At 31.3% G+C, this 72,089-nt stretch overlaps 1 protein-coding gene and 1 pseudogene across 2 annotated transcripts; both read left to right on the top strand.

Annotated features, from left to right (window-relative positions):
• Positions 1-33,816: 33,816 nt before the first annotated feature.
• LOC111292683 (F-box protein CPR1-like) lies at positions 33,817-35,610 on the top strand. Its single transcript, XM_089767322.1, has one exon. The coding sequence runs from the start codon at positions 33,864-33,866 to the stop codon at positions 35,124-35,126; it is 1,263 nt and encodes a 420-aa protein (XP_089623448.1). The 5' UTR covers positions 33,817-33,863; the 3' UTR covers positions 35,127-35,610.
• A 6,327-nt stretch (positions 35,611-41,937) lies between these two features.
• Positions 41,938-43,805, top strand: LOC149516578 (extracellular ribonuclease LE-like; annotated as a pseudogene). Its single transcript, XR_016345983.1, has 2 exons — positions 41,938-42,512; positions 42,869-43,805. The product of XR_016345983.1 is annotated as an extracellular ribonuclease LE-like (transcript).
• The last annotated feature ends 28,284 nt before the right edge of the window (positions 43,806-72,089 follow it).

Raw genomic sequence — 72,089 nt, 5'->3', positions numbered from 1 at the left:
CAGTAGAAGTGTGGATTGAAGTTCTGTAAGCTTGTAAAGCAAATGGCAACTTGCCAATCCTTGTAGGTGTCGATCATTTTTTCTATTATCTTTTTAATGTTTTTATTTATAGCTTCCACTGTCCTATTCATTTTTAAATGATATGGCACTGAGTTGTGGTGTTTGATTTTGAACTAAGCACAAACCACTTTCAACATTTTCTTGTTCAAGTTGTGAGCATTATTGAAAATGATCATTTTTGAAAGCTTATAATGACACTGTCATTTTTTTTATGAACTTGCAGACCATCGTTCATGTCATATTAGCATAAGAGGCTGTCTTTACCCATTTTGTGAGTTAATCAATCATTATAAAAATATACTGATGCTTATTCAAAGCTTTTGGAGTGATAGGCTCAATCACATCCATCCCGTACAAAAAAAATGGCCATGGTGGTGCCAAAACATGTAAAGAAATTTAAGGACGTGTATCTTATCTGCATATATTTGACATTTATGGCACTTTTTGGCATAGTTGATACAATTATTCTCCATTGTCAACTAGTAATAGCCTACTCTTATGATTTGTCTAGCCATCATGTGACCATTTACATGAGCTTTACAAATCATGTCATATACTTCTTCTAATATTCTTTTCACCTCTATAGCATCTACACATCTTAGCAACATTTGAAACTCTTCTTATATAAAATCTTTTCGAAAAGAAAAAAATACCATTGGATAATTTTTTGTCATTCTCTGATGTATGCTTCAGGTATTATCTATATTTGACATATTGCATGATGTTGTAATACCAAAGCAATGACCACCTCTTTTTTAACTTTTGAGTAGTGTGCCAATGATTCATATATGTTCAATTTGATGGGTTGAATATCTACATTTGTATTTAGCTTAAACATTACGGCCAGTGTTGCCAATGCATAAGCAATCTAATTTTCTTCTCAAAAGACATACTAGAACTGAACATCTTTAAATTGCTTGATTAATTCAACAATGTACTTTTGGTATCATACCAACTTTGACTTTCTAGTTTTCCATTCACCTCGTAATTGATTGATTACCAAGTTTGAGTCTCCATAGATTCTAATACTCTATGATGTATGCATCGTATTCTGTCACATTATTAGTGTAGTTAAAATCAAGCCTTGCTATGCTTAGATAGTAGTTTTCTTCTGAAGAAATTAAAACTATCTTGACTCCATGCCCCAAGGCATTCGAAGCTTTATAAAAAAAAACATTTTCCATGGTTCTTCCATAGGCCCCACCTTTTCCATTTGAAATACAGTCTTTAAGTCTTCATCAGGGAAATCAAACTTTATAGGTTTATAGTCATCAATAGTGTGATTTGTAAGAAATTTTGCAATTGCACTTCTTTTGATTGACTTTTCTGCCACATTTATATGTCGTATTTGATGAGGATGACTTGTTATCTTGCTATTCTTCTAGAAAAAGATGGTTTCTCAAAGATATATTTAAGAGGATCCAATTTTGCTATCAACCAAGTTGTGTGATACAACATATATTGCTTAGGTCTGTTGGCTACCCAAGCTAATGCACAATACATTCTTTCTAATTGAGAATACTTAAATTCATAATCAATGAACTTTTTGCTTACGTAGTAAATGGCTTACTCTTTTTGGTCTGTTTCATCCTATTGCCCTAATACACATCCTATAAAATTATCATGCACCATCAAATACAAAATCAAAAGTTTTCTTACAATAGGTGGTACTAAAACCGGTGGGTTTGATAAATATTCTTTGATTTTCTCGAAAGCACATTGACATTCTTTATTTCATTTACCAGGGTCACATTTTTTGAGCATCTTAAAAATAGGATTACACTTGTAAGTGAGTTGAGAGATAAAGCGAGAAATGTAGTTTAGTATTTCTAAAAACCCTTTTACTTCTTTTTATGTCTATGGAGGGGACAAGTTTTGGATGGCACATATTTTGTCGATATCCACTCAATTCTTTTTTCACTGATCATGAACTAACAACTTTCCTAATTTGGCCTTAAATGTGCATTTGTGGGTTCAAATTAAGTTGAAAATTTTACAATTTTTTAAATAACTTTCTAAGATTGGCTATATGGTATTCCTTTTCATGCGATATCATGATCATATCATTCATGTACACCTCTATCTTTTTATGTATCATATTGTAAAAAATGGTTACCATTTTTTTTGGATAGATGGTTCCAGTAATTTTTAATCCGAAAGGCGTGAATTTGTAGCAAAATATGTCCCACATCATCACAAATATAGTTTTCTCCATATCAATAAGGGCCATCTTAATTTGATTGTATATTAAAAACTATCCATGAATAAGAATGTGGAATGCTTCACTGTATTATCCACCAAAATGTCAATGTGAGGTAATAAAAAATTATCTTTCGGCCTTGACTTGTTTGAGTCTTCGTAGTCCACACACATTTGAATTTTTTCATCATTTTTAGGGACTTTGACTATATTAGCCACCCATTTTGGGTATTTAGCCACTTTTAGAAAACTTGCATCAAACTACTTTTCAACAATTTTGACTTTATATGTCTGAATTTTTGCTACACTTACTTACATTCTAGTTTTAAAGGCAAGCGCTATTTAATAATATTCCTGTTGAGTCTTGGCATATCTTGGTATGATCATGTAAACATGTCAATGTACTCATGGAACAATTTTTCCAACCTTTGCCTTTCAGTACATGAAAGTGTTACGTCCATTTTGACTTTTTTCTTGTTCTCCTTACTCCTAAAATTAACTACATCTAGAGCTTCTTCATATGGTTCGATTGGTTTTCTTTCTTACTCTACTAGTTTAACAAGTCAGGGGATAAAGGGTAATCATTTATTTATTTTTCCTTATCAACTCATCAATATGAATAAGATTTTCAAAATCAAATTCTAGATTATTGTCATGGTTATCTTTATGTTCATTATTTGGATAGTTGAAAAGTGTATGTTGAAGAAATATAGGTAGATATAAAGGTGTGACAAATTTAAATACAAGAAAAAAATGAAAATGTACTAATTTTATTGAAATGGAAAAATAAGCCCATGCATAAAAACCTCCAAATGCTCTTGGGTTGAAGCATTAGGGAATTAAACTCACTATATTACTTTGAAAGGGACTTAAGGACAACTAGCAACTTTATCATTTTCCAATTGTTTAGCTTGGTTCCATGGGGTATTGATACACAAAGACCTTATCTTCCTTGGTTACCATCTCTTCCTCATTCACTATACTGATTTCTAGCTTGAAAAAAGCCTATTTTATGTCCAATTTGGGTTTTCCCCTTGCAATCTTTAATGAATCAAGATAGATACATCCACTTGTGCAAATGGTATTATAAAAGCGATGGAAAACCATCTTCTCACCTTTTGATTCACGTCTATTGAGGTGAGCCATTCTTTTCTCTCTCTTTTTAGTAATGAGTCTCATTTTTCTACTATATTAACCTTGTATCCAAACATGAATCTTCTTTTGTTCTTGAATATCTTTGGTGGTTTCTTAATTCCTTGTAAGTTCACTTCTAAACCTTTTCCAAAATGCCACTTTTTTCCAACTGTTTACTTGACCACCATCTCTATGACCTTTAATAAATGTGGACTTAGTACCTTTGATCCCTCTCCCACATAAGTTGTATTGACAAATTTAAAAGATCTAAACGAGCATTCTATTGCCTTTTTGATAGTTTTCACATATGGAGTATTTAAGGGATTCCTTACAAACATGTTTATTTCTAATAATGAACTTGATCTTCTGATGTAAAAAAGATGGTATAACACTAGCCATATGAATCTATGGCCTTTCAAGTAAACATCTATTTGATGGTGAAATGTTCATGGCCTGACATTCTACAGTAAATGTACATGGCCCTATTTCCAAGGCTATCTCAATGTCTTTAAGTACTTTGTGTTAAGAACCATTAAATGTCCTCATGATCATATAACTCAGCTTTATATATGATATGTGAACAGGTAACTTTTTCAAAGTGGTGATGGCTATGACATTGATCAATAAGCCATTATCAATGAGAAACTTGCCTATGATCTGGTTTTGCATTGAATAGAAATGTGAAAGGCTTTGGTACTACTTTAACCTTTTAATGGGATCTCATTATCATTGAAAGTAATGTAATTCGGTGCAGTGATGTTTTTCATAATGTGACCTACATTTTCAACTAATATATTGTGCTTTACATATGTTTCATTTAACATTTTTGATAAAGCTCTTTGATGTGATTTAGAGTTCAACAATAAAGACAACAACGAGATATAAGCACGTGTTTTGTTCATCTGCTCAACAACACTATACTCACTATGTTTGATCAACTTCAAAAACTCACTAGCTTTTTCCTTGAAGATTAACTTTGTTTACTATATTTCTTAGGTTACTATTAGACGAGTTTTTTTTCTTTTTTTGACATTTTTTTTTTACTTTTTTTTTTAATCTTCCCTAAGGTTTGTGGTGTATAACACCGTCCACTTCTGGTCATACCACCTACTCTGGCAATATTAGCAGTATCTGGATTGCTTGAGCTTAAACAACCATTCTATCTTTGGCCTACAATGCCACAATCATATTTTCACGGCACTACTTTACTATTTTGGTATAAAAAAAGACTAGGAACATTAATGGTCACAATTGGCTTAGGAACAAAAGGACGTTCTTTTTTTTCTAGAGCTGGTTTTATATTGTAAAATATAGTCACCAGCTTGAACATGACTCTTGAATGTGTATTCTTTAAAAGTTTCCTTTTTGTGGCATCCATCGAACATTTATCACACTTATAAAAAAACTTAATCAAAGATGAATCCATCATTGTTTGTAGCATCTAATGGAATACATTGCAGTTCTGAATAAAGTGCCTTATTGGTTACATATGATATTTGCAAGTTTGATTTGGATCATACTTTGTACGGCCATTATCTTAGTTTAAGTCCGAGGAATAAATGGCACCAACCCTTACTAATACATCAAACACTTTTTTGATAAAAGTTTTAATTTCATTTACAAATCTCTTAATGTGTCACACCTTACCATTATCAATAACGTTACTTGTTGGGCTAGCATGATTTGGCAAATAATTACCACTTATGTTTGGCTCTCTTTTCTTTTCAAAGTTCAAATAATCATTTTTAACCAAACCCTGTACTTTACACTTGAATGTTGTGTAGTTTTTTATCCTAAAATAGTAATCACACCTAACATTGGCATCATACTACTTCAGGTAGAAAGGTTTTAACGATTCCTCATGGACGGATGCGAAGAGTTGCTTACTAAGAAGCAGGGGATATAAGCTGATATATGATACAAGAATTAGATCAATGGGTGTCTTTTCTTAACTGTTTCTTTGCCCTTTTGAAAAACTTATTAAATTATTTAGTTAAGTGAGGGGTTGGTTTATAGATAGATGAATGGGCACTTGAGGCTGAAAACTTGGTCGAAACCCCTGTTATGGCATTGTTTGATAAATGTTGGGGTTTGGCGGAACATGGTTTATGGTCAAATAGTAAGGGAGTTAAGTTGGTTAGGGATAGTATGTGACAAAATTACTGTTTTGGTGCCCCTATGACTTACAGCTTGGACATCTTTATTCTTTTTAATTACATTGCTCTTCTTTACATCTTTTCCTTTAAGTTTTTCACTTTTAATCATATTCTCAATGATTTTCCCTGATATCACTATTTCTATGAAGTTCTTTATAGCATTTCCCATAATTTTTTCATAGTATGGCACTTAGAGAGTATTAACAAACAAAACAGTTGTTTCTTTTTCTATGAGGGGTGGTTGAACTTAGGTCATAGCATCTCTCTATCTCTATGTATATTTTTTAAAACTTTCAACGGTTTTTTTTCTTTATGCTTTATAAGGATAGGTGATTCAGAGCCATATTTATTATATGCCTATAGTGGCTGATGAAAGCCCTAGCTGACTCTTTCCATGACTTTTATCTAATTAGATATATCATTTAGCAGTTAATCTTGTGAGGCTATCCCAAAATATGTGTATCAATAGTTTTTTATCATGAGTGTGAGCAACTATCTTTCTATAATATATGGTAATATGGGTAACCAAAAATTTAATCCCGTATACTTTTCAAATTCTAGAACTTTGAATTTAGTTGGAATGACTACATTTGGCACCAAGCACAATCCAGTCATATCCATCGAGCTATAAATGTCCATTCATTCAATGGCTCGTAGCCATTCTTCTATAAGGCTCATATTATGTAAAGAGTCTAGGTCTTCCTTCACTTTCGAAGCATTCAATTTGAGCTTTTTTTGTTCTCTTAGGTGTTCTAGATTAGGAAATTGATTCGATTTGATGATTTCATTTCTACCGCTAAGGTGGTGTGCTTTTAAAATTGGGTAGGTCCATGTGTTGCTAGCATAGCAATATAGGTAAATGGATATCCTCCCATTAAAGATGTATGTTATGGCTATGCTCTTTGCAAAGTTTGGGCCCAATGTGGGGTAAAAATTGAAGGATATAGGGGATTATTATCCTTTTGTTGCGGGTGCCTTTCTTGGGGACTATCTTCCTTCACCATTTCTTTCTCTTTGTCTATCTTAGCCATCATGGCCATCATTATAGATAATTGTTCCTTTATCTCTCCTTGCACATTTTCAATCTTATCCATTTAGTTGATTTGCTTTATTTCTATGGCTTTTGCTTGTGATCGAGTGTTATAATAAGTTGATTTAAAGACTTGACCTGCTAAGCTATCCTTAAACTTTTATTACCATAATTTTTTTAAAAAATTTAGAATGCCATGTATCGAAAATTTTTTGTTCAACTTGTTGTTTTTATTTTTTATTTATTTTATTGTTATTTTTTGAGAAGTTGATGGTTATTAAAACAAATACGGTGTATATGACAAATGAATGCAAATGAGGGATATTTGCTCTTTGATAAATTTCAACATTAAAAATTTTCATTAATTCCAAACAATTTTGGTTACATGAAGCTTATCATTCTAGAATTGTATCCATAAAAATATTTAACTTGCTCATAATGATCCTTAGCTTCATCTATAAATTCCATTAGGTGTTATCCATATTCTCTTGTGGGATTAACTTCTCACTTTAATGCATTTACCTTTTTGACCATTTCTCTTGCCTTTTTCACTATCTTGCAAACTTGACTAGTTAGATGCTTTATGCATTATTGCCTTCCCAAGCTTTTTATTTTCCATTTAATATAGGCATCTATTTTCAAGTCACATGTGAAGCTCTAATCTATTTCCCTTCTTTGCCACTTGTCCATAATTGTTGAAATGTGATTCTTGTGATCTTGCAACCGATACTCTAATCCTTGGATCACTTGGTAAAGTGACTCTTTTTCATTCAACATTTTGAGTTTTTTTTTTCTCTTTTCAAGCTCGACTTGCAACCTTTCCTTTTCCTTTTGAAATTTCACTAATCTTGTTGAAATGGTTAAGTATAATTTCTCCCAATTTTGGCACTCTTGAGAAATTTTGACAACCTTTTCTTGCCTTTCTTGAGCCTTGCCTTTCTAATGATTCATTTGTTTTCAGAACTCACCTATTTCACAATTAAGATTTGGTAACTTTTCCAGTTTTGAGTTGGACTCATGATTTTTTTTCTTGGTACAACTCTTTTAAATCATTATTAGCCATATTCCTTTCTTTCCCAACCTTTTTCAATCTATTCCCTCATATTTCTACTTCGTATCTCAATTGTCCCATTTTCTAATGCAGCTTCAAATTTTCTCTTTTTATTTCCTCTTTTTCAGCTTCTAATTCTTTTCTAACAAGCTCAAATTATGATAATTGTGGTTCTACCTAAAGGTTAGCTAATTGATGTGAGCCATCATAGGGAGGAAGTACCATATCTCTAAGCTATTTTGCCCTCAAAATATAGTAATCAAGGTTGTCCTTGTTGAGGAAAGGCCTTAGTCTAGATTTTTGTGTCTTTTTTTATACTTAGATTAATTTTTTTGATGTTCTTGGTGCATTGGAGTCCTTATAATTGAACTTTACTTGAGCAAGGTCGTGAGTAGTAAGAATAAACTATTTTGCGCCAAAATGCCTTAGCACCATTAATAGGGCATAACTCACCACCCCCATAGTCCCAATAGTGGTATCCATGGCTCATTTCCTCCTCAATATAGTATAAGCACGTGAGGCATCCCAAGCACCATCCATTCTATTTCATCCTGGGTAAACCTTTGTAAGAATGTAATCCATTCTTCTTTGGTCTTTAATGTTGGCCATTGGCTTTTACAAAATTCTTTAACTAGTTCCTTGCTTCGAAGATATAGCATTGAGAATACATTTTTCTCACACTTGAACTAACTTTTTAGCCATACTTACAATAATAGTGCACATCCTATGAAGCACTTATTCCTGTTTTATTGGCAGAAGTTTAATGACCTTATGGTTTTAGTTAAGATCACTAGTGAATGATTGATTACTTAGGTTTTAACTTGCTTGAAAAAGTCCACCACAGTTTTCTCAATATAGTTGTCATAGCGTCTAGATCCGGGGATCTATCGCTAGACATTGACTTAAGGGAGTCACCACCAATCTTTTTTATCTAGGTGCGATTGGCCACCTAAAGAATCTGTCCTTTCGGGAGTTCGGTTACGTGTGAGGAAGGTTATAGCACCCTCACAACGCCCATCAAAAGATGGTACCAGCTTAAATTTTATATTATCCAAAAGCCTTAAAAATTTTACCAAGTAATTAATTATTGGAAATTATTCTCAATTAACTCTAATACTTTTAGCAAAAAATTGAGAAAATTCCCTCACCTCACGAGTATGCAAGAAAAACTATTATTTCACTTACAGAGGCTCCGTCGTTGGATTATTTAAAGAAAAATAAAAACAAAAATCAAAATAAAAAGCAAGAAAAGAATGATTTTTCTTATGCAGGGAAAATTGATACTTTTAACTTTTCCTCAAAACCCTTTTTTTGAAAATTTATTTTTAAGAAAAATTGATACTTTCAACTTTTCCCCAAAAATATTTTTTTGGAAACTTTGATTTTCAAGGAAAATTGATACTTTCAACTTTTCCTCAAAAACCTTTTTTTGAAATTTTATTTTTAAGGAAAATTGATACTTTCAACTTTTTCCCAAAAAATATTTTTTGGAAACTTTGATTTTTAAGAAAAATTGATACTTTCAACTTTTCCTCAAAAAACGTTTTTTTGAAATTTTATTTTTAAGAAAAATTGATACTTTCAACTTTTTCTCAAAATTTTTTTTTTGAAAACTTTGATTTTCAAGGAAAATTGATACTTTCAACTTTTTTCTCAAAAAACGGTTTTTTGAAATTTTATTTTTAAAGAAAATTGATACTTTCAACTTTTCCTCAAAAACCCTTTTTTTGAAAATTTATTTTTAAAGAAAATAAAATAATAAAACAAAATAAAAGTGAAAAAAAAAATAAATAAAAGTAAAAATAAAAATAAAATAAAGTAAAAAGAATATTAAATAAACCTAATCTAATAAATAAATAAACAAATAAATAAATAAATTCAAAAAAAAAAACCTCGAGCGGCTCGGAGGGCGGCTCAGCTCGGCTCCAGGAAGAGAAACGGCTCGGAGAAACGGTTTGGGACCTTAGCTCGGCTCGGTTATCGGCTCAGAGGGGGAAGACACGCGCGGGTCAGGAAGCGGGTCGACGTTTGGGTCGGGTCGGATCTCGACAAAATGCGCGGATCCTCTAGGTCACTTAAGGTAAAAACGACGTCGTTTTGAGAGGGTATATAAGGCTTTTCCCTCTGTTTTTCGGTAGAAGGCTTCTCCCCTCTCTCTCTTTTCATTCTTTTTCCTTTCGCTTCTCTCTAAAAGGTCGAAGAACTCTGGTTGAATGTTGACCGAATTTTGGAAATTTTCATCGAAATCTGGGTTTTTCATCGGAAGTTCACCGAAAGTTGGTTTGTTTTTGGAATCTTTCGCCGAAAACTGGGCAGCTCGTAGGAAACTTCAAAGTTGGTCAGAATTTTCATCGAAAAATTCAACGTTCATCGGAAAAATCATCGGAATCTGGAATTTTTCAAAAATTCCCGGAAAAAAAATCTTCAAAAATCTCCAAAAATTTTTTGCTAATTCCTAAAACACTTTTAAACCTTTCCTTAGCCTTCTATACTCTTCTATATGCCTCTTTTCTCTCAAATAAGTAGCTTTGCTTACTGTTTTTTTCTCTATGTTGCTTCTGTTCCAGAAGGTCCCTTTTATAGGGATTGATCAAGAGTTTCTGATCAATCTTAATTCCTCTTTGGACGGGGATTCAATCTTTGAATCTAACATGGACTCTTCTGATTGAATCCCAATCCAATCTCCAGCCAGATAAATCAAAAAAATAAAAGTAAAAAACCAAACAAAAATAAATCAGATAAATTAGAGAAATTAACAGATAAATAAAAATCAGATAATACATAAATATTAGCAGGAAAAAAAATAATAATAAAGATATATACATATTAATAAATACATAAATACCTAAGATAAAAAAAATAATAAAAAAAAAGAAAAAAATATATACATATATAAAATAATAATAAAAATAAAAATAAAATGAAGAGAAAGAAAAAAAAAAGAAAAAGAAAAAAAAATATAGACTTACCCATTTGGACCAGGCCTAATTGATCCGGGCCTGGACCAAATTGGGTGTCTATAGCTGCCCCTCTTTGCACATTTTCTGTGAAACAGAAATTGCACAAAGACGTAGACACCCAATCAAATATTAACTCGACCTTTTTACTTTTTTTTGTTTTTTTATTCTTTTTTTTTTGTTTTTGATCAAAGCTCCTCTAAACAGAGGCTCAACGACTTTGGAAAAATAAATTGCTCCTCTAAACAGAGGTACCACAACTTTGGAAAGTAAATTGCTCCTCTAAACAGAGGCACCACGGCTTTTGAAAAATAAATTGCTCCCTGACAATCATGTCCAAAGGAGTTGAAAATTGTGTTTGAAGGAATTTCAGGAGATTATGCCCAAAGGTCTTATAAATCAACCCTGATACCAAAAGACATCCTATTTCAAGGATTAGGAACTTACCTGACAAGCTTTTTCTTTTTCAATTTTGCAAAATATCTTCATATCTGTCTTCTCTATGTGGGTTGTTGGAACACCCTTGCTTCTTGAATTTATACACTATACTTTCCTGAAAGTAGTGTATGCTATGCAATGTGCATGAATTTTAATGCATGCTATGCAAATGTTGGCCAATTAATTCCTATTCAATGTATGGTACTCAAATTTTTCAAGCTTTTTCCTTGGGCATCAAGCCTTTTGATTCTTCAACGATTCAATTACGCTGCTCTTCTAAGATCAAGCCAGTGTAGCTCTTAATTGTCCTTTCCACTCACATTCTTCCTGTGACAAAAAAATCTCTTCCCAGATTCAATGTCATAATCAGGAACTGAACATCTCGATTCTGCCTTTATCACTCTTGACTCATTCAATGTAATGTAAAAATCTTTCATGTTGTTATTCATTCATCAATCATTATTTCAAACTCAAAAAGTAAGAATGCATTTGCACATTTCTTCCATGGTGGGGTATTAAGAAGAAAAGATCCGAATGGTCGAGAGACATTCATAAAAAAAAGACACAAAGAATGAAATAGAATGTCTTTTATTAACAAAGTGTTGGCAAACTTTGGCCAATGGAGAATTACAAGGATAGGTATGGGGACAAAATCCAAAATGAACAATCAGATAATCATGATAACACATCTCAAAGTCTTTTCTAAAGACCTAACCCTCTGATGTATTTAACAACTTAGAACTCTTCCGAATTCGCTAGCCTCTATATCAACAAACTTTTAAATTTGATGCTGTATTCTCCTTATCTAAGCTGCCTTTTCAGGTTTTCAACTTAGACAAACCCCCTATGACTCAAACCGCCCTTTTAGGGTTTTCGCCTTGAGTTCTCCTTTTTCATTTTTTCTTTTTTCATTTTTTCATTTTTTCCATTTTTTTTATTTTTTATTTTTCAATTTTTTTATTTTTCATTTTTTTTAAGCATAGTATTTCTTCACAGCATCAAAATTTATAAGATAGGGTAGATCATTCCCATCCATCTCAGTCAGTATCAGTGCTTCACCCGAAAAAGCCCGTTTCACCACATACGGTCATTCCCAATTCGGAGTCCATTTTCTTCTACTATCGTGCTGGATTGGGAGAATTCTTTTTAAAACCAACTCTTCTTCTCAAAAGCAATGGGGCTGAATCTTTTTATCATGAGCCCTCATTATTCTTCTTTGATATAGCTAATCATGGCACAGTGCAGTCAATTTCTTTTTTTTTATGAAATTTAACTGCTCATAATGTTCTCGAATCCATTCAGCTTCTTCCAATTCGACTTCTTTTAAGACTCTTAAAGAGGAGATCTCTACTTTCACTGGTAGTACAGTTTTCATCCCATAAACCAAAAAAAATGGGGTTGCCTCAGTAGAGGTGCGAACTGACGTTCGATATGCATGCAATGCAAATGGTAACTTCTCATGCCAATCTTTGTAAGTCTCGATCATCTTTTCCAAAATCCTCTTTATGTTCTTATTGGCTGCCTCAACTGCCCCATTCATTTTCAGATGGTATGGTGCTGAGTTATGATGCTTGATCTTGTATTGAGCACATATTTCTTGCATCATCTTACTATTTAGATTCTTGGCATTATCTGAAATAATTGTCTTCGAAAGTCCATATCTACAGATGCTTTCTTTCTTTATGAACTTATAAATCACAGAGCATGTCACACTAGCATATGATGCTGCCTCTACTCATTTTGTGAAGTAATCTATCATCATAAAAATAAATCTGTGCCCGTTAGAAGACTTTGGGCTAATTGGACCAATGATATCTATGCCCCACATTGAAAATGGCCATGATGGTGCCATAACATGTAAAGCAGATGGCGGAGCATGAATCTTATCAGCATATATCTGGCATTTATGACATTTACGAGCATAATCAATGCAATCATTCTTCATCGTCAACAAGTAATATCCTGCTCTCATGATCTGTCTTGCCATCATATGTCTAATAATATGTGCCCCACATATTCCACCGTGTACCTCTTCAATGATTTTCTTCACTTCGGTTTCATTTACACACCTCAATAATACTTGATCTTTGCTTCTTTTGTACAGGACATCTCCATCTACGAAAAAGCTTATAGCCAATCTTCGGATGACCTTTTTATCATTTTTTGTTGCTTGCACTGGATATTGTTGATCCTTAATATACTGTAGGATGTCATAATACCAGGGCTTTCCATCTTCTTCTCCCTCTACATTAGAGCAATAAACTGGTATATCCTTAACATCTAGCTTGATGGGCTGAATGTCAGTATTGTCATTAATTCGAATCATTATAGCCAAAGTAGCCAATGCATCAGCAATCGAATTCTCTTCTCGGGGTAAGTGATCAAACTGGATATCTTCAAATTGTTTCGTCAACTCTAGAATATACTTGTGATATGGAATGAGTTTTGAATCTTTCGTCTCTCATTCTCTTTTTAACTAATATATAAGTAAAGCTGAGTCTTCAAACACTTTTAGTTCCTTCACTCCACTATCTATAGTAGTTTGTAAGCCCATGACACATGCTTCATATTCAGCGATGTTATTTGTGTAATTGAAATTTAATCTCGCTGTTACAGGACAATATTGTTCTTTTGGAGAAATCAAAATTACCCCAATTCCATGCCCCAAGGCATTAGCAACTCCATTAAAGTACATTCTCCAACATTTTTCTTCATGCTCCCTTTCTTCCAGTTAGGAAACAGTCATTAAGTCTTCATCAAGGAATTCCAGCTTCATCGACTCATACTCTTCAGTAGCACGATCTGCAAGAAATTCTGTTATAGCGCCTCTTTTTATTGCTTTTTGGCTCACGTATATAATATCATATTTCGAGAGCATTACTTGCCATCTAGCAATTCTCTCAGACAAAGAAGGCTTTTCGAAGATATACTTAATTGGATCCAATTTCGCTATGAGCCACGTAGTGTGATAGAGCATATACTATCTAAGTCTTTTGGCAGTCCACACTAATGCACAACACATTTTCTCTAATGAAGAATACTTGGATTCATATTTCGTGAACTTTTTACTCAGATAGTAAATAGCTCTCTCATTTCGGCTAGCCTCGTCTTGCTGCCCCAACATACATCCCATTGAATTTTCACATACAGTTAAGTATAAAATTAAAGGTTTCCCTGGAACAGGTGGCACCAATACTAGAGGGTTCGATAAATATTGCTTAATTTTATCAAACGCCTCTTGACATTCTTCATTCCATTTTTCAGGATTATCTTTACGGAAAAGCTTAAATATGGGATCACATTTGTAAGTAAGCTGAGAGATAAATCGAGAAATGTAGTTCAATCTCCCCAGAAAACCTCGAACTTCTTTTGGTGTGCTGAGAGATGATAAATTCTGAATAGCCCATATCTTATCTGGATCAACTTCAATTTCTCTTTCACTGACCACAAAGCCTAGCAACTTCCCTGACTTTACCCCAAATGTGCACTTGGCTGGGTTTAATTTGAGCTAAAATTTTCTCAACCTCTCAAATAACTTTTTAAGGCTAGTGACATGATCTTTATCCTCACAAGACTTTGCGATCATATCGTCTACATACACCTCGATCTCGTTATGCATCATGTCATGGAAGAGTGTTACCATGACCCTTTGATATGTTGCCCCAGCATTTTTTAACCCAAAAAGCATGACTTTGTAGTAAAAGGTTCCCCACATGGTCACAAAAGTAGTTTTTTCCGTATCATCTATAGCCATCTTTATCTGATTATACCCCGAGAAACCATCCATAAAGGAGAAAATTGAGTGCTTAGCCGTGTTGTCTACCAGTGTGTCAATATGAGGCAAAGGAAAGCTATCCTTTGGGCTAGCCTTATTCAAGTCCCGATAGTCCACACACATTCGTACTTTTCTATCTTTCTTAGGAGCTGGGACTATATTGGCTACCCATTCTGGATACTTAGCCACTTGTAGAAAACCTACATCAAATTGTTTCTTCACCTCTTCTTTAATCTTTAGCAGCATTTCGGGCTTCATCCGTCTCAGTTTCTGCTGAACTGGCTTACATTTTGGCTTTAGGGGCAATCTATGCTCCACTATCTCCGTGCTCAGTCCTGGCATATCCTGGTAAGACCAAGTAAATATATCTACAAATTCTCGAAGTAGATCTGCTAATCGTTGCCTATCTCCAAATGAAAGTGAAGTGCCCATTCTGTCCTCTTTCTTATTTTCTTCATCTTTTAGGTTCACTAAGTCCACTACCTCCTGATGAGGCTCAATTGGCTTATTTTTTTGTTCAATCATCCTCATTAGGTCCGAAGGCATAACATATTCTTCAAAATTTTCTTCATTGACAAGTTCATCAGTGTTAATTGAATTCTCAAAGCTAACCTCTTGATTGTTATCATGATTATCTTCATGTTCATTTAAAGACTTGAAAATTGAATGAAATGGGATATGTTGGCAAGATGTGCTTGAAAAGATGGAAATAATGAAGACACAAGAAAAAATGAATGAAAATGCATCCTTCCTATTTTTTATTAAAAATAATAAAAGACAAATGGCCTAAACAAAAAGATCACCCCATAGCCTTGGGCAATAGCTATTGAGATGTTACAATTACATTGTATCAAAATCAAAAGTCAAAGGCATCTCGATGGCACTCCAATTATTGAGCTCAAAATCTGGCGGACAAAGGTGAACCCACTCCTCTCTATTAAGCCCCACTTCATCTTCAACAACATTAATAGCTAACTGGGTAAAAGCATCTTCCATACTTTTTCTTGCATCTGGGTACATGAATCCTCAAAGTCTGAAGGTTTCATACAAGTGTGGGATAAACATCAGTCTTGCTTTCTTTCTTGATGGCCTTCTTTTGACTTCCCACTCTGCCATCTCATAGCCTAGGCCCACCCTGTCGTTACTGTCTATTATTGTTGGAGGTTCTTTAATTCCCTGCAAGTTTTTGCCTAGCTCCAGTCCTGGATACCAGCCCTTGTTGATGACTTGGTTCACCACTATCTTTGAAAAAGACTGATTTTAAAATCCTTCGCCCACAGAATTAACCAATTTAGAATATTTATAGGAGCATTCCAATGCTTCTTCGACAGCCTCTACGTACGGAGTGTTCAATGGTTGAGTCACTAACATGTCTTCCTCCCCAACTACCACTACTAATTGACCTTCCACATTGAACTTGATCTTCTGATGCAAAGTAGAGGGCACAGCTCCTGTCATGTAAATCCATGGTCTGCCTAACAGATAGTTATAGGATGGAGAGATATCCATCACTTGAAATTTTATATTGAAAATGCATGGCCCAATTTGTAAGGGCATCTCAATATCCCCTAGGATTTCTCTTTTGGTCCCATCAAAGGCTCTCACAATCATCTAACTGTCCTTCATATGAGAGTAATCAATGGGTAGCCTTGCCAAAGTTGACATAGGCATAACATTGATAGTAGAGCCATTATCGATAAGGACCTTGGCTATAATATGACTCTTACACTTGACTATGATATGCAGAGCCTTGGCATTTTCTTTTTCTTCCAAAAAAATCTCATCATCGCTGAATGAAATATGATTTGGCATAACTAGGTTTCCAACCAGGTGGTTCACATATTCAACAGATACATTATGTGCCACGTATGCCTGATTCAACACTTTCAACAGGGCGTTTCGATGTGGCTTTGAGTTCAGCAGCAATGATAATATGAGATTCGAGCTGGCATTTTATTCAACTGTTCCACAACAAAATACTCACTATATTTTACCAGCTTTAGGAATTCACAAACCTCTCTTTCTGATACTGGCTTTAGCTGATCTTCTTCAGGTTCTATCTCAGGATTATTTCATCTTTCTCTTTCTTTAGCTTTCTCCCTTCTAGATTTCTTTAGCATTTCTAGAGTGTAACATCTTTCACTTCGAGTAATGTCTCCTACACTAGTTATATTAGAAGCATCGACTTTGGAGACTTTTTCTTTCTGTCCCTGAACTACAGTGTCACAGTCATATCTCTAGGGTACAGCTTTATCATCTTTGTATGGAAAAAAAGTCGGGACTTTAAAAGTTACCGGCCTGGAAAGGAGTTTGTTTATGACTGACTTTGGTTTTTTTCCACACTGAATTGTCACTGGTTTGGGAAACAACTTTTCAGGCCTATCAGTCATGTGCATCTCAACATTCTTCAAGTCTTCTTTTTCTTCATAGACCTCTATCTGATATGAATCCAAGAGTTTTTGCACCTCTTGGTGAAACTGCTCACAGGTCTCAATGGAATGGCCCATTGCCCCGTTATGATACTTACAACTAGTACCAGCTATATATGCTCCATGATAGCTGTGTGGACTTACCAGTTGTATCATGTCTACTCTTCATAAAATATCAAACAATTGGCTGAAAGGTGTCTTAATATCTACCACTTCCTTCTTCACATGGCACTCCTGTTCTTCACCTATAGCGTTCACATTATGATTCGGCAAAGGATTGCCACTAACATTCGACGTAGTCATCCCTCCGGTATCAAAGCAAATCATCCCATCCTTGATCAACCATTGCACTTTGTGTTTCAGGGTAGTGTAATTTTCAGTAGAGTGACCAGCAATCCCATAATGGTAGTCACAGTGGGCTATGGGATCATACCACTTGGGGTAAGGTGGCTTGAGGGGTTCCAATTTACTTGGAGCAATCAAATGATTGTTGTAGAGCTCCTTATATAATTCTGAATAGGTCATTGGAATTGGGTTAAAAACAGGCTTCTCACGAGTAGTTTGTTGCTCCCGCGAACCACCAATGGGGTTAGTTGGACGAATTTGGGGTCTTGGGGTAGGCTAAGTGTTAGGACTGTACATGGTGTTCTGAGGCCTATGAGGGTTTTGATATGTTTGGGGGGTATGATGATTGTAGTTGATATGGGTGAAAGGAAGTGTTATTTATAGCGGGGTGATATGGCAGATATTCTAGTGGTGGGTAGGGTGAATAACCTCCAAATTGCTGTCTATTAAAGCTCACAGCCTGAGCTTCAATTTTTTTTTCTTCAGAACTCTTTTGCTAGATGTTTCATTTCCTTCTAGCTTGCCATTCTTGATGGCACTCTCAATGATTTCTCTCGAGATTACCATATCAACAAAATTTTTTGTTACATTCCCTATCATCTTTTCATAATAGGGAGGTTTTAAAGTGCTAACAAACAGCACTATAGTTTTTTTCTCGGTCAGATGAGGTTGTACCTAAAAAGCAACATCCCTCCACCTCTAGGCATACTCTTTAAAAGACTCGTTTACCTTTTTTTCCATATTCTGTAAAGACAAACGATCAGGGGCCAAATTAATGATATGTCGATATTGACCAATAAAATTATGTGCCATATCGCTCCAAGAGCAAATACGAGTTCTGTCCAGCTGAACATACCATCTGGCCGTAGAGCCAGTAAGATTATCCTGAAAAACATGCATCAAGAGTTTTTTATCATGCGCATGAGCTATCATCTTCTTGCAATACATGGTGACGTGGGTTTTGGGGCATTTTGTACCCTCATATTTTTCAAATTTTGATACTTTAAACTTATGGGGAATAACCACATCAGGAACTAGGTAGAGCCCAGTAGCATCAACTGACCCATAAAAGCTAAATCCTTCCACAGCCCGTAGTCTTTGCTCTAGCATGCTAATCTTAGAGCTTTCCTGAACTTCCACTCTTATCTTTTCTTTCTCCTTCTCTTTTAAATATCTAGATCAGGAATTGGTTCTACTGCCTTTTCAGTAAAGATAGGATTTACATAGCTATTATACTACCCTGGGTTAGAAGCTGATGGCATTCCAGGATATGTTGGATATGCGAAGTGTTGTGGCGGGACCTCTTGAGCAGACTGGGCTTGAGGTGGGCCAAAACCTGGAGGGTACAAAGGGTCGGCCACTTCTTGTAATGGGGGAACTTGCTGGCTTGTATTTTCTTTAACTCTTTTTCCTTTATTCACGTTATTAAGAGCCTCCAAAATCTTGCTTAGCTCACTTTCAATCTTCTCTTGTGCTTTTTCTATCTTTCCAAATCTATAGGAATTTTTCTGCTTCATTTGCCTTACTTTAGATCTTGTGTTGTATCGATGGGCAGGGTTTTCGCTAGATAGAGCTATCATGAAACCTTGAGTACCATATCTTAGAATTAGTAAATTTGCATGATTATCACATGGTTACTTTGTTAAGTGTAATGAATGAAAATGCAATGAATGAAAAATGCATGTATGGAAAGAACATTTGCCTTAGAAATGGTATTCAACTAAAAATTTTCATTTATTCCAAAAACTATGATCTACATTGACTTTATCATCCTAGCATTATAGCCATAAAATTGTTTGATCTGTTCATATTAGGCCTTGGCTTCTTCTATGAAGTTCAAGAGACGCTGTCCATGTTCTCCTACCGGGGTCACCGTTTGTCTCACTGCCTTTGCCTCTTCCACCATCTCTCTTGCCTTACATACCCCTTTATGGATTTGGGTTGTTAAGTGCTCAATGTATTTCTGCCTTCCTAAGTTCTCTCTTTTACCACACCAGACTTGGTATGATAACTCTCTATGTTCTCTAACCAATGCAACGATGTGGTCTCCTTGTTCATCCAACTTTTAACTTAGCCTGCCCAAATAACTGTTTAGCATGTTAATTTTTGCCTGTGCTTTGGCACTTTCTTCTTCCAATTCAGCATACTCTTGTTTCAATCTTGTATTTTCCTCAGTCAGCTCGACAATGGTTATCTCTTTGGCTCTTCCTCTCACACATAGCCTCTTATGCTCTTGGTGTAACTTTGTTAGATCTTCAGTAGCTATTTCACGTTCTCTAGCAATCTTGTGAACTTTAACTTCATAACTTTCGGTTTTACCTTTCCACTAAGCTTTTTCTTCTTGAAGTTTCTGAATCTTTTGCTTTAACTTGATCTTTTCAAACTCAAATTCTTTTGTTGCCAGCTCTAACTCTGATGGTGTCTCTTCAAGTTTTTCTTCTGTTTGTGGATGAGAGATTTCATAAGTGAATACCATTTCTTGTCTTCTCTTTGTTCTCCAAACTAAGTAACCTGGGGTGACTTTTTTAGTGAATGGTCTAGGACTCACTCTTTGGGGATTTTGCCATGCTTTAATCATCTCATTCATCCTTTGAAATGCTTTAGGCTCACTGTAAGAGAAATCTAACTGATGAAGCCCATAAGTCATAGGAATAAACTGTTCTTCCCCTAATTGCCTTCTCACTAAGAGTGGTGCATAATTCGTCACTGCCCATAAACCCAGAAGCGGAACCATTGTACTATCCCCACATTGGTATAACATAGGCTCACAATTCATCCATAGGGCCAACCATCTCACCCTGTAGCTTTCCAATTTTTGTAAGAAAGTTATCCATTCTTATTTAGACTTCCGTTTTGACCACCCACTTTCGTAAAATTCCTTGATCAGCAAATGATTACAGATATAAAGTTTCAAAAAAGCACCATTTCCTTGTTCAAAATGGCTTTTCATCCATAAGTACAATAACTGTATGCATCCTATGAATCACCCTCCATTTCGATGATAATAACTCAAAGATCTGATAGTCTCTACTAATATTACCGTTAAAGGATTACAGCCATTGATCACACTTTCGAAGAAATCAACCATCGCTATCTTAATATGTCCCAAAACCTTTGGAAAGATCACTAGTTCGTATATAGCCAAGGCAAATATGTCTAACCCCCATTCTTTATTGGCATGTTGCATCAGAAACTCATAAAAGAACTTTCAAGGTAGGCAAACCTGTTCTTGTTTCTTTTTTATATGAGAATCCACAATTTCCTTGTCTATCCCCATGAGTTGAGCCAGACTTTTACGAAATCCTGACTTATGCTTTTTGACATATATCTTGTCAAGAGTTTTGAGATGCAAACCCAACAAGACCGAATATTCTTTGATAGTGGGAGTCATATCAACTTCATTAAAGATGAAACACTTATATGCAGGATCTCATAATTGTGTTGTAGCTCTGACTAGTTGATCGTCAACAACCACTGCTAGAAGTGTTTCATCTAGAAAAATTTCTTTTATGCCCATGTTTTTGATAAAACTGCTCTTGTCTTGACGGACTCATCTTCTTCCAGATATCAACCAAATCCTCTAAATTATTCTGTTTGAGGAGGATAGATATTTCTTGAGACATAGTAGAATCATACCCAATTGGCAAGCAATCTCCCATCTTCAGTTGAGTCTTTTCTGATAGGGCCCTTACTTCATTGGGTGTCCCACAGGGTGCCAATACTGATGAAGAATAAACTAAGCGTTCATTGGCATCCATGAAAAAAATTTGTTGAAGACCGTTTTTCAAGCAAATGTTCTTTATGCAACTTTATGATATGCATATGAACCAATGCAAAAGAATAAGAAAACAGTTAGTATACCTACAAAAAGAATAAATAACTAAGTAAATTTAAACATCACACAAAGTAAAAGGGATGAATCCTATCCTTTTGGTCAATTCTAAAAGGGAAAAGTGATGGCTCTATCTATAGGTTAAGCACTCTTAAGGTTCACTATATGCGGTTTTAGGGTCAAAGTCTAAAGGTCCTCAAATTGTTCCTTACATCCTTATCCATCACAGACTAGTAAGGCACCTTAATCCTCACCCATTACTGGCTACAAGCGAAAAAGGTTCAATTTGAGTGGGAGTATTTCGCTAGCCACTGCAGAGGCATTAGACCTCACGAAAGCAATAGGTACTTTACTCCCTCCTAGAGCAACGGAGCTCGAGTGTAGAGCTCATGTTATGCACATGCATATGAATGACATAATTAACAAGGTAAATAAACATGAATGAATAATAACACATATATACAACAAGGTTCAATTTTATTAGGCTTTTGGATAACATAAATTATTTGCTAGCCTGACTCTCAAAGTCCCCAGTGGAGTCGCCAAGCTGTCATAACGTCTAGATCCGGGGATCTATCGCTAGACATTGACTTAAGGGAGTCACCACCAATCTTTTTTATCTAGGTGCGATTGGCCACCTAAAAAATCTGTCCTTTCAGGGAACACCTAAGTTTAAGGGTCCCTAAAAGAATAAGTTCAGGTTTACTAACCAGAACAGAGTTCAGGAGTTCGGTTACGTGTGAGGAAGGTTATAGCACCCTCACAACGCCCATCAAAAGATGGTACCAGCTTAAATTTTGTGTTATCCAAAAGCCTTAAAAATTTTACCAAGTAATTAATTATTGGAAATTATTATCAATTGGCTCTAATACTTTTAGCAAAAAATTGAGAAAATTCCCTCACCTCAAGAGTATGCAAGAAAAACTACTGTTTCACTTACAAAGGCTCCGTCGTCGGATTATTTAAAGAAAAATAAAAACAAAAATCAAAATAAAAAGAAGAAAAGAATGATTTTTCTTGTGCAAGGAAAATTGATACTTTCAACTTTTCCCTAAAAATATTCTTTGAAAACTTTGATTTTCAAGGAAAATTAATACTTTCAACTTTTCCTCAAAACCTTTTTTTTGAAAATTTATTTTTAAGGAAAATTGATACTTTCAACTTTTCCCCCCAAAAATATTTTTTTTGAAATTTATTTTTAAGAAAAATTAATACTTTCAACTTTTCCCCCCAAAAATATTTTTTTTGAAATTTATTTTTAAGGAAAATTGATACTTTCAACTTTTCCCCAAAAATATTTTTTTTTTAGAATTTATTTTTAAGGAAAATTGATACTTTCAACTTTTCCCCAAAAATATTTGTTTGGAAACTTTGATTTTCAAGGAAAATTGATACTTTCAACTTTTCCTCAAAAACCTTTTTTTGAAATTTTATTTTTAAGGAAAATTGATACTTTCAACTTTTCTCCAAAAAATATTTTTTGAAAACTTTGATTTTCAAGGAAAATTGATACTTTTAACTTTTCCTCAAAAAACGTTTTTTTGAAATTTTATTTTTAAGGAAAATTGATACTTTCAACTTTTCCTCAAAAATATTTTTTTGAAAACTTTGATTTTCAAGGAAAATTGATACTTTTAACTTTTCCTCAAAAACCCTTTTTTTGAAATTTTATTTTTAAGGAAAATTGATACTTTCAACTTTTCCTCAAAAACCCTTTTTTTGAAAATTTATTTTTAAAGAAAATAAAATAATAAAACAAAATAAAAGTGAAAAAAAATAAAAATAATAAAATAAATAAAGAAATAAGGAAAAGTAAAAATAAAAATAAAATAAAGATAAAAAGAATATTAAATAAACCTAATCTAATAAATAAAAAAACAAATAAAATAAAATAAATAAATAAACAAATAAATAAATAAATTCAAAAAAAAAAACCTGGAGCGGCTCGGCTCAACTCAGCTCAAGGAAGAGAAACGGCTCGGAGAAGCGGCTTGGGACCTCGGCTCGGCTCGGCTATCAGCTCGGAGGGGGAAGACACGCGCGGGTCAGGAAGCGGGTCGACGCTCGGGTTGGGTCGGATCTCGGTAAAATGCGCGGATCCTCTAAGTCACTTAAGGCAAAAACGATGTCGTTTTGGGAGGGTATATAAGGCTCTTCCCTCTATTTTTTGGCACAAGGCTTCTCCCCTCTCTCTCTCTTCTTCTTTTTTGCTCTCGCTTCTCTCTAAAAGGCCAAAGAACTTCGGTTGAATGTTGATCAGATTCTGGAAATTTTCATCGAAATCTGGGTTTTTCACCGGAAGTTGGTCGGTTTCTGGAATCCTTCGTCGAAAACTGGGCAGCTCGCTGGAAACTTCAAAGTTGGCCAAAATTTTCATCGAAAAATTCAACATTCGTCGGAAAAATCACCGGAATCTGGAATTTTCCAAAAATTCCCAGAAAAAAAAATCTCTAAAAAATTTCTGCTAATTCCTAGAACACTTTTAAACCTTTTTTTAGCCTTTTATACTCTTCTATACGCCTCTTTTCTCTCAAATCAGTAACTTTGCTCACTATTTTTTTTTTGTGTTGCTTCTGTTCCAGAGGGTCCCTTTTATAGGGATTAATCAGGAGTTTCTGATCAATCCCAATTCCTCTTTGGATGGGGATTCAATCTTTGAATCCAACATGGACTCTTGTGATTGAATCCCAATCCAATCTCCAGCCAGATAAATCAAAAAAATAAAAGAAAAAAACCAAACAAAAATAAATCAGATAAATTAGAGAAATTAACAAATAAATAAAAATCAGATAATACATAAATATTAGCAAGAAAAAAATAATAATAAAGATATATACATATTAATAAATACATAACTACCTAAGATAAAATAATAATAATAATAAAAGAAAAGAAAAAATATATATACATATATAAAATATAAATATAAATAAAATAAAATAAAAAAATATAAATAAAATGAAGAGAAAGAAAAAAGAAGAAAAAGAAAAAAATATAGACTTACCCATTTGAACCAGGCCCAATTGATCTGGGCCTGGACCAAATTGGGTGTCTACAATAGCTTAAAGTTTCAAGAAGACCACCATGCCATATATTGCCAAAGCAAAAATAGTTATCCCCTTATCATCATCTAAATGCCATTAAACAAAATTACAAAGAAAATATCGATGGATATCAAGATGTTTGCCTTTAGGTTTTATGAAAAAATCTATAGTTTCAACCTTGAACCCTATAAGTTTCACCAACTTTTTACGGTAACTCTATTTCAGCTTCTAAGTAAACACCTTGTCTGGGCATTGTAGTTTTATCCCAAGCAAAATCGAGTATTCGTCAATGATCGACATCAAATCCTCTTACTTAAAAGTGAAGCATCTGTAGGATGGATCCCAAAACTATATAGCTGCTTGAATCATTTGTTTCTTAATCATCACTGAAATTAGGGATACAATCTGTTAATACTTTTCACTAAATCTTTTCTTTCTCTTTTCATTTAGTTAACCCCAGAAGACAGACAAATCTTTTAAATTGTTTTGTGTAAAATCCAAATTCACATTTTCAGGTAACCTTGACACATAACCGATAGGCAAACAATCTCCATTCTTTTATTGATCTTTCTTTGACCAAATATACACCTCTTTATATGACTTATATGTGACACTTATGAATGATGAGCAATTTTATAGTTCTACAAGATCTATGAAAGGAGATTTTCAGAAGAAAAATGTCGTTGAGCAAATATCTCAATGGAAAATTGCATAATGTGGTTTATGCAAAAAAGAAAGAAAAAAGAAAAAAAGGAAACAAAATCAAATTAGTATAAGGATGTGATTCAAGATTAGAAAAAAATTAATTTTCCCTTAGTCATAAACATTTAGGGTGGTGCTACATAACCAAACAAAATATTAGTCTTTTTACTAATTGCTTGTTATTTTTGTGTTCTAAATTTTTTTTTTTGTAAATTTTGTTTTGTAACAAAGCCTTTTTTTTTGTTTTTTTGTATATTTTTGTATTTGTTTGAAACACACAATTTTTTTCTATTTTGCACATTTTAGAATTATTATGATCCTTAATTATTCCAAACTTTGGTGCCTTTTATAATTGGATTGGCAAGGCTCTACCTATGGTTGATCTCTTATGGCGTATTATATGCTTGGTTTGGATTGACACACATCTAAAGGTTCTCACATTATTCCTCACTATCGTTTATACTAGACTAGTAAGGCATCCCGATTCTCACCTATTACCGACTATGAATGGAAATGGTTCAGTTTGAGTGAAAGTATTTCACTTGCCATTACAGATATTATCACCTCACGAAGGCATAAATACTTTACTTCCTCTTATAAGGGATAGACACCGAATATAGAGCTCATGCATGAGATATAAAGTTTTATTGTGTGAGGGAAATTAACACAAATGCCCCATAATTTATTAAGAATCATATACATAAAAGAAAATAATTAAAAAGAGATGCTAATTATTCATTATTATTATCATATTGGTTTTTTTTTTGTTTTTTAATTTTTTAAACAAATTCAAAATCAAGGGAGTTAATGTTAGATACTGGTTAAGATGATAAATCATAATTAATTTTTGGCCTAATTCTTAGAAATACTTCCCCAACGGAGTTGTTAAACTGTCATAATAGTTTTAAAACCACTTGACAAATTTAAAAATAAATAGAGTTTCTATTAATTTTTTTTGGCTATGTATAATTAGTCACCTTTTAAAAATTAATTAAAATTCATTAAAAGATAATTTTTAGGTAAAACAGTTTAGGTTTGAAAGTTGATTATGCATAGGGAAGGATTAGTACCCCCACAATGTTTGTTAAAAAATGATCTAATTAATTATGTGTTATCCTTTAATTTTGACAAAAAGGTCTAAATTTTGGTATTAAAAAATAATTCCCTTAACTACCTTTATTAATTTATTTTCATTTTCATTTTTGTTATTTCACCTTTTTTTTCTTTTTTACAATTTTTTCTTTATTATTATTATTATTATTATTTAACATTAATAAATTTTATTTAAAAAAATTAGAACCTTATTATCGAAAAAAACTCTAAAAATGTTTCAGTATGTTGGTAACATTGAAAGAATTTTTCTTAGAGATTTCTTAGGAATCACTATTTGGATTTATTTAAAATCTTATCCTCGGAGGCTCGTGTCTATTTTTTAAAAATTAAATGATATGCAAGTGATGCAAATGATTAAAAATTAATGTGCATGTTTTATTTATTTCTCTTTTTTTAAAAAGAAATTTGTTTATTGATTTTTTATTATATATTTTTATAGATTTTTTAGAAGAAAAGGAATATTTTTATTGTATTGAAATTTTTTTTATAAATATTCCAATATACTGGTAGTATTAAAAAAATCTTTTAACCTAGAAATTTTTTATATATCACTATTTGAATTATCTTAGAATCTGATCATCGGATAAAAACTTTTCTTTTTTCTCTGTTTGTTTATGAGTAATTTTTTTAGAAAAAATATAGTTTTCTTTTAGAAAAATTTGTTTATTTGTTAATGCATTTTTATTATTTACTATTTATTTTTTTAAGTTAAAGAAAAAGGAATTTTTATTTTTATTTAAATTTTTTTATAAATATTCTAATATGCTAACAGTATTTAAAAAAACCTTATCACATAGAGATTTCTTAAGAATCAGTTCATGAATTTCCTTAAAATCATATTGCCGGATTCATTTTCCTCAATTTTTATTATTAATTTTAGTTAAACTTTTTTATTTTATAGAGAAAAAAGGAAATTTTTGTTATTATTTTATTTCTTACTTTTTCATTTTTCATTTTTATTATAAACGAAACTTATTTTTATTTTTTAACGAAATTTAAAATTATAAAAAAATTTAAACTTTATTTTTACATAAATAATATTTTGGAACATAAAAAAATACTATAAAAATATTAATAAAAGAATAAAAAAGTAAACACAAAATACAAAAAAAAACCTAAACTAGATTGGTCAACGATCTAAAGCGGTTCAGGTTCAACGGTTTATAGCCGTTGCCTGTGATTCAAGTGGTCTGGAGTTGTTTTTTATGGTTCAAGCTAGTTTAGATATGATTTTTTGAGGTTCAAGCCGGTTCAATACCAATTCAGTCAAACTGGTCAAAATCTAGTCAACTGTCACATTTTTTAGTCAAGTCGCGCAAATCTCGAGTTGATGTCATAACATATAGATCCGTGAACTTACCGTTAGATATAGATTAAAAGAGTCGCTACCAATCTTTTTTGTTTAAATGTGATTGACCACCTTATAGAATATATTATATTTAAAGAAAAGTCCAAAAATTGACTTAGGTATTTTTAAATAATAAATTATAGTCTACAAAATCATATTTTAGGTTCAGAAACACAGTTACACGTGAAGAAGGTTATAACACCCTTATAACACCCATCCAAATGATGATATTAGTTTAATTTCAAATTATCCAAACCTTAAAATATTCTTATAATTCTACCAAATTGTTTAATTATTAAAAACTAATCCTAAATTTGCTCTAATATTTAGACAGCAATTTAAGATAATTTTCTCACCTTAAGAGTATTTATAAAGACTAGTGTCACATTCTGAAGAGGTTCTATTGTTGGGTTCATTAATATATTTTTATTCAAGAAAATAATTAATAAAATCTACCAATAGTTTGATAAGATTTACTTTGATGTAGATCTTCCAATAGTTTGATGAGATTTTCTTATAAATTTATTTTTAAAAAATGTATTAAATCTTTCAATAATTTGATAAGACTTAATTTAAGATGCAAATCCTCTAATAATTTGGTAGGATGAAAACAATATATTTTATTAGTAATTTTTTTTATAAAATTGATTGATGAAATTCTCCAATGATGTGGTAGAATTCATAAAAAAATTAAATTTATGAAAAATCCTTCAATAGTTTGGTAAGATTCATGAATTTATTTTAGAAACATTTTTTGGTTATTATTTTTAAATAAATAAAATAAAATTCATAAAGGTATTTTTAAATAATAAATAATAAAATTTTTAATTTAAAGTAATGAGTAAAATAGTAATTAAAGATGAAAAAAAATAATAAGTAAAAATAAAAATTCTAAAAATAAAATAATCAAATCAAATCAAATCAAAATAGAAAATAGGATGAAAGAAAAAAAAAAGAAAAACTTGCGATTGGGTCAAACTTGAAGCATGGATCGTTACATAGGTCGCCGGGTTCAAGCCAAAACTTCAAACTTCAACCAAGAAATTCATCCTAAACCTAGAAAAGTTTTCAGATTCTTAAAACCCCAATAGAAATCCCAAAATCAAAAATCAACAAAAAACCCCAGCAGAAATCTTATAAACTCAACAGAATATGGAATCAAACTTAAAAATTAAAACCTAAATTTAGGAAATTCAAAAATCAAATCAAATTCAAAATGAAATAAATTCACAGAACCCAAAAAAAAATCTAAAAAATTGCTTGAATGATTCCTGTTAAAAACAGAAAAGTAAGATCCTTAGTATTTTTCCCCCTATTGTGTGTGGTTAATTAGTGTTTATATAGGGCCTTCTGCTAAGAATTTTAGGGATTTGCATTGAATGGAAAAGATTGCAAATTTGATTATGCTCTAAATTGATTTTTTTTCTTGATTCTCTTTAAAGCCGATTTAATTAATTTCTAGAATTGTCTTGATTTTCCTTGACTTTTAGAATCCCTTAAAATTTCTCCAAATTAAATCTAACTTTGGTTCTCTAATTTTGTTTCTTTTCAATCCTCCTTTAATATTTGAAGATATCGTGTTTAAGTTTTAATTACTGAGATCATCCTTGATTAGTGCTCAAATTACTCCACATGATTAATGATTCATGATAAAAATTTAAAACCAGATATATAAAATACTAAAATATAAAAAAAAGAGAAATAAATAAATAAGAGAAACAAGATATAAAAAAAAGTAAAAAATTGAACTATTGGGCTTGGATCAGATCTAGGCCCAATTGGTTTGAGTCTCAAACTAAATAGGATATCTACAGTTGGGTAACAAGTTCACGTGGATCTTTCCCTAACCAAAATAGCATCTTTTTAACTCTTCCCTCTCCTATGAAAACCAAAATTGTTTTCAACTAATTTTTCCCCCTTTTTACAAAAAAAAAAAAAAAAAACAAACCTCAAAACTAAAAAATTTCTTCCACTCTTTTCCCAGAAAATGATAGGTTGTCGTCATGCACTTTTGTTCATCGTCATCATTGCCAATCACTAGAAAACTTCCAAAAGTCACCAAAAAACTCCTTTCAACCTCTTGATTCTCATTTTGAGCCCCGTTTTTCAAAAAACTCTCCCCAAATACCAAGATCTATTCTCAAAGTCTCGGTTGAAAACTCTTTTTTTTTTCATTTTTTATGGTTTTTTTTTTTAGTGTTGATTACCTATTCTAAAGGATGTGGATTTTGTTTTTTACTTTTATATTAAGAAAAGGTTTTTTCTTGTTTGACAGAAGATTTCTTTTATGGGTTTTTTTTTTTCTAGAGTTTTTCCCTTATTCTTTCTTCCTCTTTGTTTTTTGCTTGATCTTTAAATTTATAGAATTGGGAGGAGAGATGAAATCTCATAATTTTTGAGATTTTGAGGGGTTTTCATAGGGTCACCAACGACCTATATGCTACCTGGACAACTATCGATGTGACCTTTTTTTTTTTCCAATTTAGCTTAAACTAGATTTTTGAAGACTTGACCTTATCTGCCATGGCTGAAAGGGGAAGGGGGTACAGGCAAAAAGGTAGGGTGGCTCGTGGGTTGCCAGTGCCGTGCACGACACCCAAAGTCATAGGCCCTTCTTTTTTTATTTTTAATTACTTTTTAATTATTTTTATTTTATTTGCTCTTTTTTTAAAAAAAAAAACTTAGCAGTTTAACTGTATTTTGGGCCACAACTTTAGGCCAAAGATAAAATTCTAGTCTTAAGCCCAATTGAAATAAAATTTGGGCCTAATATCCACTCAATTGAAATCAAGATCCGTTTTAGATAATTTGAACAAAATTGGGTGTTTACACATTTCTTGTGCAAACAAACCATCTATTAATTTATTTTATTTTTAAAAATATTTTCTAATATATTGGTAAGATTTTTTTTTATTAAAGATTCTCCTCCAATATATTGGTAGGATCTTACAGAAACTATTTTTTTCTTTTAAATCTTAATTAAAAATCATAAAGTTCTCTAATCTGTTAGTAAAACCTTATTTTTAAAATCACAAGCTTTTTAATATGTTGGTAATGCTTTTTGAAGACTATTTTTTTTATTTACCTTGAAATTTAATTTTTATGAGAAATTCATAAGGTTCTCCAATCTATTGGTAAAACCATATTTTTAAAATCACAAGCCCCCCAATATGTTGGTAAGACTTTATTCTATTGAAGAATTCATTTCATGGGAATTTAAACCCTCCAATATGTTGGTAAGGTTCAAAATTTTATTTTTTTTTTAAATTTGAACCCTCCAATATATTGGCAAGATTCATTTTTATTCAAAAATTCTTTTTTAGAAATTTAAACCATCCAACATGTTGGTAAGATTCATTTTTTATTCAAAAATTTATTTTTAGAAATTTGAACCCTTCAATATGTGATAAGATTCATTTTTATTTGAAAAGATTTTTTTATTTTTTTATAAAAATTATTTACAAATAAATAAATACATAAATAATCAAATAAAATAAATAAATAAATAAAATAAACAAATAAATAAACCACTAAATAAATAAAAATAAATAAACAAATAAACAATTAATAAAGAAAATATACAAATAAATGAAAAATAAATAAATAAATGAAAATGAAATTATACCAACAAGATTGACTCGGTTTAGTGGCTGAGAAGGTGCGGCTATAAGCATAGAGGATAACAGGATATGGCACAGCTCAAGACTAGTTGGCTCAGCTTAGAAGCTCAATTAGCTTAGGAGGATTGTGAATCGTTGGGTAGTGCGGTATGGTTTGAATTGGGTTAATGCAAAACACATGGATCTTAGGGTTTAACCTTACTCAAAATGACACCGTTCTAGGACATTATAAAACTTGCAAATTTGTTTTTTCTTTCCTTAGATTTCTTTTTTCTTTCTCTCCTTTCTTTCTGTTTCTTTGCTTGTCTCTTTAAAGCTTATGAACATCGATTGAATGCTTTGTCGGTTTTTGAAGAATATTGTTGAAAATTGAAAAAAAATTGTTAGAGAGTCATCGAAAAATTTGAAGTTTGTTGAAATTTTGGTTGGATTCTAGAATTTTTAGAAAAAATTTTAGAAATTTAGAAAAATTTGCTCCAAAACACCAAATTAGACTTTTAGCTCTTGAAATCCTTAAAAAAAATACCAAATTAAATTCCCTCAACTTAAAAACTCTATAAAATCCTTCTGCTAAAAACTTTTCTCTTTTTCAAAATTTTGGATGCTATTTATTTTCTCTCTATTTGTTGCTGCTATCTTTCTTGTTAAAATGCTATCTCTTATTGTTCACTATGCTTATTGTTGTGTGTGTGATCATTGTGTGATGATTTCAAGTCTATTTATAAAAAAAGATTTAGCAAATCCCAATTCAATTAGGATTAAATTTATTTCAAATAAACACCTAAATTATCTTTTGAAATCAATCCTATCATTTATCACCTAAGCTAATATCATCCAAACTTCATCTATTTGATTTTTTTTAAATAATTAGATAATTTAAAGAAAATATAAATGGGATTTGAAGATAAGGATAGAAAAGAAATTAAATAAAATTAAAAATAACAAAAAAATAAAAATAGATAAAGAAATAAAAAATAACATATGTGTATATAAATTTAACAAAAATAAAATAAAATAAATAAAAAATTCAATTTATAGGTTCGAACTTTGAGTAAAACAAGATGTTTGTAGTTATATAAAATAAAAAAAATTTACTATCACAATGAAGGTAATTAATGTTATTGTATCTGTTACACCGATAATTATTATTACATTCACAATCATAATAAATTTAACGTGACCGAAAACGTAACTATGACATTAACCAAAATTGTTCTCCACCACAACATTTTCAGGCAACGAATGGGTGAATATTACTGCAGCCATTAATAATCTTCCTCACTGTGTGTAAGTAAACGAGAGATTGAGTATATGTATGCCACCTAGATCCAAGTCAAAAAATTCCAGGAACACTCATGGCCGATTAGCTGCCAAAACCAACAAAAATCTCCATCTTTTACTCTTCTCATTTATTGCCTTTTTTACTTTTGATAGTGTATTTTTTGGGTTTTAGGGAAATTATTTTCTTTTTGGTTTTTTTGTGATGGTTTTCGAATGAAAATAGAGTAGGAATTTTTTACTCCAGATGGAATTTAATGAAGGTTCTGCATATTTGGCTATTTAGATGGGTGTGGTGGTTTCGGTGAGCAAAGGGTTGAAGGGGTTTTTTGTGTTTGCTTTTGGGTGGATGATGGTGGTCATGGTTTAGCTTTGATGGCTTTTAGATGAAATTGGTGACGAGTTTGGGTTCTTTGCTAAGTGGGTGTGCTAGTAGCACAAGCGTACTGGTGGTGATGGTAACAAATTTTTTTTTTTGAAGTTTTTTTTTTTTTCAAAATTTCCCTTTCTGTTGATTTCTCTGTTCACTTTTATAAGTAGTTTCAGAGTTTAGGTTCATGAGAAAAAACGAAAAGTAGGTAGAAATATGCGGGGTAAGAAAGAGGGTTGTTGGCAGCTTAATTTCGACTGCAATGATGGCTGGTAGGGTGGCTTGACGATTCAAGGGATAGGTTGGCTGAATTGCAGGGCTGGTAGACATTGTTGCTGGTGGTTTCATGCACGGTATCTGCTTGTGATTTGATTTTCTTTCAATTTGTTCTTATATTTATTTTATTAAATTTTTTATTCCTTTTTTATTTAATATTCATTAATTAATTAAATTATTTATTTAATTAAAATGCTATTGATCTCAACCTAACTCTCGTAAAACGAGAAATTTTAGCATTGTATTCCGGAGTTTGCCTCTTACCTTTCATTTAATTAAAGCACTAATTTGATTGCATGAGTCTGGAAATTTGGGCTTTAAGCCTCAAATGACTTAAGCTTTTTAACTTTTAAAGCACATAAGATCCATTTAACTAGAAGTGGATTGAAATTAAATTTTGGCCCATGTGATTTTAGATTGGAAAATTTGGACTCAAGATTATCAAGTTTGCACAAGTCCAATATCAAACAACTCTGATTGGAAAGCTCAAATAATCAAAATTGGGAACATCCGAATAAAACTCGAAATCCATTTTAATTAATCCGGATGTTTAAACAACCGCTTACTTAACAGTTAAGCCATGACGTCACTTTTCTTAAATTCAATAGTTGGTACAATAAATAACCCAATAGAATGCCAGACGACTTGCAAGGGGCGTTAGCTGTCAAATGTCAGTTACCATTTACGCTGCATAAAATCAAATCACATGAGTTTTCCCATCCCTTTGAAAGTATTGCATATACTCAAATCTCTCGTTTACACACGCACAGGGGGACACCGTCAAGGAAGATCATCGATGGCTGCAGCAGCGATCACCCATTCGTTGCCTGAAGATATTGTGGTGGATATTCTGGCAAGATTGCCTGTCAAATCTCTAAAGCGATTCAGGTGTGTTGGTAAGTCTTGGTGTTGCTTGATTCAAACCCCTCAATTTATTACTGCCCACTATTCTTTTAGTAAAAACAAGACCTGTCTCCTCATGAAACATGTTAATTTTACAGAGAGAAAGACTATGGTCTCTTTTATTTCCAATCAAACTCTTGATGTTGTTGCCAATCTTGATATACCATCCTTTACTGATGATCCAATAAGTATAAATATCGTAGGTCATTGCAATGGCATAATTTGTCTTTGTGACAGTGTTAGTGGTATTCTTTTGTGGAACATTGCGACTAAGGAATTTAAAATTCTCCCTATGTGTCCTTTTGAGCGTCCGCCAAGCTATGAAAATACCATTGATGTAGTGTATCCTTTAGAGTGTCCGCCAAGCTCTGAAAATACCATTGATGTAGCTGGTCTGGGTTATGATTCCAAGAGAGATGAGTATAAAGTAATTAGGATTGACACATTTTGGGAGGGTGATTTCGACAAAGTCCCCCGAGGTAACCGAGTTGCTTTGTACAACTTAACTACTGATTCTTGGAGAAAGTTGAATGACAACTTAACTGCTGAATTCTTCCATAGTTATAGGAACTATCAAGTCTACTCCAACGGATTTTATCACTGTTTGGCAGTTGTTGATAGTGAAGATTTGCTCCTCTCATTTGACATGAGTAATGAAGTTTTCGTTACAACACCATTCCCTGATGGGAGATTGGGTAAGAACTGTAGAACAACACGCTATCTTACCTATTTAATGGAAATCAACGGATCACTTGGTGGGTTACTTTGTCATGATTATTATGTGACAGATGGCTGCTATGATGTATGGGTGTTGGGTGAACTTGGTCTAAAGAACTCTTGGACAAAATTATTCACCATTGAATCTCTTCCTCCTGCCACTACACCATTAGGAGTCGGCAGCGATGGTGAAATCTTCTTTGATAACGAAGAAAGCAACTTTCTGGCGTGGCATCATCGAGATAACAAAGAGATAAAGACACTCCAATTTGATGGAACTGCATTAGAGCTAGCATTGTATGCAGAGAGCCTAGTTTCTTTCAGGGGAGGAACTGCATTCAACCATTAATTTTCATTTGCTGATACTTACAATTTAGTTATGCTTTTACTCAATGTTCAACCTTTTACTATCAAGATAAACTGTATTGGTACCTTTGCATTGAGAACATCTGTTAGATTTTCTTCTCTCATTTTCTTTTATCTTACATGGCATTCAATTTTCAGTCTTTGGTTTTCTAATGAATATATAGACGTAGGCCATTGGAGTTTCTTGCTATTGCCTAAAGATGGTAACGGCAGTGGTTTTTAGATCGATTTCATGGCTATTACAAGGGTGAATGCTACCTGGAGTCGATAGAAAAGTGCCAATTTGATTGACGGAACCTCACTTGTGCATCTTTGACAATATAAACAGTGCAACAGGTTTTGTTGTTTCCGAATAAACTTGGGGGATTAAGTACAAATTTTTTGGTTGTGCTTAATTTGTCCTAGCTAACGCATCCATTTTCTTTCGTTTTATGTTTAAAGTTGATGGTTTTGATTAAAAAAATTCGTGGAGGAGCTTAATTAATCTAACTTTGGCCTTTTCTGGTTTTGTTGAGTTGTCTATATATAAATTTCGTGGTAAAACTTGAACTTTATAGTTAGTTTTAAACTTGTAAGTAATTTTGATTGAGAGAATCAATATATTTGTATATGTTTAATATTTATTTAGTATACGTGAATCAATAAATTGGCTCATCACCTTGTAAGGTAATATTGCTCTAGAGAATCAAAGTAATTTTTCGAATGAGTATTCCTTACAATTGCATTGTGTATAAAATTAATTTTCATTGGAATACAATTTGAGCTCAGGTCCAGTTTAAATTATTATTATATTAAAAATTATTTTTAATATAAGTTTAATATTTTTGAAGCCTAGGATCATGAATTTTCGTAGAATCATATTGTCGGATTCTTTTTCCTTAATTTTTATTATTAATTTTAGTTAAACTTTTTTATTTTATAGAGAAAAAAGGAAATTTCATATTATTTTATTTATTACTCTTTCATTTTTCATTTTTATTATAAAAAAAACTTTTAGTTTTATTTTTTAACGAAATTTAAAATTATAAAAAAAAATTAAACTTTTATTTTAATATAAAGAATATTTTTGAACATAAACAAAATACTAAAAAAAAAATAGTAATAAAAGAATAAAAAAATAAATATAAAATACAAAAAAATACCTAAACTAGATTGGTCAACGGTCTAAAGCAGTTCAAGTTCAACGGCCTATAGTCGTTGCCTGTGATTCAAGTGGTCTAGAGTTGTTTTTTATGATTCAAGCTAGTTTAGATATGATTTTTTGAAGTTCAAGCTGGTTCAGATCCGGTTCAATATTGATTCAGTTGAATTGGTCAAAATCTGGTTAGTTGTCACATTTTTTAGTCGAGTCAGTCAAATCTCGAGCTAATGTTATAATATATAGATTCGTGAACCTACCATTAGATATGGATTAAAAAAGTCGTTACCAATATTTTTTATTTAAATGTGATTGACCACCTGATAGAATATGTCATATTTAAAGAGGAGTCCGAAAATTCCCTTAGATATTTTTAAATAATAAATTCTAGTCCAAAAAATTAGATGCTAGGTTCAAGATACGGTTACACATGAAGAAGGTTATAGCACCATTATAGCACCCATCCAAATGATGGTACTAGTTTAATTTTAAATTATTCGAACCTTAAAATATTCTTATAATTTTACCAAATCATTTAATTATTAGAAACTAATCCTAAATTTGCTCTAATAGTGTGATAGCAGTTTAAGATAATTTTCTCACATTAAGAGTATTCATAGAAACTAGTGTCACATTCTGAAGAGGTTCTATTGTTGGGTTCATTAATATATTTTTATTCAAGAAAATAATTAATAAAATCTTTCAATAGTTTGGTAAGATTTACTTTGATATAGATCTCCTAATAGTTTCATGAGATTTCCTGGTAAATTTATTTTTAAAAACATAATAAATCTTTCAATAATTTAGTAAGACTTAATTTAAGATGCAAATCCTTCAATAGTTTGGTAGGATGAAAACAAAATATTTTATTAGTAATATTTTTTTATAAAATTGATTTATGAGATTCTCCAATAGTTTGGTAGAATTCATAAAAATTTAAATTCAAGAAAAAATTCTCCAATAGTTTGGTAAGATTCATGAATTTATTTTAGAAATATTTTTTGGTTATTATTTTTAAATAAATAAAATAAAATTCATAAATGTATTTTTGAAAAATAAAAAATAAAAATTTCAATTTAAAGTAATGAGTAAAAAAAAATAAAGATGAAAATAATAATAATAAGTAAAAATAAAAAATCTAAAAAAAATTAAAATCAAATAAAAAAATCAAATCAAATCAAAATAGAAAATAGATGAAAAAAAAAATGGAAAAACCCATGATCAAGTTAAGCTTGAAGCATAGATCTTTACTCGGGTTGTCGGGTTCAAGCAAAAACTTCAAACTTCAATCGAAAAATTCATCCTAAACCTAGAAAAGATTTTAGATTATTGAAAACCTAATAGAAATCTCCAAAATCAAAAGCCAACAAAAAAACCCCAGCAAAAACTCATAAACTCAACAGAATATGCAATCAAATTTAAAAATTAAAACCCAAATTTAGGAAACTCAAAAATCAAATCAAATTCGAAATGAAATAAATTCACAGAACCTAAAAAAAATCTTAGAATTTGCTTGAATGATTCCTATTAAAAACAGAAAACTAAGATCCCTAATATTTTCCCCCCTTTTGTGTGTGGTTAATTAGTGTTTATATAGGGCTTTTTGCTAAGAATTTTAGGGATTTGAATTGAATGGAAAAGATTGCAAATTTGATTATGCTCTGAATTGATTTTTTTTTCTTGATTCTCTTTAAAACCGATTTAATTAATTTCTAGAATTGTCTTGATTTTCCTTGATGCTTAGAATCCCTTAAAATTTCTCCAAATTAAATCTAACTTTGATTCCTTGATTTTGTTTCTTTTCAATCCTCCTTTAATATTTAAAGTTATCATGTAATTACTGAGGTCATCCTTGATTAGTGCTCATATTACTCCACATGATTTTATGATTTATGATAAAAATTTAGAACCAGATATATAAAATACTAAAATATAAAAAAAGAGAAATATATAAATAAGACTAACAAGGCATAAAAAAGAAATGTAGGAAATTAAACTATTAGGCTTGGATCGGATTTAGGTCCAATTAGTTTGAGCCTCGAACTAAATAGGGTGTCTACAGTTAGGTAACAAGTTCACGTGGATCATTCCCTAACAAAAACAACATCATTTTAACTCTTCCCTCTCCCTCTCCTATGAAAACCAAAATTTTTTCAACTAATTTCTTCCCCTTTTTACAGAAAAAAAACCTCAAAACCAAAAAATTTCTTCCACTCTCTTCACAAAAATGGTGGGTTGTCGTCGTGCACTTTCTTTCGTCGTCATTGTCGCTAATTACCAGAAAACTTCCAAAAGTCACCAAAAAACTCCTCTCAGCCTCTTGATTCTCCTTTTGAGCCCTATTTTTCAAAAAACTCTCTCCAAATACCTAGATTTATTCTCAAAGTCTCAGTTGAAAACTCTTTTTGTTTTTTCTTTTTGGTTTTTTTTTTTATGGGTTGTTTTTTTTTTTTGGTGTTGATTACCTATTCCAAGGGATGTGGATTTTGTTTTTGATTTTTACATATTAGGAAAAGTTTTTTATTTTGTTTGACAATAGATTTCCTTTTTGGATTTTCCTTTTTGGCAAAGTTTTTCCCTATTTTGTTTCTTCCTTTTTGTTTTGTGCTTGATTTCTAAATTTATAGAACTATGAGAGGATATGAAATCTCATAATTTTTTAGATTCTGAGGGGTTTTCAAAGGGTCACCGACAGCCTATATACTACCAAGACAATTGTTGATGTGACCTTTTTTTTTTCATTTTAGCTTAAACTAGATTTTTTGAAGACTTGGCCTTATCTGCCATGGTTGAAAGAGGAAGGGGGTATAGGCAAAAGGTAGGGTGGCTCGTGGGTTGCTAGTGCCATAGACGACACCCATAGTCATAGGCCTTTCTTTTTTTTTATTTTTTAATTACTTTTTATTATTTTTATTTTATTTGCTCTTTTTTAAAAAATAAAAACTTAGGCCCTTAATTGGATTTTGGGCCACAACTTTGGGCCAAAGATAAAATTCTAGTCTTAAGCCCAATTGAAATAAAATTTGGGGTTAATATCCACTCAATTGAAATTGAGGTCCATTTTAGACAATTTGGACAAAATTGAATGTCTTACACATTTCTTGTGCAAACAAACCATCTATTTGGTTTTTTGTTTTTTTAATTAATATTTTTCCTATTTTTTTTGCATGAAATATTTTCGTTTCTATATGTAACCTATAAAAATTATAAAAAAAATCATAAATTATTGTAGACATTTAATTTTGTTCAAACACATTCTAACCAATTGTGATGAAATATTTCTTATGTTTTCTTTTGCTATCGCATGTCATTTTCTAAATTTTACTTTTTTTTCTTTACTTTTCTTTAAACTTATTTAATAAATACATATAAAAATTATAAAATTCTTATTATAAATTTTTTTAAAGTTCTTTTTTTTTTATTTGAGAGCAAGTTATATAAATTTTTTTCTTTTTTTACTTTTTCTACTTTTCTTGAATTTAAATTTAAAAAAAAATATTTTATAAAAAAATTTTAGATTTAATTTTTCCCTATGAGCCACTTGATAGTATGTTATGTCTCTTTTTTTCCTTACCAAAATTGATTAAAATTAATAAAATACCTTTTTTACCATAATTATAAAAATATACCTCATATAATTTTTTAAAGCAGTTTCTTTTATTAAAAATAGAAACCTATACCTGTTCAATTACGATTGAATGACACAATTCAAATATCTGATTTTTATTTTTGTTTTAAGATCATAATTTTAAAAAATACTAAAAAATTTTAATTTTTTATTATTAAATAAAAAATTATATATTTTATATTTTATAAAAATTAAAAAAATTGTAACCCGAGCGCAGCCGAGTCATTCTTCTAGTGTATATGATAATTACAATAGTGTCATGCAACTTATTTGAACCCACCGACAGGAAGGTCCCCATGAACCAAACTTACAAGAATCTTCACTCAATGAAGTGAAGAAAGAAAGTTTATTTGGACTCTTTTAACAGGTTGTTCAGATGTGAAGGATAAGAATATCTGATTGACCAGGATATGGTAAGTATAATCAATTAAGCAACAATCTTGATTAATGATTCAATGAAGTGAAGAAAGAAAGTTTCTTTGGACTCTTACTATTGTTCAGTTTGTGAAAGAATAAAGTTTCCTGATCATATCTGATAGTTTCTTTGGACTCTTACTATTGTTCAGTTTGTGAAAGAATAAAGTTTCCTGATCATATCTGATTGATCAATATATGGTAAGTATAATCAATTAGGCAGGCAGTCCATGTGCAGTATAGATAACTTTGTGCTGATAATGAACTTTCAACTTGATTGTCATTTTCTTTCTCTCTTACAACTTGCAAATCCCACTAAAAAATATGCTAATTTGCATTAAAAATCAATAATGCATAATGGTTGGAATGCTTCTTGGTACACGCGACGTGTATTAATGTTTAATTTTTTTAGTTCAATTTTGAAACTTATAACTCAAAAAGTGATTTAAGTTAGAAATTGAACTCATTTGATTAAACTCATATGATAATAATGCTATTGATAATTGAGAAAGTCAAAATTATTTTCAAATCACAAGTTTTAAAGTTTAATTTAAGCTTAAGATTAACAATATTTCAACTCAACTTGATTATATCTCTTAATTTATATAAATCAAATAACTTTTTCAATACTTTTTTGCATCCACATATTTAAACCACAAATACTAAAATGGATTAAATTGGACAATATATAGCATTAATGACTTGCCAAATATGAATGTTATCGAGTATATCGATGTGTTGTTGAAGGCAACGGTGTTTTTGCTGCTGGTAGAGTCATGAAAATAGAAGTGGAGTTTTGGTAACTTTTTCTCTCAGAGAACATATGGCTTGCTATAAAAGTAGTAACCTTGGCAAGGCGCCAACCATAAACCATGTCAACATCAATCTTCTTTTCTAGTCGATTAATATTTTTTAAATTAAAAATGAAAAAGCAAAACTCCTTAAATATACTTTTATCTCTGAAAACCCAGCAAAAACACAAGGAATCAAGCAGAAAGTAACAATTTTTGAAAAAGTGACGAAAAAAAAAAGAAAGAGAGGAGATGAGTTTATAGTTTAAAGGCTGATTGTAAAGAAATTTTTGAGAGAGAATCAATAATTTTGTTGAGTTTTTATTGGTAAAGGAATTAAAGCTTAGATTTTTCTTTTATTTTTTTATACATAAGCATTTATCTTTCTTGATTAGCAACTGAATAGTGGTAATTTTAAGAGAGAGTTGTGAAAGAAGATGCAATCAAGAGCGAAAGAGATAACATAAACTGTCAATCTATCAGACAACAAATGAAAATAAAATAAGTAACTTTGAGAAGAGTAACATGCTATTGTAAGTTACCAGTCTGAACTTTAAAAATGGGGGTAACGTGGCTCTTTAATAATTCAGCTGGCGCAAGCATTCCCCCAAAATGTTTAATAAAATGTAAATTAAAGAAACGTAAAAGTTAAATAATAATTATTTAAACGCATATCACATACGGTCCAATAAACAAAATAATGGGTGAAGAAGCTGATGAAAGTAATTAAAATGTTGCAAATTAAAAAACAATATCAACTATATTTGGGAACCAAGTCAAAATTAACATTGCTTTCTTAGGGAATCAAAATCAATATTGTTTTCTTGAGGAATCAAAATCAGTATTGTTTTCTTGAGGAATCAAAATCAATATTTTAAATGACCAATTAATTCAAGAAGGTCCCACCAGCATTCAATTAATTGCTCTTGGCTTATTAATTTCTTGTGCTTTTGAGTCGAACTAATTCTGTTGCAACTATCCCAGCTGTCTTGTATTGACAATTCCTCCGTCCTCTCATGTTAGTATAAATTGAATTCCTATCTCAGCTGTCTTGAATTGATAATTCCTTGGTCCTCTCTTGTTAGTATACATTGAATCTAAGTGTAAACTTCATTCTCTACCATTCCGAGATTCTTTTTCCTGCTTGTTTCTAGACGTATCATGCCGACCACAACTTCGATTATTTTCACTTTTCTTTTGTTCTTTTACATTCATTATTCTGTTGCAACTTACCAGTTCTTTAAACTGGTAGAACAATGGCCTCCCTCAACCTGCAATGTTGTAAACTGTACGTTTGTCCCTCCGACTTTAAACTTTACTATTCATGGTCTTTGGGGCACTAATAAGACAAGGCCATATCCCGCCAATTGTGGGAACACTCCATATGATCCCAATTTGGTAAGTTTAATAAGCAATATTTATCATAGTTATAATCATTCCTACATTATGTTATATTATTAAGTAATATCAATGAGTTTGTATTTGATATACTGTAAATATATAAATTTTATACACTGTCAATAAATAAAATTATGTCATTTTATTAATTAGTAAATATTAGCCCTTAAAATGAATATACAAAAATTAATTTTTTTTAAAAAATTTACTCATTAATGATATGGTATCATTTGATTCACTTCATTAATAATAGGGCATCATTCTATTCATTGATAATATATATAATTTATACACTGATAGTACATCAAATATAAATCCAATATCAATTAATGTTTTTAAATTTTTTTCTTTGATAGATCACAATGTTAAAGCCACGCATGATGGTGAGTTGGCCAAGCCTAACTACCAGAAATGACGTTTTTTGGGGTACGAGTGGAAAAAGCATGGGACGTGTTCCGAATATAATTTTGATCAATTTTCCTACTTCAAATTGACTTTAGATAGCAAGGATCGAGTGGATATCTTCAAAGTGCTTATCAATGCTGGAATCACTCCGACTTATTCTAAAACATATCGTTGGCAACTTATTATGAGGGTTATAAAGAATGAGATACATGTTGATCCTGAACTTCGATGCAACAATTACAACAATAACACTCAATTGCATGAGGTTGTATTGTGTATGGATGACTATGGAATTAACTTCATGGATTGCCCTCAAAGCACGGATAATCAAGTTTTTTTATGTAAAATTGCGCCAGGGCTTATCTATCCTTACTAAAATGTGGAGGGTGTGAATTTGAATTAGGTAAGTAACTTAGTATTTTACAAGTCGGAAGCTTTTTAGTTTCTTGCAATAAATGCAGCCTTTTATTGGCTCTTGTTTGGTGTAATAAAACTATCAAATAGAATTTTCGGTTTGGAGATATCTCGGTGGCAATTATATATCTTTGGGCCCTAATTCAGTTGGCTTCCAATTTTTCCATGTTTCTCTTTAATCTTCGTAGTCAAATTAAAAATTGTTTATTTTTTCTCCTTTCGTCCGTAGTTTGTTTGGTGACATGAACTTTTGGTTTGCTAATGAATATATAGATATAGGCCATTGATGGAGTTACTTGATATTGCATGAAGAAGGCAATGTCTGCATTTTTTAGATGGATTTTATGGCTATTATAGAGGTCAGTGCTTTTGGTTTTGTTGAGTTTATCTAGATTGCGGATTTCGTGGTAAAACTTGAATTTCGTAGTTAACTTTGCAACATTTAGTAATATTGATTTAGAGAATCAATATATTGAAGACATGCTTTTCATTTGGAGAGTGTTTGATATGAAGTGATCAGTATCAAAATCACAGTAATCAGCATTTAATAAATACACTCCAATTTCTAGGGTTTGCCTTAGAAATAGCAATTATGCAGAAAGCCTAGTTTCTCTCAGGGGAGGAACTGCATTCAACCTTTAATTTTCATTTGCAGATACTTACAATTTAGTTATGCTTTTATTCAATGTTCAACCTTTTACTATCAAGATAAACTGTGTTGTTACCTCTGTATTGAGAAGCATCTGCTGGACTTTCTTCTCTAATTTTCTTTTTTCTTACATGGCATTCGATTTTCAGTCTTTGGTTTTCTAATGAATATATAGATGCAGGCCAATGGAGTTTCTTGATATCACTTTAAGATGGTAAAGTCAGTGATTTTTAGATGGATTTCATGGCTATTACAAGGGTCAATGCTACCTGGAGTTCAAAGAAAAAAGCCAATTTGATTAAAGGAAGCTTACTTGTGCATCTTGACAATATAAACAGTACAACAGGTTTTGTTGTTTTCGAATAAATTGGGGGATTAAGTACAAATTTCTTGGTTGTGCCTAATTTTTCTTAGTTAATACATCTATTTTCTTTTGTTTTATGTTTAAAGTTTGATGGCTTTTATTAAAAAAATTTGCTGGTGGTGCTTAATTAGTATCTAATTTTGGCCTTTTCTGATTTTGTTGAGTTGTCTATATACCAAATTTCGTGATAAAACATGAACTTTATAATTATTTTTGCAACCGTAAGTAATGTGATAGAGAATGTGTTTAATATTTATTTACTAAACGTTACAAGTGAATCAATAAATTCGCTTATCACTATGCAGGATAATATTGCTTTAGAGCATCAAAGTAAATTTTCGAATAAGAATACCTTACAATTGCACTATGTATAAAATTACTTTTCCTTGGATTACAATCGAGCTAAGGCTCAGTCCGAATTATTATTTTATGAGAATTATAACGAACCATCATCAAGACCTTTTTAGCCCCAAAGGCAAACATTCCTCCCAAAACAAGCCCCACATATATACATTACTTCCACAATCAACTTTCAAATTAAAAGTATTCTCAAAACTGATTTATCTATAAATTAAAGACCAAATTACAGCCAGGACAACTTTAATCTAATTGTATTGAATAACAGAATTATCTTTAATATAAATTTAATATTTTTAGAACCTGGACTTATAAAACTAAAAATTATCTCTTTTTTTTCTTCTGCTTTTGTCCCTAGTTTGTTTGGTGAAATGAACTTTGGTTTGCGAATAAATACACAGATGAAGGCTCTTGATGGTTTGTAATTTCGTGGTAAAACTTGAATTTTGTAGGTAGCGTTGCAACCTTTAGTAATTTTGGTTTAGAGAATCAATACACTTGAAGACTGCTTTTCATCTTAGTAGGAGTCCAAAAACAACTGGAAAAGTTGGATTTATTTGCCATCACTATTAACACAAGCAATGGGGTGAATCAATTAATTGGGTTATGTATGGTAATAATGCTATTGATAATTGAGAAATCCTAAGTCATTTTCAAACAATAAAATGGTATACTTGCACTATGAATAAACTATATTAAAAACAATAATTTCATCCTTTTCAATCTGATTTCTTAATTTGGTGATAAGAGTAAACAGATTAACTTTGATTAATTTCTTTTGGAACAAAAGAGTTTTCTTTGTTAATGTAATTGTGATGTTAATTAAAGGAATAATTTGTTGCTCCACATATCTGACTATATTCAAAAGTGTAGCACATTAATCAAGTGAAGCATCCATCTAAATTTGCCAAATAATTGTACGAGTCATTATGTTAGTGTTTAGTATCATTTTTAAAATTAACATGATAATTTAATTATCATTGTGATAAAATTATCAAAGTGATTTGATTATCAGTGATATTAAATTACCATATTTGGTCCAATATTATATATTACTATTAATTTTAAATCATTTTGTTTGGTATTATATAAAAAAATAAATTATAAAATACAAAATATTTATCCAAAATAACATTGCAAAAAAAATTTAATATTTATTGAATTAATAATTTATAAAATAATTAAATTTATTTTATAGAAAATTACAAAACATAAATCAATTTTGATTAAGATAATTTCTAAAAAAATTATTAAATAAATTCATTAAAATTTTTTAATCAATAAACATTTATTCAACTGCAATAAAAACTTTTATTTTTAAAAGAAGTGATTGGAAAGTCTGATTTTTTAAAATTTATACTAGTCAACTTCTTAAGGTAATGTTATTAAATTTTTCATTAACTTAAATTAGTCAAAAATAATACTAAAAATTTTACTTTTTCACAATGATAAAATTTTTTCATTTTTTAATATAGGAATCAGATCACTCCCCAATAATCTTATTATCCAAGTGATTTAAGATCATTGTCACATAAAATTTTTAAATTGTTACTAAATAAAGTGATGTAATTATTGAGTGCAAATTACTATAACTTTTAGATTGATCATCTCATACTAAACATTCTACATAACTATTAACATATATAAATGGTATTTAAATTTTAGAGTTGCCAGAGTACTTACATGATCTCTAATGGCAAGCTATTCACCAAGAATTAGATGGTCCAAGATTTATAATTACATATTTTAATTCCAAATATATATCTAGATAAGAATTCTATATATATGCATTATTTTTTTTACACTTATATCCATTATTAAAGATTACATAATGAATACCTCTTGAAAAGTTTACTTTACGATAGTGTCCAACAGTTGGCCTCCACCAGCAGCCTTAACTTGAGTTTAATTAGATAAAATTAGACAAAATTCTATAGACCCCACCCTACGATAATATATTTATTTTTTCATGATTTAGGTTGTAGATACTTAATTTTATTTGAATTAATTCTTAATTAATTAATTTATATGTTTAATTTACATGTTTCTATTTGAGTTAGTTTAAGTATTAAATTGAATTAGATTTGTTTAAGCTTAGTTTTGGGTTAGTCATTTTTTATTTTTATTTTGTTGTTATTATTATCATTTAGAATTAGTTAAATTAATTGAAAATTACAACAAAAATATAATTAATCAATTAATTAATCAAATTATTATTATTGTAATTATTATTAAAAATAAAATAAAATAAAATAGCAACCAACAAATTAATGGTTGGCAATTCAAGCCCTGTGAGGCCAAAATTTTCAAGCTCTGCATAGTGCATCAGCCACTACCTTGTCATAGTCCCAGCTCCAATACACTACAATTTTTTGTCCAACTCTACAATTTTTATCTATGATGGAGATTTACAAATTAAAACAGAGGGAGGAATTCATGGCATAGGGAGCATCCATTCTTTTTCTTTGGAAGACAAGCTTTGCCTAGTACAAAGATCCCTCGACCAGTCCTCAACACAAATCTGTTCCCTTCATCAACCTTTCTGGACCCGTTCTCTTCACTAGCCGAGCCTCTCATAGAAAGCTTCCCACACCGTAACCTAACTCATCCACAAGCACCTCTCAAAACCAAAAGAATACACACAAAAAAAAAGAGAACCAATAGCCCCAAATCATGCCGATCTCTAGAACACCCATTTTTCACTAGTCTCCACAACCCTTACACCAAGTTCAAAACCCCCGTGATGCCTTAGTCAAAACCACCTTCCAAACAACCCAATGAACTGGCACTTACCCACAAGTCAAGGTCACAGCCCCAGCCTACTCGCACCTCCATGCCTAAAACCAACATCCATTTTTTTTCACCTTATTGCACCCCTGACTAGCCCTTCACCCAGACCCTCATTAGACCCTCTTAAAGCCAGCACATATCCTTACTTTGGTAAGGCTATACCCTTACACCTACTGTATGTACTAGACTTTAACGCACCAACCCTTTTGCAAATACCTCATTACCCTAAACAGAACCAAAAAAGAAGGGAAAACCACCAACTCCACCTAAAGCTAAACCTCCATCAAAGCCAAAAAATTTCCAACAACTAGAATAAAAAATCCCACTAAATAGCCACCATTAACCTAAAAGAAAAACCCACCATAAACAGCCCCACCCAAGCCAGCCAAAACCAAAATCAAAGAAAAAATCAAAATAAAAAAAGCACAGTTTTTCTTGTAAGGAGGAACCTCAACTCCAAGCCTCGCTACAAAAAACAAAAATCGAAAATTAGTCATAGCTTGCAAATAAAAAAAAAAAAGAAAGAGAAAGAAAAAAGGTCCCAAAAGGGTTTCAAGTTTAGAGACTTTAAAGGCATTTAAAGACTAAATCTTTGGAGAATGTGTCTTTTAGAGAGAGGATAAGTACACTGAAAAATGGTGGCCTTTTGACTGGTGGTGAAGGAGTTCTTACGGTTTGAAACCAAAAGTTTTAGGCTTTGTTCTAAGGAGTTTGGACTAGATTTTGAGAAATCCAATTGGAGAAAAGGAAAAAAGAAAGAAGGTGGAGCATTTTGGTGTATTTTGGGCTTAAATCGGCACCAATGAATAGTTACCGATAGTGGAGAAAGTGGCCAGTTGGCCTAGGGATCACTAGATTCTACATTAGGTTTAGAGAGTATTTAGGAGATTTTTTCTGGTAGAAAGTGGAAGAAATGATTTAAAAAAAATCAACTTTTATAACCTAAAAAAAAAATCAATCAAAACGTTGCATTTTAGAAAGCTGAAACCCATGCGTAGCCCCGACTCGGATCTAGGGTCTGTGCACCCTACCCGTTAAAGTCTCTCAACCCTTGACTAGTTCAAGTGAACTACTTGCAAGCTGACCAACAACCACTGAAAGGTGTGTAAGCCATTCCAGACTGCCCATGGACCTCTTAGATCGCACGAACCGAATCGATTTGTATCATTGATCGATCTACTTCAAGTATTTTTTTTATTTTTTTGATTTACATTATTTATTTATTTATCTTTTTAATATTATTGTTTATTTTATACATATGTGTTTTCAGAAAAAAATTTTAATTTTTTAATTTTTAAAAAAAAAATAATAAAGTTTAAATTTTTAATAATTTTAAATTTCATAAAAAAATTTAAAACAAAAGTTTTCTATAAAGAATAAATAAAAATAAAAATTAACTAAAATAAGAATAATAAAAATAATAAAAAATGATGGAACATAAATTTTTACTTGATGATGGAAACTTAAGGTATTGCGAATAGTAATGCCTTAAAAATCTTTAGGTGAGAAGTTTTTTTTTTTTAAATAATACCAGTATATTGAAGTATTTATAAAAAATTTTTAATATGATAAAAATCTCTCTTTTCTTTAAAAAAATAATAATTAAAAAAACTAATAAAATTTTTTTTAAAAAAAAAATAAAATGTGTGCATCAACATATTATCATTTGCATTACATGTATGTCTTTATTTTTATGAAAGATAAATATGAACAGTCGAAGATAGCATTTTTGAGAATTTTGAGTAGAGATTCTTAAAAATTCGTTAAGTAAGAAAGTTTCTACTAATATTGCTAAAGTATTGGAATATTTTCAAGAATTTTTCAATGTGCAAGGTTCTTGTTTATTTTTCAAAAATAAAATCAAAATATGTTATTTTACAATAAGGAAAATTAAGAAAATTAAATTTTAAATACTAAAATTAAGATCATTTTAGTCAAAATCAAAAGATAACCCACAATTAATTGGTACTGTTTTAAATGGGCACTACGGGAGTGCTAATCCTTCTCCATGTATATCTGACTTCTGAACCCAAACTATTTTTATAGACTTAAAAAATTATTTTTTTGATAAAATTTTAATTAATTTTAAAATTTTTATTAAAAAGGTAAGTTTTAATATGTTGCTAATCGCACCTAATTAAAAAATATTGGTGGCAACTCTATTTTATTTTCAAATTCATCAGAGGCCTGAAAAATTGTTTCATGTCTCAAGGCACATTGACCAAAAGAAGCAAAATTCCTTCTTGCCTAAGACAATTTGTTTCATGCATTAATACATTTTTCCCTCATTTTACCAAAAAATGCCATACAATTTGGAACCAAAATGAGCCTTTCTATAAACTATGTGATCAAATTTGAGACATCCTATACAACTTAATTTTTACTATCATAAAAGCCTTGAGTGAAAAATAAGATGAAGCATCAGTCAAGTAACAATGATTGATGGTTATAGAACAAAAATAAAGAAAAAAATGAAAAGAAGCCTTTTTATCTCTTTTTTTCAAATAATTTGCTCTTTTAACTAAAGGGTCATGTTTGAAATGATGAATGACCATCTTTCTCTATCCTTCGCATAAAGAAAATTATCCACTTACTACCCATTTGAGCCTATTAAATTTTTAGTTACCAAATGAACACTTGGCTAATGATCATTTTTTACACTAGAGGACAAAATAAGGATATTTTCAAGAAACCAACTTCCAAATAAGTGTTTGATATTGGGAGTGTCTAACGTGCACCTTGAAGATGAAAGTCCAAGACGAAAAGTGAATAAGACTTCAGTTAAAATCCTAAGAACTCAAAAAAGTAGTTTGCCAAAGGTGGAGTCAAATGTTTAAAAAAAAGACAAAAAACATTTACAAAAAAGAACAAAAAAAAAGCAAAGAAAGAAAGACATACACCTCGGAGATAAGGATCCGAGGCAAAAAAATGAATAAAACCTCAATTATAATCTAAAAAGAAAAGATATAATTCAAGAAAGTAGAATACTGACGTTAAAAGTTAGATGCTTCCAAAAAAGAAAAAAGCAAAGAAAAGAAGATAAACACTTCAGAGATGAGAGTCCAGGGTAAAAAATAAATAAATAAAGCTTCAGTTAGAATCTCAAAAAAAGAAAGAAAATGGAATTCAAGAATGTTGAATGTTGAAGTCAAATGTCTTATATATATAAAAAAAAAAGACACTTGACTTTTCATCTAGAGAATGCTCCGTAAGATTTTGGCCTAATAACCTTGAATAATATATTTTAAGCCTATTTATCTATTCTTTTAGAACCCTAAACTTTGGCCTGAATTATATACTTTAAAAAGTCTATTCTTATCAAATATGGATACTTGAATTGAATAGCTATGTCCTTGAAAATTTATATATACTTAGTATAATTGGTAAGATTTTACCAAGTTTTTCATTGTTAGAAAATATAACTCTAAGGTGAAAACCCAAAAAGGACAATTTAAAGCTAATGCCATTACTGAGGCCCCAAAAAAATTTTAGAGTTCCAATATTCCATCAAAATAAAAGGTCATGATGCAAAACCTTTTAAAGAATCAGTACCCATTACATTTCACCAAAAAGTGAAAATTAAAAATCAACCTTTTTCTTATCTCAAATCTTTTTCAAAAAATAATGGTTAGTTTTGATGCACATTGAAGTATCATGTTTTCAATAAAAAATAAAGTGTTTTAGAAAAATGATCTCTTTTGTAAGCTTAAGAATAATCTTTGCAACCTTTGTCGAACCTTCTTTGAGATATCTCGACCAATAAAAAGAATTGAAATTGTCAATTACCCCAATCCTTAAGCATTCCAAATAGTAATCATCAATTTTGTACAGATTTGAAAGTCATGAGTTTTTAACTTTTCTCATTGATTACAAAGATAGTTTATGTGGGGCAACTTTGTAATCACTTTTGAAAAGTTCAAAGATTATTCAAGCATTTTGTACAAAATATTGAGATCATTGTTGGTGAAGAGTGAATATTAAAAATTTGAACAAAAATTTTTTGAGAAAAAAAGAAACAAAAAGAGTCTTCAAATTTGTAACCCTTGTAAAAGACATTTGACCTACATGCTACACAAAAAAAAAAACCAAAACAAAACAAAAATCCCACTTGTATCAATTTCAAGTGCATCATGAGAAAGACATTTGATTTGCATGTTGCAAAAAAAAAATAAAGACATTTGCATTTGCATTACTCGCATTTGCACTCTCGTGTGCATCATGAGAAAGACATTTGATTTGCATGTTACAAAAATTAAAAAAAAAGAAAGACATTCATAGTTGCATCACTTACATTTATATCATGAAAAATACATTCACATTTACATCAGCTGCATCATAATCAAGACATTCACATTTGCATTTACATCACTGCATCTGTATCATAGAAAAAATATTTGTAGGAGCATTTACATGAAAGGAATATTGGCATTTATATTATGAAAAGTCACCTGTATTTATTTTGAGAGGTAAACAAAGAGAAATAAGTCTATTATAAAAAGATGACAAAATGAAAAAATAGTTTGATAAGAGACTAAAATGTCAACAAGGTTTAAAAAGTTAAAAAAAAATTATCTACAAAAAATTAAAGAGTTGTTGAAAAAATGAATGAAAAAGATGAAATACAATACAAGATAAGACTTAAGTCTAGTCTAACTATCATTCAAATCAAACCAAGATTATATTAACTAGCACTTTAAGCCCAAATTAGCGACATCCAAGCCTAAATTACCTGGCATTTTAAGCCCAGTTTAGCTTACACCTAAGCCTAGATCAACTAGCACATAGATGATATTTAAATCCCATTTAGCTAGCACAGTTAAAATTTTAAGCCAGTTTAGCTGGCACCTAAACCTATATCAGCTGGCACTTAGATGATATGTAAGCCCAGTTTAGCTTGCATTTTAAGCCCAATTTAGTTGGCACACTAAGCCCAATCTAGCTGGCACCCAAATCAAACTAAGCCCAGTCAAGCTGGCACCCAAGATAATTTCTAAGACCTTCAGGTAAAATATTTTAATGTTTAAAGTTTCAATGCCTTTGATATGAGGAGCATTCAAAGATATGTACGACTTTTGGGCATAATTTTTAAGACCTGTGGCATAATTTGTAAGACTTTTGACCATAATATTCTAAAATTTCAGAGTCTCAATACCTCTAATATGAAGAGCTTTCAAAGATTTGTAAGATCTCTCGGCATAATTAAATTTTAAATACCAAAATTAAGACCATTTTAGTCAAAAGATAATGTATAATTAATTAATACCGTTTTAAAAGGGTACTATGGGAGTGTTAACCATTCTCCACGTATAATCGACTCCCAAACCCAAACTATTTTTGTAGACCTAAAGAATTATCTTTTTGATTAAATTTTAATTAATTTTAAAATTTTTATTAAAATGGTAACTTTTAATAGGTAACTAATTACATCTAATAAAAAAAATATTGGTGACGACTTAATTTTGTTTTTAAATTCGTCTAACACCCAAAAAATTGATGTGACATTAGTCATTGAAATGAGCTTTGATTAAAAAAAAGTTATATATTGTTCAAATTGTTTCATTGCACCATATATATATATATGAGAAATAAAAATATTTTCTTTTCTTAGAAAAGGTTTTGTAACTTGGTTTATGTGCAATGAGAAGAAACAAGATTATATATGAGCATCTTCTATGCATTTGATTTTTTTTTTTTTTGCCATCAATTCAATTATGATAAATAAAACCCAATTTCAGCAAATCTAATCCAACTAGATTATGTTATTGCTAGACATTTTTTCTCCAAAAAAAACTATCTATTTAGTTTTTCGTTGTTTTACCACTTTTTTTGCATGAAATAATTTTTCTATAAATAACTTATAAATATTATAAAAAAATACAAATCATTATTAATTATCACATTGATTAGAATAATAAATTTCAGTACAACTCAAAATTATTAAAAATGTATCAATGATCATCAATATTTGACAAGTCATTGATGCTATATATTCCTTAATTTAATCCATTTTAATGTTTGTGGTTTTTAATATATTCCTATGGGATATTGAAAAAGTTTATAATCCGATTGATATCTGTTAAGAGGTGTAATTAATCGAGTTGAATCATTCTTAAGATCGTGTTCAAGTTCAACTTTGAAACTTATAACTAAAAACTTGATTCAAATTAAAAATTGAGCTCATTCTATTAAGCTTATATGATAAAATCCTATTAATAATTGAGAAAACCAAAATCATTTTCAAATCATAAGTTTCAAAGTTGAGCTGAAATTTGAATTTAACATTGTTTCAACTCAATTACATCTTCTAAATTATAAGAACAAATTAAGTCTTAAATTCCATAAATTTTAGGTTGGCTATATTAAAGGCCAAAAAAGAAATCATATTAAGTCGTAATTTTGAATTTTCTTGCATCATTCATTTTTATCAATAACAACATTTTCATCTACTTTCTTAATTCTCATATCATTTTTTATTATTTATATCCATGTTTTTTGTGATTTACCTTTAAAAACTTTTATATCTCCTAAATTTATAAACTTATTTCATGATTAGCCTCATAATCTATGTCAATTAAATTACAAACTTTTTCAATATATTCCGCATACAAATATATAGCATTAATGGATTAAATTGAAGAATATATAGCGTTAATTACTTGCCTAATATTGATGATCATTGATATATTTTCAAGAATGTTAAGTTATACTCAAATTAATTATGCCAAACATAGTGGCTAGAATTCAACAAAAATCATATATTGGCCTAGAATTACTTTAATAATTCTACATATTGTTTGATCGAATTACTTGAATAACTCTATATATAGTTTGACCACTACAATTATTAGAGACATGAAAACAAATACATATGATAAGATGCCAATAAGAATGTTATTAAGATGGTCGATTTTTACTTCACTTTTAACCCAAATGAAACAATTAAAAATTTCTCTAATATGTTAAACTTCAAACTCAACTGGTCCCTTAGAAAAGAAAAAGAAAAAACTCTTTAAATTAAAGAACAATATTAATATATTAATTACATATAAATTAACCAAAGATAATTGATTTTCTCAAATAAAAGCTAATGACAATTGATAATGATTTGTGATTTTTTCATAATATATGTCATAACATCTAGATCCAGGGATCTATCACTAGACATTGACTTAAGGAGTCGTCACCAATCTATTTTATCTAGGTACGATTGGTCACCTAAGGAATCTATCCTTTCAGGGAACACCTAAGTTTACGGATCCTTAAAAGAGTAGGTTCGGGTCTACTAACCAGAACAAGGTTCTGGAGTTCGGTTATGTGTGAGAAAGGTTATAGCACCCTCATAGTGCCCATCAAAAGATGGTACCAGTTTAATTTTGTGTTATCCAATAAGCCTTAAAAATTTACCAAGTAGTTAGTTGTTGGAAATTGTTCTCAATTAACTTTAATACTTTTAGCACAAAATTGAGAAAATCCCCTCACCTTAAGAGCATGCAAGAAAACTATTGTTTCACTTGCGGAGACTTCATCGTCGGATTATTTAACATTAAAGAAAATTCAAAAGAAATAAAAAAAGGAAAAAAGAAAGATGATTGCTTTTGTACAACGAAAATTGATACTTTCAACTTTTTCTCAAAAATATTTTTTGAAAACTTTAATTTTGAGAAAAATTGATACTTTCAACTTCTCCTAAAAAAAACCTTTTTTGAAAATTTATTTTTAAGGAAAATTGATACTTTCAACTTTTCTCCAAAAAATATTTTTTTGAAAACTTTAATTTTGAGAAAAATTGATACTTTCAACTTTTCCTCAAAAAAAACTTTTTTGAAAATTTATTTTTAAGGAAAATTGATACTTTCAACTTTTTCTCAAAAATATTTTTTGGAAACTTTAAATTCAAGAAAAATTGATACTTTGAACTTTTTCTCAAAAACATTTTTTAGAAAGCTTATTTTCAAGGAAAATTGATACTTTCAACTTTTTCTCAAAAATATTTTTTTTGAATTTTATTTAAAGAGAAAATAATAATAAAAATAAAAATGAAAATAAAAATAAAAGAAAATAAATAAAAATAGAAAAAAAATATTAAACAAATCTAATCTAATAAATAATAATAATAATAATAAATATATAAAAAATAAAAACAAAAAAAAACCTGAAAATGGCTCGGCTTACGGCTCGGCTCTGCTTGACTTAAGGAAGAAAAATGGCTCAGAGAAACGGCTTAGGAGTGTCAGCTTGGCTAGGGTAACGGCTCGGAGAAGCAGGTTGAACGCGGGTCGAAAGCGGGTCGACGCTCGGGTTGGGTTGCCCGATTTCAAAACGCGTGGATCCTATTGGCACAGTAACGCCAAAACGACGTCGTTTTCAATGGGTATAAAAGGCTAATTCCTTCATTTTTTCAGCAGACCGAACTTTTCCTCTTTCTCTTCCTTCATCTTCTCTCCCTTCTCTCTAAAATAGCCGAAGAACTCTGATTGAATATTCACCAAATTTTGGAAATTTCATCAAAATCTAGGTTTTTCATCGGAAGTTCACCAGAAAGTTGTTCAGTTTTTGAAAATTCTTGCTGGAAACTGGGTAGCTGGTCGAAAAATTCAAACTTGGTCGGAATAATCATCGAAAAATTCAACCTTCGTCGAAAAATTCAACCAAATTTTGGAAATTTTCCAAAAAAAAAATTGCAAAAATTCTCCAAAAATTTCGATCGATTCCTAGATCTGTTCTAAATGCACCAAAACCTTTTTAGCCTTTAAGTCTTCTCTGTGCTTGCCTTTTTTCCTCTCAACCAGTATCTTCTTTTTTTTCTCTGTTTTTCCTTTGATCCAAGGGTCATTTTATAAGGATTGATCAGAAGAGTTTCTGATCAATCCCAACTCCTCTTTGGATTAGGATTCAATCATTGAATCCAATATGGACTCTGATTGAATCCCCATTCACGGTAGGATTCTTCAAAATTGTTCCAATCTCTAGCCAAAAAAAAAATTTGAAAAAGAAAATAAAAAATCAAATAAATAAAAAAAATATTAATAGATAATTAAAGAAAAAAAATCAGATAAATCAAAATATTAACAGATAAAAATAATACTAGATAAATTACAATAGATAAATAATAATAAATATATAACTAGATAAATAAAATATATATTAACATAAAAAAATAAAAAATAAATAGTAATAATAAATAAATAACAAATACATAAGATATAAAGAAAAAAAACTATAAAATAAAAATAAATAAATAATAAAAATAAAAATAATAAAATATAAAATACAAAATAATAAAAACAAGGTGGACCTACCCATTTGGACCAGGCCCAAATGATCTGGGCTTGGATCAAATTGGGTGTCTACAGCTGTCCCTCTTTGCACAATTTCTGTGAAACAGAAATTGCGCAAAGACGTAGACACCTATTCACGACTCAACTTGACTCTTTTTTTTTCTTTTTTTTGTGTTAAAGATTTGATCAGAACTCCTCTAAGCAGAGGCTTAACGATTTTGAAGATGAATAAAGCTCCTCTAATCAGAGGCTCAATGACTTTGAAAAATAAATAAAACTCCTCTAATTAGAGGCTCAACGACTTTGAAGATGAATAAAGCTCCTCTAATTAGAGGCTCAATGACTTTGAAAAATAAATAAAGCTCCTCTAATCAGAGGCTTAACGACTTTGAAAAATAAATGGCTCCTCTAATCAGAGACTTAACGACTGTGAAAAATAAATAAAGCTCCTCTAATCAGAGGCTCAACGACTTTGAAAAAATAAATGGCTCCTCTAATCAGAGGCTCAACAACTTTTGAAAAGTAAATGGCTCCTCTAATCAGAGGTTCAACGATTTTGAAAAATAAATAAAGCTCCTCTAATCAGAGGCTTATTGACTTTGAAAATGAATAAAATGCTCCTTGATAACCATGTCCAAAGGAGTTGAAGATCGTATTTAAAGGAATTTCAGGAGATTATGCCCAAAGGTTTTATAAATCAGCCTTGATATTAAGAAACATCCTATTTCAAGGATTAGGAACTTACTTGACAAGCTTTTACTCAAATTTGAAAATTTCTTCACATCTGTCTTCTCTATGTGAGATTTTAGAATACCCCTGCTTCTTGAATTTATGTAGTATATGCTATGCAATGTATATGAAATTCAATGCATGTTATGCAAAAGTTGGCTAATTAACTCTTATTTAATTATGGTACTCAAATTTTTCAAGCTCTTTTTTTGGGCCCCGAACCCTTTGATTCTTCAAAAACCAGATTACGCTGCTCTTCTAAGATCGAGCCAGTGTAACTCTCAATCATCTCTTCCACTCACATTCTTTCTATAAAAAATCTCTTTCCAAATTCAATGTCCTTATCAGGAACTGAACATCTCAATCCTGCCTTTATCACTCTTGACTTATTCAATCTAATGTAAAAATCTTTTATGCCATTATTCATTTATCAATTTTTATTTCAAACTTAAAAAGTAAGAATGCATTTGCACATTTCTTCCATTGTAGGGTATTAAGAAGAAAAGAATAAGAATGGTTGAGAAACAGTCACCAAAAAAAGACACAAAGAGTGAAATAGAATGTCTTTTATTAGCAAAGTGTTGGCAAACTTTGGCCAGGAAAGAATTACAAGGATAAGTGACGGGACAAAGCCCAAAAATCAACAATCGGATAATCATGATAACATATCTCAAAGTTTTTTTGAAAACCCAACCCTTTGATGTATTTAACAACTTGGAGCTCTTCCGAATTTGCTAGCCTCCATAACAATGAATTTTCTGTACTCTCCTTATCTAAGCTACCTTTTCAGGTTTTCAACTTAGACAAACCCTCTATGACTCAAACTGCCCTTTTAGGGTTTTCACCTTGAGTCCTCCTTTTTCATTCACTTTTTCTTTTTTTTTTCCTCTTTTTTTTTCTTTTTTTCTTTTTTTCTTTTTTCATTTTTTCATTTTTCATTTACATTTCATTTTTTATTATTTTTTTATTTCAAGCATAGTATTTCTTCACAGCATCAGAATTTATAGGATGGGATAAATCATTTCCATCCATCTCAGTCAATATCAACGCTCCACCTAAGAAAGCTCGTTTCACCACATATGATCCTTCCCAATTCGGAGTCCATTTTCCTCTACTATCGTGCTAGATCAAGAGGATTCTCTTCAAGATAAACTCTCCTTCTCGAAAGCAATGGGATCGAATCTTCTTATCATGAGCCTTCATCATTCTTCTTTGATATAGCTAACTATAGCGCAGTGCAGTCAATCTCTTTTCTTTTATGAAATTTAATTGTTCATAACGTTCTCGAATCTATTCGGCTTCTTCCAACTCAACTTCTTTTAGAATCCTCAAGGAGGGGATCTCTACTTCCACTGGTAGTACAGCTCCATCTCATAAACCAAAGAAAATGGAGTTGCCCCAGTAGAGGTACGAACTGATGTTCGATATGCATATAGTGTAAATGGTAATTTCTCATGCCAATCTTTATAAGTCTCGATCATCTTTTCCAGAATCTTTTTTATGTTCTTATTAGCTGCCTCAACTGCCCCATTCATTTTTGAACGGTATGGTGTCGAGTTATGATGCTTGATATTGTATTGAGCACATATTTCTTGCATCATCTTACTATTTACATTCTTGACATTATCTAAAATAATTCTCTCTGAAAGTCTATATCTACAGATGATCTCTCTCTTTATGAACTTACAAACCACAGATCGTGTTACGCTTGCATATGATGCTGCCTCTACCTATTTTATGAAATAATCTATCATCACAAAAATGAATCTATGCCTATTAGAAGCCTTTAGGGTGATAGGACCAATGACATCCATGCCCCACATTGAGAATGGCTAAGGTGGTGCCATAACATGTAAAGCAGATAGTGGAGTATGGATCTTATCAACATATATCTGGCATTTATGGCATTTACAAGCATAATCAATGCAATTATTCTCCATCATCAACCAATAATATCCTGCTCTCATGATCTGTCTCACCATTATATGTCCACTAGTGTGTGCCCCACATATTCCATCATGCACCTCTTCAATGATTTTTCTCGCTTCAACTTTGCTTATGCACCTCAGTAATACCTGATCCTGACTTTTTTTGTACAGAACATCCCCATCCAGGAAAAAGCTCATAGCTAATCTTTGGATGACCCTTTTATCATTTTTTATTACTTGAATTGGGTACCGTTGATCCTTAATATACTGTAAGATATCATAATACTAGGGCTTCCCGTCTTCCTCCTCTTCTACATTAAAGTAATGAGCTAGCATATCTTTAACATCTAGCTTGATGGGTTGAATGTCAGTATTGTCATTAATTCGAATCATTGCAGCCAAAGTAGCCAATGCATCAGCAATCAAATTCTCTTTTTGAAGTAAATGATCAAACTGGACATCTTCAAATTGTTTTATCAACTCTAGAATATACTTATGATATGGAATGAGTTTTGAATCTCTCATTTTTCATTCCCCTTTCAACTAATATATGACTAAAGCTAAATCCCCAAACACTTTTAATGCTCTCACTCCTCTATCTATAGCAGCCTGTAAGCTTATGACACATGCCTCATATTCAGCAATATTATTTGTGCAATTAAAATTTAACCTTACTGTTACATGGCAGTATTTTTCTCCTGGAGAGATCAGAATTGCCCCAATTCCGTGCCCCAAGGCATTGACAACTCCATCAAAATACATTCTCCAACATTTTTCTCCATGCTTTCCTTTTCCTAGTTGAGAAATAGTTATTAGGTCTTCATCAGAGAATTCCAACTTCATTGGTTCATACTCTTCAGTAGCACGATCTGCTAGAAACTCCGCTATAACGCCCCATTTTATTGTCTTTTGGCTTACATATATAATATTATATTTCGAGAGCATTACTTGCCATCTAGAATTTCTTCTAGACAAAGAAGGCTTTTCGAAGATATATTTAATTGGATCGAGTTTTACTATGAACCATGTGGTATGATAGAGCATATACTGTCTGAGTCTTTTAGTGGTCCACGCTAATACACAACACATTTTCTCCAGTGAGGAATACTTTGATTCATATTCTGTGAACTTTTTACTCAGATAGTAAATAGCTCACTCCTTTCGGCTAGACTCATCTTGCTGCCCCAACACATATCCCATCAAATTTTCATATACTGTCAAGAATAAAATTAAAGGTTTTCTGGAACAGGTGGCACCAACACTGGAAGGTTTGACAAGTATTGCTTGATTTTATCAAACGCCTATTGACATTCCTCATTCCATTTTCCAGGATTATTCTTATAAAGAAGCTTAAATATGAGATCACATTTATAAGTAAGTTGAGAGATAAACTGAGAAATGTAGTTCAATCTCTCTAAAAAACCTTGAACTTCCTTTGGTGTACTGAGAGGTGATAGATTCTGAATGACCCGTATCTTATCTGGATCAACTTTAATTCCTCTTTTACTGACCACAAAACCTAGTAACTTTTTCGACTTTACCCCAAAGGTGCACTTGGCTGGGTTTAATTTGAGCTGGAATCTTCTCAACCTCTCAAATAACTTTCTGAGGCTGGTAACATGATTTTCATTCTTACAAGACTTTGTAATCATATCGTCTACATATACCTTGATCTCTTTATGCATTATGTCATGGAAGAGTGTTACTATGACCCTTTGATATGTTGTTCCAGCATTCTTTAACCCAAAAGGCATAACCTTGTAATAAAAGGTTCCTCACATAGTCATGAAAGTGGTCTTTTCCATATCATCTGCAGCCATTTTTATCTGATTATACCTTGAGAAACCATCCATGAAGGAGAAAATTAAATGTCTAACCGTATTATCTACTAGCGTGTCGATATAAGGTAAAGGAAAGTTATCTTTTGGACTAGCCTTATTCAAGTCACGATAGTCTACGTACATTCATACCTTTTCATTTTTCTTAAGAACTGATACTATATTGGCTATCCACTTTGGATACTTAGCCACTTATAGAAAACCTGTGTCAAATTGTTTCTTCACCTCTTCTTTGATCTTTATTAGCATTTCAGGCTTCATCCATCTCAGTTTTCGCTAGACTGGCTTACATTCTGGCTTTAAAGGTAATCTATGCTCCACTATCTCCGTGCTTAGCCCTGGCATATCCTGGTAAGATCAAGCAAATACATCTACGAATTCCCAAAGTAAGTCTGCCAATCGTTGTCTATCTCCTAATGAAAGGGAAGTGCCAATTCTGACATATTTCTTATTCTCTTCATCCTCCAGATTCACTAAGTCAACTATCTCCTGATGAGGCTCAATTGACTTATTTTCTTGTTCAATCAATCTCATTAGGTCCGGAGGCATAACATATTCCTCAAAATTCTCTTCATTGTCAAGTTCATCAGTGTTAATTGAATTCTCAAAACTAACCTCTCGATTGTTATCATGATTATCTTCATGTTCATTTAAAAACCTGAAATTGAATGAAATAGGATATGTTGGCAAGATGTGTTTGAAAGATGGAAATAATGAAGACATAAGAAGAAATGAATGAAAATGCATCATTCCTAATTTTTATTAAAAATAATAAAAGATAAATGGCCCAAACAAGAAAGACCACCCTAATGCCTTGGGCAATAGCTATTGGGATGTTACAATTACATTGTATAAGTTTCAAAAGTCATAGGCATCTTAATGGCACTCCAATTATTCAGCTCATAATCTAATGGACAAAGGCAAACCCACCCCTTTTGATTAATCTCCCTTTCCTCTTTAATAGCATAAATGGTTAATTGGGCAAAAGTATTTTCCACTCTTTTTTCTGTATCTAGATACATGAATCCTCCAAGTCTGAAAGTCTCATACAGGTGTGGGATAACCATTAGTCTTGCTATCTTTCTGACTGACCTTCTCTTGATCTCCCATTCTGCCATCTCATAGCCTAGGCCTAACCTGTCGCTATTGTCTATCACTGTTGGGGGTTTCTTTATTCCCTGTAAGTTTTTACCTAGCCCTGATCCTAGATACCAACCCTTATTGATGACTTCGCTCATCACTATCCTTGAAAAAGGTTAATTTTTAAATCCCTCGCCCACAGAATTAACCAATTTAAAAGATCGATAGGAGCATTCCAATGCTTATTCAGCAGTCTCTACATATGGAGTATTCAATGGTTGGGTCACTAGCATGTCTTCCTTCCCAACTACCACTACTAGTTGACCTTTTACATTAAACTTAATCTTTTGGTGCAAAGTAGATGGCACAGCTCTTACCATGTGAATCCATAGCCTTCTTAATAGACAGTTATAAGATGGAAAGATATCCATCATTTAAAACTTCACTTTAAAAGTGCATGGCCCAATTTACAAAGGCATCTCGATATCCCCCAGGACTTCTCTTCTGGTTTCATCAAAAGCTTTCACAATCATCTGACTATTCTTCATATGAGAGTAATCAATGGGTAGCCTTGTCAAAGTTGACATAGGCATGATATTGATAGCAGAGCCATTATCAATAAAGACCTTGGCTATGATATGGTTTTTGCACTTAACCGTGATGTACAGAGCCTTGGCATTTCTTTTTTCTTCCAATGGAATCTCATCATCGCTAAATGAAATGTGATTTGACATGACTAGATTTCAAATCAAGTGATTCACATATTCAACAAATACATTATGTGCCACGTATGCTTAATTCAACACTTTTAGTAGGGCATTTCGGTGTGGCTTTGAGTTTAGCAGCAGTGATAGTAATGAGATTTGGGCTGGCATTTTATTCAACTGTTTGACAACTGAATACTCACTATGTTTTATCAGCTTCAAGAATTCATAAACCTCTCTTTCTGATACGGGTTTTGGGCGATCTTTCTCAAGTTCTACTTTAGGGTTATTCCGTCATTCTCCTTTCTTGACCTTCTCTCTTCGAGCTTTCTCCAATATTTTTGGAGTGTAGCACCTTCCACTTTGGGTAATACCTCCTACACCAATTATATTGGAAGTGTCAGCTTTGGAGACATCCTCTTCTTGCCTTTGAACCACTGTATCACAGCCATATCTTCAGGTTACAGCCTTATCATCCTTGTACGGGAAAAGAGTCGAAACTTTAAAAGTTACCGACTTGGGAATAAGTTTGTCTATGATTGACTTTGGCTTGTTCCCACAATGAATTGTCACTGGCTTTGGAAATAGCTTTGCAGGCTTATCGATCGTGGATACCTCAACACTTTTTAAGTCTTCTCGTTCTTCATAGACCTTCATCTGATATGAATCCAAGAGTTTTTGTACCTCTTGGAGAAATTGCTCACAGGTTTCAATGGAATGGCCTATTGCCCCATTATGATACTTACAACTAGTACTAGCTATATATGTTCCATGATAGCTATATGGACTTACTAGTTGTATCATGTCAGCTTTTCATAGAATATCGAATAGTTGGCTGAGAGGTGTCTTAATATCTATCACTTTTTTCTTCACATGGCACTCATGTTCTTCACTTATAGCATTCACATTATGATTCGGTAAGGGATTGCCACTAACATTCGGTGCAGTCACCCTTTCCGTATCAAAGCAAATCATTCCATCCTTGATCAATAGTTGCACTTTGTGTTTTAGGGCAGTGCAATTTTTGGTGAAGTGACCAGTAATCCCATAATGGTAGTCACAGTGGGCTATGGGATCGTACCATTTAGGGTAAAGTGGCTTGAGGGGTTCCAATTTACTAGGAGCAATCAAATGACTATTGTAAAGCTCCTTATATAATTCTATATAAGTCATTGGAATTGGGTTAAACACAGGTTTCTCACGGGTAGTTCGCTGCTCCCGTGAACCACCAATGGGGTTAGTTGGGCGATTTTGGGGTCTTGGGGTAGGCTGAGTGTTAGGACTGTATATGGTATTTTGAGGCCTATGAGGTGTTTGATATGTTTGGGGGTAAGGTGACTATATAAATGCTTGGTATGGGTAAAGGGAAGTGTTATTTACAGTAGGATAATATGATAGGTATCCTGGTGGGGAGTAAGGTTGATAACCCTCAAATTACTATCTATCAAAGCTCACAGCTTGAGCTTCAGTCTCTTTCTTCTTCGAGACTCTCTTGCTAGATGCTTCATTTCCTTTCTTCTTGCCATTCTTGATGGCACTCTCAATAATTTCTTTCGAAATTACCATATCAGCAAAGTTTTTTATCGCATTCCTTATCATCTTTTCATAATAGGGAGGTTTTAAAGTGCTAACCAACAGCACTGTGGTCTCTTTCTCAGTTAGTGGAGGTTGTACCTAAGAAGCTATATCCCTCCATCTCTAGGCATACTCTTTAAAAGACTCATTTGCCTTTTTCTCCGGGTTCTGTAAAGACAAACGATCAGTGGCCAAATCGATAATATGTCGATATTGACTGATGAAGTCATGAGCCATATCGCTCCAAGAGTGAATGCGGGTTCTATCCAGCTGAACATACCACCTGGCAGTAGAGCCAGTAAGGCTATCTTGGAAAACATGCATCAAGAGTTTTTCATCATGAGCATGAACTGCCATTTTTCGGCAATACATGGTGATGTGGGTTTTAGGGCACTTTGTACCACCATATTTTTCAAATTCTGGTACTTTGAACTTATGAGAAATGACCACATCAGGGACTAAGCAAAGCCCAGCAGCATCAACTGAACCACAGAAACCAAATCCTTCCACAGCCCACAGCCTAGATCCGGGGATCTATCACTAGATATTGACTTAAGGAGTCGCCGCCAATCTTTTTTATCTAGGTGTGATTGGTCACCTAAAGAATCTATCCTTTCAGGAAACACTTAAGTTTAAGGATCCCTAAAAGAGTAGGTTTAGGTCTACTAACCAGAACAAGGTTCAGGAGTTCGGTTACGTATGAGGAAGGTTATAGCACCCTCATAATGCCCATCAAAAGATGGTACCAACTTAATTTTGTGTTATCCAATAAGTCTTAAAAATTTACCAAGTAGTTAGTTGTTGGAAATTGTTCTCAATTAACTCTAATACTTTTAGCAAAAAATTAAGAAAATCCCCTCACCTGAAGAGCATGCAAGAAAACTACTGTTTCACTTGCAGAGACTCCATCGTCGGATTATTTAACATTAAAGAAAATTCAAAAGAAATAAAAAAGGAAAAAAGAAAGATGATTGCTTTGTACAAGGAAAATTGATACTTTCAACTTTTCTCCAAAAATATTTTTTAGAAACTTTAATTTCGAGGAAAATTGATACTTTCAACTTTTTCCCAAAAATATTTGTTCGAAAACTTTAATTTCGAGGAAAATTGATACTTTCAACTTTTCCTCAAAAAAAACTTTTTTGAAAATTTATTTTTAAGGAAAATTGATACTTTCAACTTTTCCTCAAAAATATTTTTTTTGAATTATATTTAAAGAGAAAACAATAATAATAATAAAAATAAAAATAAAAAAAGAAAAAATATTAAACAAATCTAATCTAATCAATAAATAATAATAATAATAAATAAATAAATATATAAAAAAAATAAAAAAAATGAAAACGACTCGGCTCGGTTTGGTTTAAGGAAGAAAAATGGCTCGAAGAAGTGGCTTAGGAGTGTCGACTCGGCTCGGCTAACGGCTCGAAGAAGCGGGTTGAACGCAGGTCGAAAACGGGTCAACCCTCGAGCCAAGTCGCCCGATTTCAAAATGGGCGGATCCTATTGGCACAGTAACGCCAAAACGACGTCGTTTTCAGCAGGTATAAAAGGCTAATTCTTTCATTTTTTTAGTAGACCGAGCTTTCCCTCTCTCTTTCTTCCTTCCTCTTCTCTCCCTTCTCTCTAAAATACCCGAAAAACTTCGGTTAAATATTCACCAAATTCTGAAAATTTTGTCAGAATCTAGATTTTTTGCCGGAAGTTTCGAAAAGTTGATCGATTTTTAAAAATTCTTGTCGAAAACTGAACAGCTGGCCGAAAAATTCGAACTTGACCGGAATAGTCACCGAAAAATTCAACATTTGTCAGAAAATTCAACCGAAATTTGAAAATTTTTCAAAAATTTCTAAAAAAAAAATTCACAAAAATTCTCCAAAAATTCCTATCGATTCTTAGAGCTATTCTAAACGCAGCAAAACCGTTTTAGCCTTTAAATCTTCTCTGTGCTTGTCTTTTTTTTTCTTTGTTTTTCCTTTGATCCGAGGGTCATTTTATAGAGATTGATTAGAAGAGTTTCTGATCAATCCCAACTCCTCTTTGGATTGGGATTCAATCATTGAATCGAATATGGACTCTGATTAAATCCTCATTCACGGTAGGATTTTTCAAAATTGTTTCAATCTCCAACCAAAAAAAAAATCTGAAAAAAAAAATAAAAAATCAAATAAATAAAAAAATATTAATAGATAATTAAAGAAAGAAATAAGATAAATCAAAATATTAACAGATAAAAATAATACTAGATAAATTACAATAGATAAATAATAATAAATATATAACTAGATAAATAAAATATGTATATTAACATAAAAATAATAAATAAATAACAAATACATAAGATATAAAGAAAAAATATATATAAAATAAAAAATAATAAAATAAAGAATAATAAAAATAAAAATAATAAAATAATAAAATAATAAAATATAAAATACAAAATAATAAAAACAAGGTGGACCACCCATTTGGACCAAACCCAAATGATCTGAGCCTGGATCAAATTGGGTGTCTACAATATATATAGGTTACTTATAGGAAAAAATTTTATGCAGAAAAATATATATAAGTACAAAAATCAAAAACCTCATAGATAGTTTTAAAACAATAAATTTATAAGAATGACATTTAGTTGGATCATGTTTACTAAAATTGGCTTTTCAATTAATAACAACGTAAAAATCAAATGCATAAAAGATTGTTGTAAAATTTTGATTTTTATGTATGTCACATCAAAAAAGATTTTTGATTTTTGTAGATGCCACGTAAAAAAAATTAGGATAAATTGAAAGCTAAATGATAAGTTTATCATTTCATTCTCTAGCATTGGAGTTTTTTTTTCTTTCATGCTTTTCTCTCCAAGTATCATGGCAACCACGGCTTTGATTATCTTTACATTCTTTTTGCTTTTTTACATTGATTATTTTGCTGCAAATTAGCAGTTCTTTAAATTGGCACGACAATGGTCTCGTTCAACTTGCAATCATCCAAATGTGCGGTATACATTTTTCCTCTGATTTTGAATTTCACGAATCAGGGAACCAATAAGACAAAACCATATCTCATTAACTGTAGGTCCACTCCATATAATACCAATTCAGTCAGTTTAATGAGAGTTATCTGTCATATATGTAATCATTCTTGCATTGTGTCATATTACCAAATAAAATCAATTAATGCTTTTAAAATTTTTTCTTTGATAGATCACAATGTTGAAACCTCACATGTTGGTTAGTTTGGTAAAGTCCTATTATGCCAAATGATGTTTTTTGGGGCATGAGTGGATAAAGCATGGGATTTGTTATGAATATAATTTTAATCAATTTCCCTACTTCAAATTGGCTTTGGATATCAAAGATTGTGTAGACATCTTCAAAGTTATTACCTATGCTGAAATCACTCCAACTCATTTTAGAATATATAAGCATGCATCTATTACAATGGTTATAAATAATAAGATACATATTGATCTTAAACTTCGATGCAACATGGACAAAAAAACTTTTAAATTGCATGAGGTTGTATTGTGTATAGATGACCATGGAATTAATTTCATCGATTACTCTCAAAGAATGAATAATCTGGTTAATTATTCAATGTGCAAATGTGCACCAGGGCTTGTCTTTCCTCAATAAAATGTGAAGGGTAGAAATGTAAACGTAATGCCAACTTAATATTAATTTGAATAAAGGTAATTATATGATGCCTTTGCATGTAATTATGCAAGTAACTTGGTATTTTGCAAATCTAAAACTTTTTAGTTTCTTGGCATAAATGTAGCCTTTTATTTGCTCTTTAATTGTTTGGTTTACTAAAACTATCAAATAAAATTTTTGGTTTGGAGAAATCTTGGTGGCAACTATATATCTTTTGGCCCTAATTTACTTGGCTTCTATTTTTTCATGTTTCTTTTTAATCTTCGTAGAGATCATCAAATTGAAAACTGTTTTATTTTTTCTCTTTTCGTCCCTACACTACAGCAAAATGGCATTTTAGCAACAGTTTTGTAGCGGCCTTCACTTACAAACGTTACTAGCTTTCGTGTTTTTATAAAACTTCAGGCGTTTATTATCCAAACACCACTAAATATACAATTAGCGGCATTGTTACTTATAAACGCCACCAATACTTGATATTAGAGGCGTTTCTCGAGTAAAATGCCTTGAATATTTTTTTTAAAGTTTTGGTGAATAGTTAAGGTGTATTTTTTACAGACAACGCCTTTAATAATCACGTCAAAAAAAATTGTATAAGATTAATGAAGGCGTTATCTACAAGATACACCTTTAATAATTATTTCGAGGCTTATTAAATTTATTCTGTTCAGATATTATTCAATATTAAGCTTGTCAATTTGTTTGGATTGTATGGATGATTCTCGTTAGGTTGTTGGTTCGATTTGTACTTTAGCATTTTTTGGGCTTAGGCACATATAATTTGTTATTGATTATTCTAGGCATTTTTTTGGCAAAACGCTTTCACAGATTGCTTTAAAAAAATTTTCATATAAGGGCGATGGCGTTTTTCTTGGAGAGACGCCCTTAATAATCGATAGGAAAACTATGGAGTCGATTCTTGAAGACATTTTTGGCCGAACTCACCTTCTATAATCGAATGAGTAAATAATTTGTTTATTTTTAAAGGCGGTTTTGTAAAAACTACCTTCAATATTCCATTGACAAAACTTGGATGTGATGATTGAATGCGTTTTTAGCTCGATACGCCGTTAATATTCCCAATGATAAATTCTAATTGTAGAATTATTAAAGGTGGCTATATCCAAAAACGCCTTTATAAACATTTTATTGGGCTTATTGAAGGCGGTACCCACAGGAAAATGCCCTTTATAATCCATTCGATTAATTCGTAGTTGGTATTATTGAAGGTATTTTTTGCCTAAAATGCCTGTAATATTCCAGACAATAATTTTTTGGGGGATTATTGAAGGCGATTTTCGTAAAAAAAATACCTTTAATGTTTTATGTTAGTGGTGTTTGAAGGTGTTTTCTTGCTATAAACGCCTTTACTAATCGCATGAAAAAAACATAATTGATACTTTATATGTGAAGTCAGTTGTAGGTTTATGCTCAGAAAAACGTTTGCTGTCAGTTATATATTTATGCCCAGAAAACATTTGGTTTATATATTGATACTATGAATTACATTTTCGAATTTGCAAAATGAACATTGTTGTATTTCAAAAAATTGACCACACATATGAAAATAAAACTGACAACATTGCCATATTAATATACTTTTTTGAAATAATCATGCTCAGTAATTTATTCAGTACACATTTGTATTAATATTAAGTATAACAATAATATTAAACCAATACCCCCAATGTACAAAGTTAAAGTTGCTATTCAAAATGGCACGTTAAAAACATTATAACAATTTGTTCCATATATATTTACATTAAACCAACAATGTCTAACCTGAAGGTTTATCAACATTGATAAATGACAAAACATAATCACACCATTCTTTATGGACTTCATCCAGCTCCTCTTCCGTGAAGCTTTCTTTACCCTTCCACTAGAAAAAATATCAGAAGTAAATGTTAAGCATTGAGAACATAATGTACCATTTTATTTTTTGAATATATAACGAGTATATGAAATTTATACTAACCTTGAATGGTGTGGTCATAAAATCATGTAACACTATCTTCCACATAAAACGAAGGACATAATATCCACATTCAGTATTATCGGGTTGACGAGGTACCTGAAAGTTAAATTGACAAGTTTTAGAAAATATTTATCTACAAAAACTTGACATTAAAAGAATAAATTTGACATTTGCGAAAGTGACACCCATTTCAATTTCTTTATCTTCTTGTTGAATGCTTTTATTACCCTAAATTAAAAATAAAAAAATTAGTGTTACCATAAATAAAATTTCTTATGAAGAAACAGAACATATATGATATAGTAAAGTACCGTAATACTTCTTTATAAAAGTTTGAATATCGGGATTAAGCATCACCGTTGGATTAACTGAATTAAAAAGGTATGATGTTAAGGATTTGGTGTCAACCACAATAAGCACCAAATGATGACTGTAAAATAATAACAATCAAATACTCAGAATACGCATCAGATCATAGAATGGAAAAGGTTGGAGTAATTAAGGTTGGAATATAGCTTACTGTGCATTATACGAGAGCAAATAATAATCAACCGGTCATTTCATGCATTGGATCACATGATTAGCACGATACACGACTGTGCCACTCTGCTCACTAATGAAGTTGAGGTCAATAAATCTACACAAGCTACTATACACTCATGCATACATCCACAATGCCAATCATACATTTTATAAAAAAAGTAGTTATACATAAAATCTTTTTTGCCATTTCCTCCGTTGCTTCATCTATGAAGGATCCATCCTTATGTAGATGTCCTTGTTTCCAGACATCCCATTCGAAAACTTCTATGTTTGAGCTCATAGATTCTTATTAAATTACCGTAATAAAAGAATCAGAATGTATGAAATGAATGTTCATAATTATTCATTAATGAGTATAAATGAAGTATGCGAATACATACAAGCTGAAACTTCACATTTGCATATGTTTTTCTTGCTGTCCAATGGTGATATGGCTATTTTGCCTGAATGTCCTGATGTTGTTCTTTGACTTTCTACAAAATCAAGAAATTATGTCAATCACATATGAAGATCAAAGGCTATATTGCATAAAGACTTATAAACTCGGACTAATTTGGTTATGGGTTTGCGTATCAAGAAATCTTCTGAAAGTCGATATTGAACAAAATTTATCTAATCCTTAACAGTTATGACATTTGCATATGCTACAGGTGGAATAGCCAAAACATCACCTTCATTAGTTAGCGATAAAATATATTAGGTTGTCAATTTACTTTTAAAGTCTCTGAAAATATTTTTAGCAGATTGTAACACAATCTTTTTATACTCAATTGGGACATCGAACCATTCATAAATAAGTTAACACAAATAGTTTCAACACATTGAATTTCAATTAAATGATCATATAACAAATTTTACGAAATAGTTGAATAAACATACCACAACGGACTGCCATATCTCATCATTTAGATCATTAGGAACTCGTCACCAATCAATATACATAATTGAAATCCTCCGACGAACAATAGCTCTAATATGAATAGCCATTTTGGCAACACCTTTCGACACAAGCTACCCATTTCGATTGAATTCAACATGAATTTTTTCATCAGCCACTTTGATTTATTTATTTAGGCCCCTTCTCTTTTTTTTTTGGCCTATACTTCTTTCTTCTGCCTACTCATTAGAAAAAAAATGATTTTGTGCGGAGTCTATATTACCTACAATATTGATCATAATTATACGAATTAGATAAAATGTTCTTATAAATTGATCATTGTACTTAATTTAATACAACCAATACCATACTATGTACAAAAACAACATTTAGCATGCCATTCAGCAATGTG

Source organism: Durio zibethinus, chromosome 10 (genome assembly GCF_047325235.1).
Source record: "Durio zibethinus cultivar Kanyao isolate XHJ-2024 chromosome 10, ASM4732523v1, whole genome shotgun sequence".
Taxonomy (NCBI): domain Eukaryota; kingdom Viridiplantae; phylum Streptophyta; class Magnoliopsida; order Malvales; family Malvaceae; genus Durio; species Durio zibethinus.
This window is presented reverse-complemented; position numbering and strand designations above follow the sequence as displayed.

What these genes read in the sequence shown, in the direction of transcription:
- LOC111292683 (XM_089767322.1), top strand. Translation starts at nt 33,864, where the DNA reads ATGAGTTTTCCCATCCCTTTGAAAGTATTGCATATACTCAAATCTCTC.